Source organism: Nyctereutes procyonoides, unplaced genomic scaffold, assembly GCF_905146905.1.
Source record: "Nyctereutes procyonoides isolate TBG_1078 unplaced genomic scaffold, NYPRO_anot_genome, whole genome shotgun sequence".
Lineage (NCBI taxonomy): Eukaryota > Metazoa > Chordata > Mammalia > Carnivora > Canidae > Nyctereutes > Nyctereutes procyonoides.
Genome location: NW_026575035.1, coordinates 11,563,051 through 11,635,139, shown reverse-complemented (window position 1 = coordinate 11,635,139; position 72,089 = coordinate 11,563,051). Strand labels below are relative to the sequence as shown.

The 72,089-nt window shown below is 38.5% G+C and overlaps 2 pseudogenes; one reads left to right on the top strand and one right to left on the bottom strand.

The window, feature by feature from the left end:
- The first annotated feature begins 23,587 nt into the window (after positions 1 to 23,587).
- Positions 23,588 to 54,911, top strand: LOC129505235 (tRNA (guanine(6)-N2)-methyltransferase THUMP3-like; annotated as a pseudogene).
- A 13,202-nt stretch (positions 54,912 to 68,113) lies between these two features.
- LOC129505234 (proteasome subunit alpha type-1-like) lies at positions 68,114 to 68,939 on the bottom strand (annotated as a pseudogene).
- Positions 68,940 to 72,089: the final 3,150 nt, after the last annotated feature.

Sequence of the window (72,089 nt, the reverse complement as noted above, 5' to 3'; positions counted from 1 at the left end):
TTTAAAACACCATTCCAGACACTGGTATTCTGGAGATGCTATTAAGATATACATAAAGTATTTTGTGGTGAAAATATGCTTTAAAAACATGAAATTTAACAGGTGTTTTTATCATAGGATTTATCTAACCTTTTATTTAAAAAAAGATTTTATTTATTTATTCATGAGAGACAGAGAGACAGACACAAGCAGAGGGAGAAGCAGGCCCCACTCAGGGAACCTGACGTGGGACTTGATCCCGGGAATCCAGGACCAAACCTTGGGCCTAAGGCAGCACTAAACTGCTGAGCCACCCAGGCTGCCTTCTAACCTTTTAACATACTTGTAAAAAAATCCTTACTTTGGAGGAGAGGGGTGCAATACCGTGTTTTTCGAACTTTCTAGAGGGTAGGATATATTTATAAAAGACTTGTTGTGGTGCTGGGGGGCTCGGTCTGTTGAGATTCTGACTCTTGATTTAGCTCAGGTCATGATCTCAGGGTCGTGGAATTGAGCCTGCCTGGGGCTCGGCATGTAGTCTGCTTGCTCTCTCTTTCTCAAATAAATAGATAAAATCTTTTCAAAAGGTTTATTAGTATTTTCTTGGGATACAAATATTCAGCAAAGCACAATTTGGGGAAAAAATTCTCGAAATTTCATGATAACATGAAGGAGGAAAAAAGGCAAATACATTAATAGGAGATAATGCAACCTTTACCTGATGGGAGTACCACCAAGGCTTACAGGAAGAAATGACAAATATTGACATAAATAAACAGTAACAGTGGATTAGGATTAAAAGCAGGCTGTGATGTTTTATTCTCTCACCATTCATCTATGTTCAGGATATCAAGAGGCAAAGAAGAACTTATTTCATTCAGAAATGCAATCGTCTCCTCTCCTTTCTAACCATTTTAGCCCTGTAAAGTGATCAGATGCTGGAGGAGAGGACACTTTATGATGTCAGTCCTTGGCTCCAGTCAGCCATGTTTTCTGAACTAAATTTGTAATTTGCCAATGGCTACATCCAGGGTGTCTTGAGTTAGATGACTTAAAAATAAAAGATGAATTTTCTCTTCACAAAACGTATTTTAAAATTTGCTAAGTTTAGAGTTCCCCAGACTGGCATTGATTGGACATTTGAACATGACTGGAATGCAGTAATACAAAATATCTCACTGATTGTTGAAAGGAGGGTCTTGATAACACGAATGTCCAAGTCATCTCTAAGATTCCTTGGGATCAGGAATCTTCAGATATAAGTCTGGGCTCCTTCACTATTAATTAGAGAGGATGCATGGGAAGAAGTTTCAGCATAAGACTCTAGAAATTAGCAAGCCATAGAGTTCTTAGACTCTCTGCCCTTGACTCACTATGTTGCTTTTATTTAGGAGTGACCTGTGAACTCCTTGCCAGAAGAGTGATGAAATATATTATTCCAGGGCTGTGCACTCAGAGAAAAAAGGCAGTGATCACCACATGATGTAATAGAGTGCTCTGTTCAGGGCACGTTAGTTCAGAAGGATGAAGACAACTGAGGACATAAAAGATGGACAAAGCGTGAGTAAGGACATGCAGAGATGATTGCCAGGAATATTAGGTCCATTAAAAACTGCTGCTGCTCTCTGTGCCCCCATGTTGACTGTTGAAAATGTTTACCTGAGAAGTTAGACTTTAGGACATTACCTAACTCTAGCAATGAGGGGTCTGGAAACTGTAACTAAACATAGAGAAAATAGGTCTGTTGATGATATGCAAATAGGCTTGTATATGCCCTTTGAAAAACCTATTTGAATTGTATAAAGTATTAGTTGGAAGGTTAGCTATGATAAGCTTTTTTTCCCCTACTTTTTAAAATTGAAATTCACATAACATCAAATCAACCATTGTAAAGGACACAATTGAGTGGCATTTTGCACATTCACAAAGTTGTGTAGTGGCCACCTCTACCCAATTCCAAAACAGTTTCATTACCTCCAGACAAGTTCTTTATTTTATTAAATATTTATTTCAAGATAATCATAGATTCACATTTTTGACAAAGTTGCAAAACCGGTTCAATGGAGGAAGGATAGGCTTTTCAACCAGTGGTGCTAGGACAATTGGACATCATAGACATAAATATGATTCTTGAACCCAACATTACACCTCATACAAAAATTAACTCCAAATAGATCTTGGGCTCAAATGTAAAGTATAAAGTTATAAAGATTTTAGAAAAAAATATAAAAGAAAATTTTCAGGAGCTAGCTATAGAGTTCTTAGTCTTGACGCAAAAAGCATGATCCATAAAAGGAAAAGTTGATAAATGAGAACTTATCAAAATTTAAAACTTTTTTCTATTTTAAGGACTATGTGAAGACAGTGATAAGACAAGTTACAGACTGGGAGAGAATAGTTGCAAACTACATATCTGACAAATTAGTGTCTTAGAGCATGTAAAGAACTCTGCAAATAGCCAGTTGCAAAAGGTTTCCTACTGTATGATTCCATTTACATAGCGTTCTTGAAATGGCATAATTATAGAAATGGAGAACAGATTAGAGGGAAGGAAGGAAGGAAGGAAGTGGGTGTGTCTATTCATAGGCAACAAGAGTGATCTTTGTGATGATGGAGTCTTCTCCCACTTGACAGTATTAATGTTGATTTCCCGGTGGTAGAACTGTCTATTTTTTTTTTAAGATGTTACTTTTCAAGGAAACAGGGTAAATGTTAAATTTCTCTGAATTATTTATCAGAACTGATGTGAATCTACAATGATCTTAACAAAATTTCCTATTAAAAATATAGAATAAGGGCAGCCCGGGTGGCTCAGCAGTTTAGTGCCGCCTTCAGCCCAGGGCATGATCCTGGAGACCCAGGACTGAATCCCACGTCAGGCTCCCTGCATGGAGTCTGCTTCTCCTTTTGCCTGTGTCTCTGCCTCTCTCTCTCTCTCTGTGTATCTCATGAATAAATGAATAAAATCTTTAAAAATATATATAGAATAAGAGGACACCTGGGTAGCTCAGCGGTTGAGCGTCTACCTGCAGCTCAGGGCATGATCCCGGGTCTGGGGATCAAGTCTCACATTAGGCTTCGTGGAAGGAGCCTGCTTCTCCTTCTGCCTATGTCTCTGCCTCTCTCTTTGTGTTTCTCATGAATAAGTAAATAAAATATTTTAAAATATAAATATAGAATGAGTTTTAGATGACTTTCAAATGATAGCTTAAAGGTAGTTTTATTGGGGCATTTGGGTGGCTCATTTGGTTGAGCATCCGACTCTTGATTTCAGCTCAGGTCATGATATCAGCGTCATGATATCAGGCCCCACATTATGCTCCATGCTGAGCATGGATTCTGCTTAAGATTCTCTTTTTCCCTCTTCCTCTGCCTCTGCTCCCCACCCCCACCCCCGCTGGAGCTTTCTCTCTCAAAAAAAAAAAAAAAGAGATTTTTATTAGTAAGGAAAATAAAATCACATTCTGAGATAGAGGCTAATAAACATGATTTTCTTCTTTATTATTCTTTCCTGCCAGCATTCATTCATTCAAAGAGTCAACTGTTCAAATTGAGCACCCACTCTGTGGAGGCATGATGTTGGGATTGAGTATACCCTGTTCACCCTTCAAGGGCCCTTGAGGAGCTCATATTTTATATGTGTGGCAAACTCATGGCCAGATATACAATCTACTACTCTGATTTAGAGGCTCAGTCCAGCCCTTAATAGCTCTGTAACCATGGACAAGTTACTTCTTTGACCCTCAGACTCCCAGAGCTGTAAAACTGTAATAACAATACCACTTACTTCAAAGGGCAGTAGCATGAATTAAATGAAATAGTGGAGGTTAAGAATTTAACACTGAGCTTGGCACCTGGAAACACTCTAATGTTCACTAGATAACAGACTATTAAGTGTTTTTATGAGGTTGAACTAAAATAAAAGTAGGAGGAAAGACTCTGCAGAAATGTTTTCTTCAGACCCATGGCTTATTTGGGGAAGAGAGAGATGAGACTGGAGGGTTTAGCTGCAGTTGGAAAGCATGGTATGCCATGCTAAGGAGTTTGTAGTTTATCTTATGGACAGTGATGAACCTTTTGAGTTTTCAAGCAGGTAGACAAATGAGATTATCAAAAGAGTTAACGTATACAGCAGTGCAGTTAGAAGGCTGTTAATGATGAAAATAGTGTTTCTCAGAGTGGGATTCTCAGGCCACGTGCTCTGAGACTCTCTAGAGTCTCTGGAAGGATTATGTTCAGGGATTTCATTTTAATAAACTTTACAGATGATTCTTTTTGCACTTTTGGGTTTGAGAATCCTGATCTAAAGAGAAGTGATGGAATTCTCAAACAAAATCATATCAGCGATAATAAAGAACAGGAGGAGTTTTGAGAAATATTTAAGGAGTGGATTAGCAAGATTTGTTCATCCATAGGATGTGGGGAAGTAAATTAAAGGAAGGAAGGAAGGATGTTGCCAAAGTTTTTAGCTTGGACAATTGACCTATGGAGAGCTAAGGATAAAATCCTGTAACACTAAAATTTAAGCAAAAGAAAAGATGCTGTGAATTAAATCTGAAAGAAATATTTGAAGTAGTTGCAAGGAGATTCAAGAAAATGGGTGGTCATGGAAGTGAAGAAAATAGAGTTCAAAGAGGGAACTGTCAAATGATTCAGGGATCACAAGTATGATGAGAAATAAAAAGGGCATTTGGACCTTGAGTTACTTTTTTTTTTTTTTTTGCCTTTTCTTTGTCTTTAGTTGCAAACATCTTAAAAGCTTGTTTGGGGGCAGTCCGGGTGGTTCAGTGGTTTAGCACTGACTTCAGCCCATGGCGTGATCCTGGGGACCAGGGATCAAGTCCCACGGAGCCTGCTTCTCCCTCTGCCTGTGTCTCTGCCTCTCTCTCTCTCTCTCTCTCTCTCATGAATAAATAAATAAAATCTTAAAAAAAAACTTGTTTGTAAGATCAAAGAGTATATATATATATATATATATATATATATATATATATATATATTAACAATGATCCCGAGAGTGCCTAGTGCCAGCACTGGATGATACCTATATAAGTCCAGTTCCTTCGGTATAAATAATAGAAACCAAAGTGTGACTAATTTTAACACCAAAACAAAACATAAAAAGTGTGAAGCAAAGTTGATAAATGCTGTAGGTAGATATGTGGGGCAAGACCAGTCAGTCCCCAGTGTTCAAATAATGTCATCAGAAATTTCTGATTATCTCACTTTGATTTAGCCCCTTTCTCAACCAGCTCTGCTGTAATAACAGCAGATTGGCCACCAACATCATGAAGCTTTTATTTCACAGTTTACCAATATCAATGAAAGGGAACTTACCAAAAGTTGCAGCAAAACTCCTGCTTGCTTCTGCTCGGTCTAACCAGTCATGTGACTTCCCTTTAACCTAATCAGTAGAGCCAAACAGATGCTGTACTCTCATTGGCAAGGATTGCATTGTCTGTCTCTTGATTAAGAGTAGGAGTTGTCAGAGGATTCCCAAAAGAAAATCAGAGTGATATTATCAGAAGCAGGAATGGAGGGATGCCTGCGTGGCTCAGTGGTTGAGCATCTGCCTTCAGCTCAGGTCATGATCCCAGGATCCCACATCAGGCAACCCACAGGGAGTCTGCTTTCCCCTCTACATATGTCTCTGCCCATGTCTCTGCCTCTCTCTGTGTATCTCTCATGAATAAATAAATAAAATCTTTAAAAAAAAAAAAAAGGAATAGATCCTGGGCAGACATAAACAACAGATGGCCACAGGAGTAGTACTAGAGTATTTATGTGCCAATCTTAATTACATGCTTTATCTTGCTCTGATATGTTCATCAGTGTATTTCCATTTATGAGAATTTCCTGATTTTCTAAACCTAGAACAGGAAACTGGTAGTAGTTATCTTTAAAAGACATGTTTGGTCTAAAGCCAAATTATAGTAGGTTATATACAGACCAGATGAGAACAATGCAACTATAATTTTTTTATATTTTTTTATTTTTTGGTAAAATTGGTAGAAAAGAGGGTGCCTGGGTGTTAGAGTCAGTTGAGCATGGGATTCTTGATTTTGGCTCAGATCATGATCTCCTGGTGCTGAACCAGGAGTCGGCTTGAATCTCTCTCTCTCTTGCTCCCTCCAAAATAAATAAAAATCTTTTTTAAAAATAAAAGTGAATTGGGCAGCCTGGGTGGCTCAGCTGTTTAGCACCACCTTCAGCTCAGGTCGTGACCCCGGGGTCCCGGGATCGAGTCCCACATCGGGCTCCCTGCATGGAGCCTGCTTCTCCCTCTGCCTGTGTCTCTGCTGTGCCCTCCCTCTCTCTCTCTCTCTGTGTCTCTCATGAATATATTTATCTTTAAAAATATAAAATCTTTAAAAAAGTAAAATAAAATAAAAATAAATTAGTAGAAAAGGAAAAGGAGAGAGCTGGAGCTACAGTTTGAATAAGGGGCTGTGTAGGGACACATGGGTGACTCAGTCAGCTGAACCTCTCACCCTTGATTTCAGTTCAGGTCATGATCTCAGGGTTGTAGGATGAAGCCCCAGGTCCGGCTCAGGGCTCAGCATGGAGACTGCTTGTCTATCTCTCTCTGCTCCTCCCCCTGCTTATGCTCATATACTCTCTAAATAAATACATAAAATCTTTTTAAAAGAGAGAGATTGTGCAAAGTGAGTGTTTGTTTGTTTTTTAGCTTATAGGCAAGGGATCAACAGAGAATTACTTCTCTGTTAAGAATGAAAATGCTTAGTTTTTTTTTTTCCTATGTAGCTTTTAGATAAAATGCTTTTCACAATAAGGGTATGTAAATACACATCTCTTGGACTTTTATTTGGCTTTGGCCCTTAGAGACACATTACTCAAGTGAAAGTTTCAGATGTGAGACCTTGGTAGAGACCATGCTTTGTGGGAAAATGGGTTTGGGAGTCCCAGTACATATTTGGCAGATTGATGGTCTGAACACAAGCTCCATACTTGTATCAAAATCCTCTGAATGTTGAAAATGCCAATATAGCTAGCTAAACGATGCAGATTTTTAAATTTAAATTACATGCATTATTGTCCTCAGAATGGAAGTATTCTTAAAAAGTAAACAGGGTAAAGAAAGTCTGGGGCACGCTATTCAGATCTAAACAGTAGCTACAGTGTATAATTCTGAACTTATCCTTGACCATTGATTCTGGGATAGAATAAAAAATCAGAAGCAGAAGTACTAGATGATTATTACCAGGGTGGTAATCACTGCGAAAGATAACAAGTATCAGTGACTTTGAATTTTAACTTTGTAAGTCTGAAATCCAGAAAGAAATGTATCTCGTGCACTCTGAGTAAAAAAAAGATGAAAAGCTATTACACAGTGTTTTCACATCTGACATTATAAATCACAAAGACATGTAAGAGGCATTGCCCACAGCTTTTCTCAAGCCTCCAGGATACATTTCAAGCATCTTTTGGAGTGACTTTAACCCACTGTCACTTTATTCTTCAACCAAAGGAGAAAAGGGAAAAGACTGTTATTAAGTTTCATTTTTCCCAGGACCATTTCATCAAAGTCTATGAGATCACTGAACAGAGTTATCAGCAGCCTGAGCCCAGGGCGACAGACAGCAAATGATGCCAAATTCACCTGTAGGGAAGAGGCAGAGTGAAAGGTTATCAGAAGTATCTTATATTAGCATTTAAATGGACATTGGTTAAGGGAATGGTCAGAACAAGCCAGTTGTTTGAGAAAACTGAAAACATGCAGACTCGATTGCAGCTCCTGCCAATGCTCAAGGGAGTAACGCCATTTGAAATGTTAAAGTTTTGTTTAAAGATTTTATTTATTTATTCATGAGAGACACAGAGAAGGAGGCAGAAGCAGGTTCCTCGCAGGGAACCCGATGCAGGACTCGATCCCAGGACTCCAGGATCACGCCTTGAGCTGAAGGCAGATGCTAAACCACTGAGCCACCCAGGGATCCCGAAATGCTAAAGTTGAATCACACCTCTGTTTCTAAAATCCTGAGTATTATTATGTTAAATGTAGAGACTATGGAAAATGTCAGAAAGGAGATGTATAAAGAGATTTTCTACATCTAAAGCGATAGTGACCTGGCTGATGGGAGGAATGTTGCTGATCCAGGCTGGCGGAGTGTCAGGGTGCCCAGCAGGTGGTAGTAACCCTAGTCTTTTATTTTCTGTATTCTGATGTTTTGACATCTGGGGCCTTAGTGACTCTGGAGGAACTGCCCTCCCTAGGGTTACCCATTTCCCTGAGATAGTAAACCCTCAGCAGCCGGTGTGCTTTTCAAATATAAACAAGCCAGTGGAGAGCCCAGATCTCCAGATCTCCAGCCACCTCCTCAAATCAGGCTCTCATACTCAGAGTCATTATCTCCTGGCCCTAATAACTCCAGGGCCAGGTACCAGACAACTAGGGACAGATTTATGCCACCCCAGAGCCTCCTGAAATTATTTAAGCCAATCCCAACCTGCTTACCCTCCCTCACCTGTTTCTTCCTGTAGAAACCACAATAATGTCTCCTGCTCCCACCTGCCCTCCTTCTCCTCTGCCTCCTGACCTTTCCTGGCACTTCCCCACATGGCCCTGTGTGGCCTGGTAGGCCTCCTGCCTCCCCCCTCCGCTGGGGAATTGTGTGTAAAAAGTATCTTTTTGGTGGTTACCATCTCCAGATCTGTTGGCCTCACCATACCTGAATAATACTAAAACCTACTTTTTTTTTTAAAGATTTATTTATTTATTTATTTATTTATGATAGACATAGAGAGAAGAGAGAGAGAGAGGCAGAGACACAGGAGGAGGGAGAAGCAGGTTCCATGCAGGGAGCCCAATGCGGGACTTGATCCCGGGACTCCAGGATCGCGCCCTGGGACAAAGGCAGGCGCTAAACCGCTGAGCCACCCAGGGATCCCCTAAAACCTACTTTTAAACAGGGATGGAAATATGAGAGGGGACAGGAATAAATTTCTTTTTAGAGTATCTGAAAAGATAAAGTTCTATTGAGTGGTCAGATTGCCCTGAAAACTATTCTGTGATGTTCCTGGGTAAAGACTCATTCACAGCTGCTGAAATGTTCCTCCTTAGGGGCCACCATAGCTCACCAGCATCATCCACTGTGCTTCAGAATTGGCTCTACTGGTTAGGTAGTTACTTATTTTATTTTATTTTATTTTATTTTATTTTATTTTATTTTATTTTATTAAGATTTTATTTATTTATTCAAGAGAGAGAGTGAGAGAGAGAAAGAGAACAAGCACAAGCCTGAGAAGAGGCAGAGGAAATGGGAGAAGCATATCCCCCGCTGAGCAGGGAGCCAGACATGGGGCTCCACCCCAGGACCCTGTGATCACGACCTGAGCTGAAGTCCAACCCTTAACCGACTGAGCCACCCAGGTGCCCCGGTTGTTACTTTTAGTTAGTTGATTGATTATTTTGTTGATAATATGCTCACAGCTATGGGCATAGAACTGGATGTATTTTTTTCCAAGAGGACAAGGACATATTCTCCCTTTAAATCATGTGATAGGTTTGTCTGTATCTGCAGAATAGGTGGCAAGTAGTGGTTCCTAAATCTGGCTCACCAGCAGAATCGCTGATAGAATCAGAAGACATAAATGCACCTTTTTCCAGGCCTCACTCCAGTTTTACTAAGTAATTCTGGTGACCTGCCAGGTTTGGAAACTCAAGTGATATAGCTTAAACCAGCACTTCTTAAATTTTGATGTGTGTATGAATCCCCTGGGAATCTTGTTAAACACAGATTCTGATTCAGTGGTTCTGAGTGGGGCCTGATACTGCATTTCTAGCAAGCTCCCTGGAGCAATAATCACATTTTGAGTAGCAGATTCCAGCACATAATTCACCTCAGGGACCTTATTTTAAAATACAGATTCTTGAGAATTTACTTGGAGGTTCTGATTCAGCAGGGTGGACTGGACCTAGGAGTCACTTCAGATCACTGTATCATATGGTTATTTTATCATTCAGGATATACCAGCCCAAGGAAAAATATCTGAGTGTCACATAAGAGTGGCAATAGGATAACAGAATTTATTTATTTCAAGTGATGCATATTAGCACCTGCTCTGCACCAGCATTGTTCCAGGACCTGGAGCTACCGCGATAAATTAACAGGGATTCTTGTTCCCATGAGGGAGATAGCAAATGAAAAAGTAAACTCCTCAACAGGTAAAACAATCCCAAGGAGTGGTAAGGGCTTTGAACACTATAAAGCCTGGTAAGGAGACAGCGTCCCAGAGAATTGCTGCTGGCAGGATAACAAGAGCCACAGCAGCTGTGATGCTAAGGGGAGTTAGCGGGTGAGGAAAAGAATTTACAAGTCTGGGAATGCTGAAGTATTTTACATGGTTAACCCTGTGTCCTTCTCACACACAACTGATGACAGATCTACTATTCTCTTCATTTTACAGGTGAAGCAACGGAGGTGTACAAAGGTTTAAAAACTGGTCTTTCAAAAATTTTATCAAAATTATATTTTAAAATACACATATAGGGCATCTGGGTCATACAGTCAGTTGAGTGGCCAACTTTTGGTTTTGGTGCAGATCGTGATCTCAGGGTCATGAGATGGAGCCCCAAGTTGGCCTCCGCGCTCTATGCAGAGTCTACTAGGATTCTCTCCCTCCCTCTGCCCCTCCCCACCCCTCACTCTCTCTTTCTCTCAAATATATATATATATATATATATATATATATATATATATATATCTTTAAAAAATATTTTAACAAAAGAAAATAAAAATACACATAAAATTTACCATCTTAACCATTTTTAAGTGTACAGTTCAAAAGTGTTGAGTACATTCACATTGTTCTGCAACCGATCCTCAGCACATCTGAAAAGCTGAAAGTCTGTACCTCTTTTTTTTTAAGATTTTATTTATTTATGAAAGACACACACAGAGAGAGAGAGAGAGAGAGAGAGAGAGGCAGAGACATAGGCAGAAGGAGAAGCAGGCTCCTTGCAGAGAGCCTGACATGGGACTGGATCCCTAGACTCTAGGATCACACCCTGGGCGGAACCGCTGAGCCACCCAGGCATCTCTGAAAGTTTGTACCTCTTAAACTCTAACTCCCTGTCCCTCCTCCCTGGCCCCTGGCAACCTTTGTTCTTCTGCTGCTATGACTTTGACTACTCCAGGTACCTCATCTAAGTGCAATCTTATAGTATCATCTTTTTTGTGCCTGGCTTATTTCACCCAGCACAATGTCCTCAAGGTGTAGCATGTGACAGGATTTCCTTCCCTTTTAGGGCTGAATAATATTCCATTGTATGTATGTGACACGTTGTACTTATTCATTTCTCTGTTCACAGACACTTGGGATGATTCCACCTATTGCCTATTACGAATATACTGTTATGACCATCAGTGTAGTAATTGGTCTTCTTGCCTCTTTTCATATACACCAGACTCATCAAGGTGTATATGCCCCAGGCCTCATTGTTCTTTTCTCCATAAGGAAAACCTTTTCTCAGATATTCTCCGGTTCTGGTGTGACACTTTGCTCAAATCTCTGCTTAAATATTACTCCCAGGAGATGTAATTAATATTACTCTGGTAACCCCATCTAAAATCTACCTTCTAGTCCACAGCATTCTGTGCCCTTGCCTTGCTATAGTGTTCTTCAGAGCACTTGTCAGTACTTGGTATTATATTATGGACTGAATATATTTGTTTGTGGCTTCTCTTCCCCATCTGTCAATATTACCTCCAAGAAGACGGACTTTTCCTTTTCCTGTAATGCTCTATCTTCATTGCCTAGGATACTACTTGGCGATAAGTAGGTGTAAATATTTATGAATGAATAAATGAATGATGTAAGGAAGGAAGGAAATGGTGAAATCTGTATTTGTATCCAGACCTTGTTTCCAAAGCTCTTGCAGCGTTGCTGCCTCACCCAACCTCGGGGTGCTTTAGGATCTGATTAGAGGGATAGGGCATAGGAATGGAGTTTCTGAGTGGAAGATCACTTGTGGTAAGGGTGGTGGCTGTCAGTGAGAAGTTCCACAAGTATAATCCAGATGCTGAAGGTGGAAGAAATAAGATCCAATCGTAACTGAAATAGTTCTTTATTGTGGTTTGAATAGTGGCCCCCAAAAGATTATACATGTACTTACCTCTGGAACCTGTAGATACAACTAAGAACTGTGTCTTAGTCTATATAGGCTGCTTTAACACAATACAAAAGCTTATTTGTTAAAAGCATATTTTAAGATGTAATTAAGTTAAGGATCTTAAGATGAGATCATCCTGAATTATGTGGGAAAACCCTTAGTCCAATGGCACAGGTCCTTATAAGATAAAGCCAGAGGGATAGGTGAGACGTGGAAGAAAGCCATCCGAAGACAAGACAGACATTGCAGTTCATGCCACCTCAGCCAGGGAACTCTTGCGGGCCATCAGAAGCTGGAAGTGACAAAGAAGGACTCTCCCTCAGAGCCTTTGAAGGAAGCACGTCCCTGCCCACGCCTTGATTTCAGACTTCTGTCCTCCAGATCTGCGAGAATAAATTTCTCTTGCTTTAAGCCACCAATTTGTACAGCAGCCCCAGGAAACGAATACAATCCTAAACTTAGCAAACCAGAAGAGATAAGAGAGGGGGCTAGCATTTGGTGCTCTTGCTAGATTCAGGACCCAGTTTAGACACACTGAAGACATACCTTGGGGCACCAGGTGTTCTTGCAATCCCCTGACTCCGCATATGTGTCTAGATGGGCTTCGGCCCTGGTCATGGCTCCACCGGGCAACATCTTCACTTCATGCTGCTCGGTGGGGTGGGGTATGGAGAGCCAGCAAGGGCTGGCTGCACAGTATAGTGGGCAAAGCGAACCAGATGGTAGAGAATTTAAAAACGCTAAAGATGCATAACAAGTAAGAAAGTACTGTGGGTATTGGTCATACCCCCCAAAAAAGTCATTTCTTGTCCAAATGATAAAAACTGTTTCATTTCTGAGTCTTTATCAACACTCTGCCAAAGGAAGATAGAGTCTTTTCTTTCTCTCTTTCTAGGGACTTTGAAAAGCCCAGAGAAAAAGCTTACTGGGATGAATTTAAATTAAATCTTTTCCCAAGGCTGGAAGGTGATTAATAACCCACTGCCTGGCCCTTAAAGACTTATACTTATAAAATTTGCTCAGTGCCCACTTGTCCTAAACCAATATTTTATGTAAAAACTATAGGCCTTTCAGAGTTATAATCACACCAAATAAAGTTGTGTATCTTGTGCATAGTCTTACTTGGTATTTCATGTATTAGCTTTTAACTCCCAAACTTTATATTTACTATTAGGATTTAAATTTTAATTTAAAAAATGCTTACTTGAGTTTAATAGTAGTGTTAGGTTTATAAATCAATAGCAAAAACTCATTACAATTTTTATTTTTATTTTCAACTTGTGAAATTCTCCCAACTTTCTCTTCTCTGGCCAGCTGACACACTGGTGTTATGGCAGTTTGATGTGTGACTGAACGGGTCTCTCCAAAATTCTTATGTCAAAATTTAATCCCCAGTACGATGGTATTTGGGGGTAGGGGCTTTGGGAGTTGATTACGTAGTAACGGTGGAGCCCTTATGAATGGGATTAGTGCCCTTAAAAGAGACCCCAGAAATCTCCTTCACCCCTTCTGCTGCTTGAGGACACAGTAAGAAGATGGCCCTCTATGAACCAGGAAGTGGGTCCTTATTCAGACATTGAATCTGTTGACTCCTTGACCTTGGACATCTCTGCCTACAGAACTGTGAGAAATAAATTTCTGCTGATTCTAAGTCAATCATTCTATGGCATTTTGTTAAAGCAGCCTAAAAAGACTAAGGCACAGTTCTATTTGTCAGGGCCAGACACACAGGAAAAGCCTTGCACGTTACCACAACAGTTCCCATATTGCCCATATTTGTTGGTTCTTTAGGAAAATTGTCTATTTTGCATCTTCGTGCAGGTACTGTGGAATGAACAAACATATATAAACCCATTTGATAAGAACTGTTGGCCAGCAGTCTGTACCACCAGCTAACCAGATACTTTGGCCAAGTTTCACTCTTTCACAGTATGATTGTATAAATGGAATAAAATAACATAAAATACTTAAATACTTAAAATACTTCCTGACTTCCCAAAATAATAATAATTCCTGGCACAGAGCAGCATTTAATATATGCTACTTTCCTTTAATACACCCCTATCCCTCTTTCCATGATAATTTCATTTCTCTGTCAACTTCTGGAAGAGTGACGTTCATCCTTACTTATTTGTATGTGAGGGGTATTTTCAGGAAATCCAAACGTTAAGTCTTCTTTGTCTAAACTTTCCTCCAATATCAGCTAGTTTCTAGCTGTCTGTTCATCAGAAATTTCCAGACTGTCAACCATGCCCATTCAGTTTTACAGCATTAGCAATATTTCTTCTTTTTTCTCCACATAGTTAAGTTTCAGCACAATAGGCAGCAGGAAAAGTGGATCTCACCAACCTCAAAATGTTTATGCTTATTCATGCTGTTCCTAGTGCAAGGTCCATCCATCTCCCGGGCTGTGGCAGCTGGAGCAATCCATGCTGACTGATTGGAGTAGGAATTCTTCTGAGTCAGTCATGAACATAGCTGGGCCTTAAAAGATGAGTATGACTTTGCTAGATGAGGTTAAGAAGGAAAAGCACACCGGGTTTCTGCTAAGATGTTCAGAAAATATAAAAATGTAAGGCTCCAGTAGAACAATGATGCATTGGCTATTGTCATTCTGTTCTCTTCCTTAAGGGGCCCTGAATCAATCTTTGCTAAAAATGACATATGAACACCAAGACATGTTAACAAGTTAAACCAAAAATAGGGCAGGCAGCAAGGTGGTTATGGGAACCAGGGAAGCACTGTGGGGGTCATGGCAAAGATACACTGCTACAGAGATGCCTCCTTGACCTTTGTTAAATGCTTCCACCATAAAAGCTGTAGTTTAGTTGAGAAAAAAGCTTCTCTTCGGAGATGAATATCACCATGATGTAATTAGCTTTAAAGCACTTTAAAAAAAAAAATTCTAGAATCAGGGTGAATATTTCCAAGTTGCATGACAGTGAGCAATGCTTGTCAAATAGTATAGTCATTGGGGCACCTGAGTGCCTCAGTGTTTGAGCCTCTGGCTTTGGCTCAGGTCATGATCCCTGGGTCCTGGGATCGAGTCCCATATCAGACTCCCCGTTAGGAGCCTGCTTCTCCTGCCTATGTTTCTGCCTCTCTCTGTGTGTCTCTCGTGAATAAATAAATGAAATCTTTTTAAAAATCTTTAAAAAAACACAAATAGTATAATCATTAATACAGATGCATTTTGCTGTAAACATCTCTGATACACAAATACCCTAATTTATAGAAAAAAGTATATATTTATATGTATGTGTGTGTATATATAGAGAGAGAGGAAAAAAAAAAACAGAGAGAGAGGAAGCCTAAGCAATTCTTTATAGAAAGTTTGGCAGCATTTTAAAAATTCTAAGTATCCCTACTGTGATCATTTGTATTAACTAATATATCCATACATCCATTGGGTGAGTTAGGATTCTCCGCTGGTAATGGTCAAGTTGGCCACTGACTTTAGGAAGGTGGCATCGTCCAGGGGAAAGAACACAGGAGATTTGGTTTGAGGCTCAGATCCTCCCCGGAGTAGAGTCACCCTGGGGAGTGCCCTACACGCTTCAGGGCCCTGTTTTCTCAAATGTTGAATCAGAGAGTTGGCTCAAATTAAATTTAAGGTAGCTTCTATATAGTTCTAAAACTATATAAAAGGCAATGTTCAAGGTTCAGGAATCCCAAGTGGGAAGGAAAAATGAAGAAATGCTTCTAGAGAAGATATCTTTGGGAATAGACAAAGAAGGATACATAATGGAAATCCATCATGCTTTGAGTTTGCATTCCCAAGGGAGCCATGCAATCCACAGTAAGTCTACAGAAATGAAAGTTGGGAAATGTGGAGACTTTAGAAGAATAGTAAGCAGTCTAATTTGGCTATAACAGGGAAGAGCAGGCAGAGAACAGGTTCGAACATGCAGATTGAGACCATACAGTTTATCTATTCAGCAAGTATTTACTAAGGACTTACGATACGCCAAACACTATCCTAAGCCTAAGCTACAATGGTGAGTATGGTAGGCAGGGTTTCTTTAGGGAAACTTCTAGTCTTTGGGGGAAGAGAGACTAACAGCTTTGTTAAGAGAGCATTTGACAAGAACATCCAATCCAGTCTGGGGCGGGACAGTTTTTGAAGATGCCATGTGTAATCTGAAACCAAAGGTTGAATTGATGTTAGCCAGGTACTACTTGGATGTCTGTTCTAGGCTACGAGGTATCTGCCTTCCCCAACCCTTGATGTGTAGCTCCTGTTATCAGATTATGAGCCATGTGTCCAGGAGCCAATATAAATGAGTCACTGGCACTCTGAGTGCAATTGAGATTATCATGCAAAAAAAAAAGTGTATTTACCATCCCTGGACTAGGAGATACTACACCAGATATAGCATGGCATCTCTTCAATTTTAAATACAAATGTATACTTCTAGTTCAAAACCCTCATAAATGGGGAAAAAAGCAAGTAACTGTGAGACCGTGATTTTGATTGAATGCTCCCATGGATATTTAAGTCATCCAGGATGATAATGGGAATAAGAGAAGAGTCAAAATTTAAACTTTAATGACAACATTTTCAAAGAACTTGGGTAATTTTTATCCAGTTGGAAGCAAAAGGGAAGTAAGTCCTAATAATAGCGGCGATCAACCTAAAAGCCCTGGGGAAGAGAAACAAGAAACTGTTTAGAAGTGATCATGGAGGGGATCCCTGGGTGGTGCAGCGGTTTAGCGCCTGCCTTTGGCCCAGGGCGCGATCCTGGAGACCCAGGATCAAATCCCACGTTGGGCTCCAGGTGCATGGAGCCTGCTTCTCCCTCTGCCTGTGTCTCTGTCTCTCCCTCTCTGTCTCTGTGACTATCATAAATAAAAAAAAAAAAAAAAGATTTTTATAAAAAAAAAAAAAAAGAAGTGATCATGGAGAGCATGAGGAACACAGCCACCTGCTCCAGGATGACAATGCATAGGGGAGGAGAGGCAAGGTGTGGCAGCCAGATTGAAGATGAGTTGGACTACATTTATATTGAGATCTTGGGATGAGTTTAGCTTGAGGGTGAAAGGTGGGCACAATGGAAAGACATGGTCAAGGGGTCAAAAGAACAAACATGGTTTTGGGGACCCAGGGTCTCGGATGAGAATTTAGAACTGTGAAGAAGACTGAAAGGTTTAGATCTGTGATAGTGGTAAACAGTGGCAGGGATAAAGGACTTGATGAAGAGATGTTTCCCTATTGATGCAGGCAGGAGCTTCTCATTTATGCCTGAAGCCAGACAACAATCTCTGCTCTGTGGCTGACTTCCTGACTTAAAATGTCAGCTGCTTTATGCCTTAGGTAGAAAGGTAGCATAGCCTGGGCCGCAGCCACCATAATCTCACTCAGGGTTCTTCAATGACAACACCACAGGTTTATGGAAAAAGCAGTGGCATTTTATTTCAAGATTACCAGTCACAGTCAGGGTTGGCATTAGCTGAATCAGTTGGAGTCCCCAGGTTTATTCTAGTTAGAACTCAGGTCTGGTCTCCATACTAAGCACAGAGCTAGAATAGAAGCCAAATCGACCCATCAGTGATGGGTGATGAAAGGGGAGCCTCAGAGTGTGGAAAGAGAAGCTAAACTGTCCTTCAGCTCATTGCACACACAGGCCACTAGGACTTCCTCAAGCCCTGGAAAGCCATACATGCAAGAATCAGAGCCCTGTCATTTCTGGCAAGGATTCCTTAAACAATTCCAAATGCAGCTCCTTTTGATTTCATGACTGGGTGTGATGAGGCAGGATAAGAACGGCATGGAACAATCCAATCATGCCTGTGAACACATGGAGAACTGAAGCCTTGAGTGATTTGTTAGAGTATATGATATCAGTGACAGGTTATGGCACCTACCAAAAAGGAGCAAGTCCATCCCTCCTCTGGAAAGTGAAGCCTGAGGTAGACACATCTGTGCCTGTCCTCCTATCTGCTTTGAAGAGCAATCTGAGGGGTGCCTGTGTGGCTCAGTAGGTTAAGTGTCTGCCTTTGGCTCAGATCATGATCCCAGAGTCCTAGGAGCAAGCCCTACGTGGGGCTCCTTGCTCAGCAGGGAGTCTGCTTCTCCCTCTCCCCCTCCTCCTGCTTGTCCTTGCTCTCTGTCAAATAACTAAATACATACATACATACATACATACATACATAAAATCTTTTTTAAAAATAAAAAGAAAGAATCATCGAAGAGGCTGGGGGTGAACAGCAAATCTGAGCCATGCCCTGAATTGGATGAAGACACACGCACATTGTCTTCAACATATACCTCAGCAGGGTCACCAAGACGTGTCTCCTTGAAGCATCCTTAGGATGGGGTTCCCACTCAGCATGGAATCCTTCAGAACACAGCAAACCGAACAAACATTCTAATTGAATCCAAGAAGAGAAAAGAGGGGTGGACCTGGAAAAACCTAAATCAAAATGGACTTTTGAAATCCAATAAAAGATCAATGTGCTATATAAAAGCTAAATAATAAAGATGCAAATAGCAACCAAATGTTACCCTCTAGAGGACAATGGCATCTGATATTAATAATACACACATCGGACTGGGAACATGGGTCAGTTTTTCTTTATGAGAAGTGATTTTTTTTTTTGGCTTTTATAATGCAATGAATTTATAATTCTTTTCTCCATAGTAGCTTTTCTTTTTGACTTAGCCACTTAGGATCATCTACACAGGTTTCAGTATTATTCCACCAATACTTTAAGTAGTAAAGGATTGGTGGAAGGGAAAATATGATTGTAAAACTCCAATACTTGACATCAGAATCAAGTTCACTTTCCGTTTTCTGGGACTATCCATAACTTTTAATTTCAATTCATATTATAACTGTGTGAAACTTATTTTTTCAAGCAAGAATAAATGTATGCAGAAAGCTTTATATTCTCTCTCTTTTTTTTTAAGTGGAAGATGAAAGAGGAAAGGCTCAAGGAAAATACTAAAAGGAGAAGTCACCACTTCTCAGTACTCCTCCATCTTGTAAATTAGCTGACAGATGTCTCTTCACCTCCACCCTTCACCGCCTTTAAGATGGGCTTTCACAAGATCAAGCTAGAACATCTTAGTGAAATAAAATGAGGATCTGGGTCAAGGAAGGTCCTCGACCACCAAATAGGATGGATATCTGCCTTCCAAAGTTTCAATTTTATCCAAAAAAGTCCCGGTAGCCAAAATTCTCACCCATTTTAAAACATTTCCATGTAAATGCATTAAATATACTATATATATAAATAGTATATATATATATATTAGAATTATAAATTCATTGCATTATAAAAGCCAAGAAAAAAATCACTTCTCATAAAGAAAACCTGACCCATGTTCCCAGTCTGATGTGTGTATATATGTGTATATATGTGTGTGTATATATATTGTGTGTATATATACACACACCATATATACATATATTTACATACATATATATGTATATATGTGTATATATACATACATATATATGTATATATATGTGTGTGTGTATATATATATATATATCTCACACGCTTTATCTCCTACAGAAATTTTTCCTACATTTAATTTATATACTTCCTTCCCCCTATTCTTAATCATTTTAACCTAATTCTTCCAGATGCAATTAAAGCCTATTTCCTCTACTTTGGTAATTAGAGAAATTTCCTCTATGTAGGTAATTTGACAAAAGAAAACACTGCCAATGTTTCCTTCCTAGACTGCACATCTTTAGTAACCAGGGTTTTTTTATAGTATGAATGAAAACTCAAATGGAAAATTCAGCAAACACAGAATATTCTTGTGTTAACCTCAGTTTACCTCTGCTGCATTACTCAATCTCTGTTTTTATAATGCCAGTTAACTAAGGAACTTAACAAAAATCAATTCTGATTTCTGTCAACTCTCAGCAAAGTTGATGTGTTAAGGTCCATTGGAACTAGCATTTTGACAATACAAATTCAAATGTAGTTGAATCAAACCATTTGATACTTGACTTAAAACTTGATGTAATATATTTCCTTTTCCTATTCCCTCCTACAGTACTATTTATTTTGAAGTCTTTGGGGATCTCAGGCATGTATTTTCCAGACCCTAAAGCTACTATATGCACTAGGATTCATGTGCTTTTTGGAGACAATTCTTTTCTAAAGTCTGGTTTTATCCAAGAATTATTTGCTCCATGAAGCTGTAATCGTGAAATACTTTTTCCAATAAAAATCCTACAGTAATATATCAGGAGCTTTACAACAGTTTATTACTACAGAAAAAGGTCATTTAAATCCAATAAAGCACCATCATCATTTAACCTCTTTAACGAAGAGACTAGCTTAGCTATTATAAAATATCTTTCCAAGTTTGGCCTTAAAAATAATTATGCAAACAAATCAAGATTCAACATTGGATAAGAGCATGAGATTTGCATTTAGAAGATTTGAATCTCTGTTCTTTTATTTACTAATCTGCCTAAACTTGGGAAAATTAACTGTTAACCTCTCTCACCTGAGAAACAGAGGCATATGGAGCACCCAGTGGTGCTTATAAGGAATAAATGCCAAATGTATATAAACACCCAGTCCAGCAACACTGCAAGCATCCACAGATGGTAACTCTTTGTATTAATTGAGTTCTATTAATTTTCAGTTGCAACCTTTCCTTTTTTTATTTATAAAAATAGCCCTATGTAATAAGAACATTAGTAATGAAAATAGGAAAGGTTGCTCTTTGAATTTATAAGAAATTTGAAAGATATAATATTTATTAGATTAATTATTACATGGTCTACATTATTTTTATAATTACATATTTTATGCATACATATTTATATGTGTAATATATTAATAAATTATAAATTTTATTTCTTTATACATGTAAAATTATATGCTTTATTTAGCTTACAGCAATGTATTAATATTTAATTAAATTCCAAGTGATTTCTTATAAGCCAAATGACATCATAGTACTTCCAATTCATAATACAGATTTTACATTTAAGATTTTCTGGACATAGAGTGTCAAAATACAGTAATAATCATATGTGCCCAAGTTACTCAAACTGCAAATAGATAAATGTCCAATACATTACTGAGGTTTAAAACAATTGGAATTGGGCAGCCCAGTGGCTCAGTGGTTTGGCGCCACCTTCGGCCCGGGGCCTGATCTTAGAGACCCTGGATCAAGCCCCACGTCGGGCGGGCTCCCTGCATGGAACCTGCTTCTCCCTCTGCCTGTGTCTCTGCCCCGCCCCCCGTGTCTCCTATGAATAAATAAATAAAATCTTAAAAAATAAAACAATTGGAATTATTTGCATTTACCTCAAGATTCAACCCCACACCAGTCTTTCTTTCTTTCTTTCTTTCTTTCTTTCTTTCTTTCTTTCTTTCTTTCTTTCTTTCTTCTTCTTTCTTTCTTTCTTTTCTTTCTTTTTCATACCAGTCTTTCTTGCTGAGGTATCTTGGAGCTCTAGTAGAGAATGCTGGAGATCAAACCCAGAAAAGCAGAATCAAATCCGAAGGGTGAGGTGCGAGCCAAAAGGAGAGACAAATTCTAATGAGGGTTAGAAAGTGAGCACCAGGAATGTGGCAATAAACAAGGTCAGTTTGAGTCTCAAGTCCAATCTAGCAAGTTCATTTACCACAAGTGGACTGAAAAGCATCTTGCTTTTTTACTTTTTTTTTCTATATAAAAATATTTAAGTCTAAAGAAATTTTTTGGAGTATGATTGATAGACAATGTTACATTCGTTTCTCCATATGTTATGCTGTGCTCACTGCAAGTGTACCTTCTAGCTGTTACTGTTCAGCACATAGTCCCTATGCCGTACAGTTCATCCCCATGTCTTAGTTATTTTATAACTGGAAGCCTGTATCTCTCCCTCCCCTTTACCTATTTTACCCAACCCACGCCCCTCCCCTCTGGCAACCACCAGTTTGTTCTCTGTATTTATGGGTCTGTTTCTGTTTTTATTGGTATATTACATGTTGTGTAGTGACACTGGTCTGCTTTTAAGGTAGACATTTTCAGAAATATTCAACAGCAAGGCCAAGGTTGCTTAGTTAAAAGCAATGATTCTAGTGAGAAATAGTCAAAGGCTGACTTAGGGAAATAAGTTGAGAAATGGAAAAGAAGGGAAAATAAAGGAATTTATCTTGGTAGTGGAATTGGCATATATTGACATCAGGTTATTTATGAAAGACTTCTGACTAACCTATTTTTTCATAATTCTTAAAAAATACATTCGATCATTGTGAAGTATACGATAGGAAATGTTTTGCCTTTTATGTGTTTGGTCAAATACTACCCTTCCTGTTCTGAACCAAGAGCCAAGATTCTAAGTTTTATGATATTGCACTATGGCCAGGTGCTTAAGCTCGCCCCCCTACACAAGTATCAAATCCGTCCGTGTAGAAAGCTAGAAAGAGTAATCAACATGTTACACAATTTAATATTAACTCAGCAGAATATATATAGTATTTGCTCTATTTCCCCTTTGCCTTGCCATCGCATTGATGCTTTTGTGATGTGTTTTGACATCATTTGGGGTGTCTGAAGGTGAGGGCAAGCTTTCCATTCTATTTTTTCAGCATTTCTGTTTACTGTCCATGTTGTGATGGGCTCTGATCCCCACAACTCAGACCCAGTTATGCAGTCTCTAACTGATTTCAGCAGTGTCCTTTGAATACTTTAAGACACCACATGAAATCCTTGCCAATTTCTTATGTTGTGCAAAATGGCATCCTAGTTTTATTTTCTCATCATTGCCATCATTACCACACCTCTCTGCATAGCTTTTGTCCTTGAGGGATAGAGTATCTTCCATTCCCTTTTCAAAAATTTTGCCCCCATTTAAACCCTCAAAGAGGGATCCCTGGGTGGCGCCTGCCTTTGGCCCAGGGCGCGATCCTGGAGACCCGGGATCGAATCCCACGTCGGGCTCCCGGTGCGTGGAGCCTGCTTCTCCCTCTGCCTGTGTCTCTGCCTCTCTCTCTCTCTGTGTGTGACTATCATAAATAAAAAAAATAAAAATTAAAAAATTAAAAAAAAAATAAAAATAAACCCTCAAAGATTTCTGTGCCCACAGCTCCATTCCCACTTCTTTTTTTTTTTTTAAGAGTTATTTTTTTGTTTGAAGGAAGGTGGGCGGAGCAAAAAGAGAGGGAGAGAAAATCCTAGCAGACTCCCTGTTGAGTGCAAGCCCAACACAGGACTCAATCTCACAACCCTGAGATCAGACCTGAGCCAACAAGAGTCGACCACTTAACTGCCTGAGCCGCCAGGCACACCCTCCATTTCCACTTCTTTCTAACCTATACAATTTTTTTTTTTTTACTAAATTAAACGTAACAGTCCCCCCTCCCCATTTATAATAGTTTATCAAACATCATTTGGTTCTGGAATTGAAATCAATGGAAAACATTTCCTGCTTCATAGGGAAATGAAAATTAAGTTCCAGGTTGCTTAAGGGATGTAGTCCAGGGAGCTGGCTGTCCCCCAAGAAGACAAAGATGCGGGAGCGAGAGGCAGCTGCCTGCAATCGGATTGGCACTTCTGGGGACGGTTATGTTGTTCGCAGATGGTGCCTTGATAGATGCGTGTTCACTGTGGGGCTGAAAATGTTGTGGGCACTGAAGCACAGGCAAGTTTTCATTCCCCTTATTTCTGAAGCAATGAGAAAATATTTCCCGTGTTTCAGAATGATGCTGCAGATCCTCTTAGACTGATTCAGGAGTGCAACTCTGGCCATTTAGATTTCCCATCTGAGGAAGTGTACGGGGTTCAAGAGACCATTCTCTCTCCACCCACCCAACCACCCCTAATTGGTTGGGAAACCACCCTCTAGTTCTGTTTTTATTAGAACTTTTGCCCTGTGGGATATTTTATGTTTCCTAGGCAAATGCAACATGAGAACAAATGCATATATAGTTATATACATAAAGACACCACTAGTAGTAATCAATTTGGATTGTACTGTAATTTCTTCGGCCAGGAGCAAATAACCACCTGTCTCAACCAAGTGACACCAAATCCTGCTGTAGCAGAAACCAGCCAGGGAAGCCTAAACAGGTGGAGCTTTAGAATAGAGTTTCTTTTCTTTGTTCCTTCCTAGGGAGAGTGGTTTGAAGAAGGAGAGGTTGGGCATAAGAGCCCAGGTCTTTTTCATTTGAAATACTTTGTGGATGTTATTTTACACAAAAGACCTGTTTCTCTGGATTCTTTTTAAAAAATTGGCAGCAGCATAGTGAGGTATTGTTTATTTTTGCCTTTGGAAGCCTTGGAGTGAAGTGAAGAAAGAATCAGCAGCTCCAGATTCTGCCCCTTTGTAGCTTTATAGTTTATTTTAGAGAATATGGACCAAGCTAATCCATAGATTTCCCAGAATTTTCTTCCCTCTCATCTGCAGAATGATGGTCTCTGCATGCATATTATCTTATTGCCTTATACACACAAGATCTATCACATCATGTCCTAGCTATCTATTTATACTGAAGAGCCCAACTAATGGCTTCAAGTAGCCTGGAATTTATAAATAAAAGAATTCTCCATTTTTAATTACAGTATGCAAAATAATGACAGCAAAAAACATTTTTTAATTCAGGATTCGAGGCTAATAATTGGCGTCCATCCATTCAAATTTGACTATAAAAATGTTACATAATTCACTATTAGCGTATATCTATGACTTTAAAGGCATTTCTGTCCATTTTGCAAAGTGAAGCACACAATTTGGAATTGCCTCATAATATACATTTGAGGCTCATTAAAGAATCTCTATCACAATTGTAATTTTACCTGAAAAATACTAAAGTTAGAGGAAAAACTTGATCCCAAATCTCCATTCTTCTATGTTGTAGTTTTGTAAATGTGGGTGAGTTCTTTTTTTTTTTTTTAAGATTTTATTTATTCATGAGAGACACAGAGAGAGAGAGGCAGAGACACAGGCAGAGGGAGAAGCAGGCTCCATGCAGGGAGCCCCATGTGGGGCTTGATCCTAGGACTCCAGGATCATGCCCTGGGCTAAAGGTGGTGCTAAACCGCTGCGCCACCCGGGCTGCCCCACATGGGTGAGTTTTTGAGGCTTTGTTTTCTCAGCTTTAGAAGGAACCAGTCACGGAATTAATATAGGGGTTACATGGGAAGTTTACAGAAAGTGCTTAAAAACTCAAGTATTATGTAAATATTTGTTGTTAGAGTAGTTGAATCCACATGGATCTGTGGCATCACGCTTTGCAAAAAGTATCTAGTTCCTATATCTTCTATGATATGCACAATAAAGTTCATCTTTCAGGAGATCACATCTCCAAAAAATATTTATTTCTTTACTCAGGAAAATAGATACAGTATTTGGAAATAGTTAAGGGGACTGTCAACTTTGTGTTTTTTTAAGATTTTATTATTTATTTGAGTGAGAGAGAACATGATCAGTAGGGAGGGGCAGAGGGGGCAGGGGAGAGAGAGAGAGAGAGGGAGAGAGAGAGAGAGAAGCTGACTCCTCGCTGAGGAAGCAGCCCACTGCAGGGCTTGATCCCAGGACCCAGAGATCATGACCTGAGTCAAAGTCAGATGCTTAACTGACTGAGCCACCCAGGTACCCTGAATGTCAGCTTTATTAAAATTATTAACTATGACACTAAACTCATATCTGTCAATAGTAACTCTGAACGTGAATGGGCTTAATGACCCCATCAAAAGGCGCAGGGTTTCAGACTGGATAAAAAAGCAGGACCCATCTATTTGCTGTCTACAAGAGACTCATTTTAGACAGAAGGACACCTACAACCTGAAAATAAAAGGTTGGAGAACCATTTACCATTCAAATGGTTCTCGATCCCTGGGTGGCGCAGCGGTTTGGCGCCTGCCTTTGGCTCAGGGCGTGATCCTGGAGACCCGGGATCGAATCCCACGTCGGGCTCCCAGTGCATGGAGCCTGCTTCTCCCTCTGCCTGTGTCTCTGCCTCTCTCTCATTCTCTCTCTCTCTCTCTCTCTCTCTGTATGACTATCGTAAATAAATAAAAAAAAAAAAAAAAAAAAAATTTAGGGATCCCTGGGTGGCACAGCGGTTTGGCGCCTGCCTTTGGCCCAGGGCGCGATCCTGGAGACCCGGGATCGAATCCCACATCGGGCTCCCGGTGCATGGAGCCTGCTTCTCCCTCTGCCTGTGTCTCTGCCTCTCTCTCTCTCTCTCTCTCTCTCTCTCTCTCTCTCTGTGACTATCATAAATTAAAAAAAAAAAAAAAAAAAAATTAAAAAAAAAAAAAAAAAAAAAAAAAAAAATGGTTCTCAAAATATACCCTAAAAACTATAGAACACTTCTGAAAGAAATTGAGGAAGACACAAAGAGATGGAAAAATATTCCATGCTCATGGATTGGCAGAATTAATATTGTGAAAATGTCAATGTTACCCAGGGCAATTTACACGTATAATGCAATCCCTATCAAAATACCATGGACTTTCTTCAGAGACTTAGAACAAATTATTTTAAGATTTGTGTGGAATCAGAAAAGACCCCAAACAGCCAGGGGAATTTTAAAAAAAGAAAACCATATCTGGGGGCATCACAATGCCAGATTTCAGGTTGTACTACAAAGCTGTGTTCATCAAGACAGTGTGGTACTGGCACAAAAACAGACATATAGATCAATGGAACAGAACAGAGAACCCAGAAGTGGACCCTGAACTTTATGGTCAACTAATATACGATAAAGGAGGAAAGACGATCCACTGGAAGAAAGACACTCTCTTCATTAAATGGTGCTGGGAAATTGGACATCCACATGCAGAATAATGAAACTGGACCACTCTCTAGCACCATACACAAAGATAAACTCAAAATAGATGAAAGATCTAAATGTGAGACAAGATTCCATCAAAATCCCAGAGGAGAACTCAGGCAACACCCTTTTTGAACTTGGCCATAGTAACCGGAGAAGGACAAACAGTGTATGTTCTCATTCATTTGGGGAATATGAATAATAGTGAAAGGGAATATAAGGGAAGGGAGAAGAAATGTGTGAGAAATATCAGAAAGGGAGACAGAACATAAAGACTTCTAACTCTGGGAAATGAACTAGGGGTGGTGGAGGGGGAGGAGGGCGGGGGGTGGGGGTGAATGGGTGACGGGCACTGAGGGGTACACTTGACGGGATGAGCACTGGGTGTTATTCTGTATGTTGGTAAATTGAACACCAATAAAAATTAATTTATAAAATAAAAAAAAATTATTAACTATGCTATAATTTGATGTTATATATTCTACCTATAATTCTCTACTCAATTTCACGTCCAGGTAGATATTTAGAAAAGTGCAAGATGTTTTTGTTTTGTTGGTTGGTTTGTTCTTGAATTTTTTAAAAAGCTATTTACTCTTTTTAAATATTACAAATCTGGTCAATTGTCTCACAAAATGGTTTTCTCCTAAAAAAAGAAACCGTAATTGGGGCGCCTGGGTAGCTCAGCCAGTTAAGTGTCTGCCTTCGGCTCAAGTCATGATCCCGGGGTCCTGGATCAAGCCCCACGTGGGGCTCCCTGCTAAGCACTTTCTCTCCCTCTGCCTGCCACTCTGCATACTTGTGCTCTCTCTTTCTGTCAATTAAATAAATAAAATCTTAAAAAAAAAGAAACCGTAGTAATTATGTTATGTATATAATTCGAATACTGAATTTATTTTTGAAATGTTTAAAAATACATTCGCCAAATTTAAAATCAAATGGTACCATAACTAGGAATTTTTCCATAGGCATTCTTGGCTGGAAAAATGGATTTTATTATTGTACATATGCACATGTTCATGTGAATATGAATATCACTGTTAAACTTGCATGATATCCTTTGCCCCTCAGTTACAACCCAAAGAAATACTATTCGATTTTCATTTGAAGATATAATTCAAGTGGAACTTAATTATTTTGAAATGATGTTCAGTTTGGTTTGGTTTTATACGTAGCAGCGGTGTGGAGGGTGTTCTTTCTGTTGGTTCAGCCTGATATTATTCTCCTTTGGCCTGGTCGATTTGTGGTGATGAGCTGACTTTCCGTCCTCTGCAAGAGAGTGAAGAGCGACCACAAATTGCTCTTATTCGGTTTATAAAATGCTCAGTGTTGCTCTGATCTGGGAATCAAATTACAAAGAACACCAAGACCTTCAGGAAAGGCGGCGACACAGAGCACAGTGCAGAGACACAAAAATGAGTCCCACCCAAGATGCTGGGAGAGGCGCTCCTGGGTGCCCTGTCATGCAATCTGGTGTCCCCTTTTGCAAGATGACCGCTACCAGCCTGGTTCCGTCCATCCACCACCTGACTCAGTTGTCATTGTTCCTGATCTCTCCGAACCCCTTTTTTAAAATTACTTCGTCAGCCATCTCGCCCCGAATACAACTTCAACTTTGCAATGAGAAAACTTCCCAATCAAGCTGTGAGGTCCAGGAAAACAACTCCAGGCAGATAATCTTCAACTATAGAGTCAGAAATTGATGTACTTAGCTCAGCACTGAGAAGTGCACAGAGTTCAGATAGCAATAGCCCTATAAACAGCCCCAAAGCAAAAGACTAGCCACTAAGTACAAATAGCCACAGATCAGAAGATGATTTCTATGTACAAAGAGTGCTTTTAGCTATTCTTTTGACTTTGCTGTCAATAGCTGTTTTCAAACACATAAAAAAAGAAGCAATATTCTTAAATGCTTCAGAATGAAGGAGTGTTTTACGTCTTTTTATTCTACGTCAAAAGCCTAGGATAAGGTCAACTTTTGGTATTAAGCCCACACTTAACTCATAGTGGGTCAGGGTGTCCAGCCGGGAACACACAGAGATTATATGACATGCAGATATTTTGTAATATGTTCTTTTTTTGTAATATGCTCTATGTGAGACATATCTGAGCTCACCCAAGAGAAATGATCTAGTTCTCTAATTTGTCACTTGAATTGAAAAAAGGAAACCTTTTTAGAAAACAGATTAGTCCCTCCAACTAACATAAAAATCCCTATAATGTGATAATTTAATTAATATATGCTATGTGGATAAATTCTAGCAACTTATATATACTAGCTATAAAATTTTTAGTGCCTTTAACTGAAAGGTTTTAAAATGCTGTTGGGACTGATATATTTTCTGAAATATCATTCAATTAACTTTGATTGTTTATGTAAAGAATGATGGGAAACTAATTGTCAACCCAGATAATGCTTTTATTGCTAAGAAAGCATAAATTCTTTATTATTAAGCAACTGCAAAATTCTTTTATGTGTTTAATGATGTGGCTGTTATAAAACTAGATTGGACAAACTGCTCATTTTATGTTTTCTTGTGAGGCAGTTTCATTAAGAAGTTACAGTTGGGGGGATCCCTCGGTGGCTCAGCAGTTTAGCACCTGCCTTTGGTCCAGGGCATGGCCCTGGGATCTGGGATCGAGTCCCGCATCAGGCTCCTGGCATGGAGCCTGCTTCTCCCTCTGCCTGTGTCTCTCTCTCTCTCTCTCTCTCTCTCTCTCTCTCTCTCTCTCTGTCTATCATGAATAAATAAATAAAATCTTTAAAAAAAAAAAAAGAAGTTACAGTTGGATGTGTGACGATGTGATCAGAAACGGTTCTCATTTAAATTAATTGTGAAATGTCTGAGTCACATAGTACCAGGGAGCATATTACCTATATTAGTTAGAAGCCTAAGTTTCCACTCTTGGATTTTTAGCAAGAATATTTTCATTATGTCTTAATTTAGTTTTGCATCCTTAACTTTTTTCTTTGTCACAGTATTTTTGAATTGACTTTTTCTTGGAGATGTGAGTTCTGAAAATTTGTGAGCTGCAAGTTCAAATTGGCCCTCGAGGTTAAATGGAAAGCTCCTATTTTTTTCTACCAAACTCCCTTTCTCAATCCTCAGAGCTCACCATTTCCTCAAGTTCCCTTTCTTGCCCATTCTGTCTTGAAAGTTAAGGTGTATATCTGAGGTACAAGTTGAATCTTATTTTTATTTTTTTATCCAATACAACAACCTCTGTCTTTTGAGTCTTTAATCTGCTTAACACTTTAAGTGTTGATATAGTTGGTTTAATTTTATTTTCTTGTTGTTTGTTTTCTACTAGCCCCACCTGTTCTTTCTTTGATGTTTTTTACTTCTCTTTTCCTGCCCTCTTTCCAATTAATCAAATATATTTATTACTACCCTTTTTTCTCTACTAGTGATTTTTAGTTCTACATATTTGTATTTCAGTGGTATACATTTCCAAATGCATCCTTGACTTACTGTACTGCACCTTAAGTAAATAATACAAGAAACTTACAGGAGTTTATCTTTATTTGCTTTCTCCCCCCTCCTCTCCAAACTGGAACACTGTTGAGAAAGAAAAGGTTCACCAGAATTGGTATCAACTGGTTGGACTAGTCTAGCACATAGGAAGACTCTATTTTTGTAGCCCCTCTCTTCCTGGGACATACTTCTTTAGAAACTGCTGCTATTTTAAACAAAAGTGGCTCAAGGTAAAGATTAGGAAGAAGGCTTTGGGGGTCACAGATCATGGGCCCAATCCTTGATCTGCCACTATCTAATAATTTTTGGCAAATTAATTAAACTATGCTTAGTCTTAGTCTTTGCACCAGTGGTAAAAATTGATCAGATGAGATCAAACTCATATAGATGTTATGAGAATTTAAAAACAAAATGCCTGGAGGGCACAGGATGCTGCCTGGCATACAGAGTAGTTACTTAACAAAGAGTGGGGATTATGTTTCCTGTAATTTTTTTAAAGACACGTGTGCCTTTCTCAAGTTTATACTTTGCATTTTTGAGAACCTTTGCTGATGGTTGCAGTAGACTGAGAGCATCATCCCACCAAGCTCTGCAGGAATGGCCTCAGTCTGTTGTTATAGCTAATCTTTCCAAATGCACACGGAGCACGTCTTTCTTCAGCTTGCAAGTCTTTATGGTTGGCTATCACCTAAGAATAAAGTCCAAGCTTATTAGCATAGCAAAGAATTTCCCAAGCTCTTCCCTGCCACTCCCTCTGTACAGTCCACATTCTAACAAATTCAACTCCTTGCTACTCTCTGTTCAGTAAAATCATGCCTTAGGGCCTTTGTTCAGGGTGCCTGAAGAATGCTCACTGATTCTTCATGACTCATCTCATCTTCATTGTTCAAGTTTCTCTGGTCTTTCACAATGGAGTTAATTTTCCCCTTTTTTTGTGCTCTGATATAACTTGGGATGTATCAGTAGCTCTGAGAGCAGTGTAAATGAGTTAAACTAATGAGTTAAACTAATACATGAGGTCAGCAGGACAAAAAGACTCTAGAGATAACATTTCCCCACCTGGAATTATGAAGAAATATGCCAGTGGTGGCTCTCATTCCTAGAGAGCCATGGAAAAGTTTTGTGGGATGTTATTGTTATAACAATGATCGAATGTGCAGTCACTTCTGCTATGATGTTGGTTTCAAACCTGTGAATTCATTCCAAGGCAATTAATATACTAGGGAACAATCTGAGCATAGAAGCGAATTTCAAGTTTGCTTTTTGCAAAATTCATCCACAGGAAACACTAAGGTAAATGCAGAAAACTGCACCCAGATGAACCTAATTGTGTGGGAATACACAGCATACACACGCACTGGGTAGGAAGCAGAATACACCACCCCAGAAAATGCCACTTCACACACTGCACATGTGGATTATTTTGAGCTGAAGACTATCAGGGCCCATCAGAGTAAAGAAGAGCTTTTTACCTGCCCATTAACTGCTTATAAGAATTTAGATAGGTGGCCTGTTAGAGGAAGAGAGCTATTAGCAGAGATAACTTTTTATATCCAAAAAGACTTATCTGCATGGCAAGGCAAAAATTTATCAAACATTTGCGCTTTTCATTTTCCTGTGAATTATCTCCCTTCCCTTTGAAGCCTCAGACTTCGCCTCCAGACTATCTCCTTCTCTTTAACTCACGAGAGTATGTAAATCTCAATTACCTGACTGCTGGGAAGTCTAATATTTTATTGGGGCTCTTGTACATATAAAATTTGTTGGGGATCCCTGGGTGGCTCAGTGGTTTAGCACCTGCCTTCAGCCCAGGGTATGATCCTGGAGTCCCGGGATCGAGTCCCACATCAGATTCTCTGCATGAAGCCTGCTTTTCCCTCTGCCTTTGTCTCTGCCTCTCTCTCTCTCTCTCTCTCTCTCTCTCTCTGTGTGTGTGTGTGTGTGTCTCTCATGAATAAATAAAATCTTAAAAAAAAAAAAAGAAATTTGTTTTTCCCCTGTTACTCTGCTTATGTCAATTATTTAGCAGACCAGCCAAAGAACCTAGAATGGAAGAAGGGAAAAGTTTTCCACCCCATAACACACACACACACACACACACACATGCACACACACTCCAAATATCTACCAGCTACTTCAGGTCACCATGTGTTATCCTACAAGGTTATGTTTTATTATTCTTTTGTATTTGTGAAATTTTATATATAAAACAAAACAAAAACACTTATGCAACATCCTTTTTTTTTTTTTTAAATTTTTTTTTTTAATTTATTTATGATAGTTACACAGAGAGAGAGAGAGAGAGAGAGAGTCAGAGACACAGGCAGAGGGAGAAGCAGGCTCCATGCACCGGGAGCCCGACGTGGGATTCGATCCTGGGTCTCCAGGATCGTGCCCTGGGCCAAAGGCAGGCGCCAAACCGCTGCGCCACCCAGGGATCCCTTTTTTTTTTTTTTTTTTTTTTAATTTTTTTTTTTTTTAATTTATTTATGATAGTTAGAGAGAGAGAGAGAGAGAGAGAGAGAGCTTATGCAACATCCTAAATCTGCTTAAGAATTCTAGTTCAAGGTCAGCCTGGGTGGCTCAGGGGTTAAGCATGCCCTTTGGCCCAGGGCGTGACCCTGGAGACCCGGGATTGAGTCCCAAGTCGGGCTCCCTGCATGGAGCCTGCTTCTCCCTCTGCCTGTGTCTCTGCCTCTCTCTCTCTGTGTCTAATGAATAAATAAATAAAATCTTAAAAAAAAAAAAAGAATTCTAGTTCAAAACACCAAGTAGTGCTTACAAAGGAGAACCCACTAGAGGATCCTAATGGAAATCATCAATACTTCTAAGGATCCTGTTGGTGTTAGTACTGCCAGGCTTAGGAGTTTCCCACGTCACTACAATTTCCAGTCTTCAGCTGCCAGGTGAAGCTCTCAATGCAGATGGGAAATCCGGAGGGGAAAAAAAAAAATTCCAGCAATGAGGTGGACATTAATTGAAGACTAAGGTTATATATACATTGAATCAAAATTTCAATTTTGATGAGCTTGGTATCTACTATAAACACATGCTCCAAAAGACCTACAGGTCAAAGGCAAAAAGACATACCACAGGAATGAAGACTGAGAGAGATCACCAACAGGAGGACAATGAGTCATACCTGTCCACATTGGATATTACAATTCCCACCCACCCCTCAGGCTTTTAGATTACCTCTCTTTGATCACCTCACAATAACTTGCAAGTTGTAGCCATTCCAACCTCTACTTCCCAAGCAAACTCCAGGTCTTTTGCAAGGTAAGGTGCCATATTTACCCTAGAAGTAATACATTTATTAACACTGAACACACAATATTTTGCTACCATTTTTATTAGGTTTCAATGTTTTGCTTGGTTTTTAACATATTGCTGACAAAATTTTTGAATTTTGTGCCCCTAACTCCCATTTTCCTCTATCATAAGCCCTGTGGTTTTTTAATTGCACAATTTTGCATGACAGGTGTTTTAGGAGTATGTCACATTCTGACAGAACTGACTGTACCACTGTATCTAATGGGCTGGTGCTGAGCATGCTAGTCAGAGCCATGTGTAGGAAAAACCAAGAATTTTCTTATGTTGGACATTACTTCCCATGTCCCTATGGGCGTAAACATAAAAGATAAGCTATAGTTATCTAAGTCTAGAACCCAACTCAATTTAACATACAAACTTAAAATGGTTTTAAACAGTTCATTCTTAAATATAGACTGAAATTTCAAGAAATGTCATTATCATGCAAATTGAAGGAGGATTATATTTTTTTCTAAGGACTATTCACCACTTGAGGAAGGCAGTCCCCTGGTTACAATGCCAATTAGGATTTTTTTCATCTCAAAAAAGAAAAATAAACATACACAAAGAAGTATAAATGAAAACCTCCACCAGCATCATTCTGCTCACGTGTCATTTCTGTGGTGATTCTATGTTTTCATGCAAAGATCAAATCCCTTCATTACATCTCCTGGTGCAGTCTTGCCTGAGCATCTGTATATTGAAATACATATTTCAGATCAGGTTCCTATAATAGATTAAGGGTATAATGTTGTGTTAATCATGGCTTTTCAATTTTTGTATTTCAACGTTTTGACATCTGGAGTCTTGCCAACCCTGTTGGGTTTTGCCCCTGTCAGGATCAGCCAGTCTCTAGAAGTAGTAGATGGTTTGCCTGAAGGCGGCTTTTCCAGTACAAACCAGTCAATTCAGAGGCTACATCCCAACCATCTCCTTTAGAGGCTATCCACCTGCTCTAATCACCCCAGGGCCAGGTACCAGGCAACTAAGGGCAGCCCTTGTGCTCTGGAGTCTGCTGAAATTTTTCCAACCAGCCAGTCCTAAGTCTGCTTACCTAACCTCGCCTGTTCTTTCCTGTGGAAACTGAAATAAAGGCTCTTGGCCACAGTCTCCCACCTCCCTTTTTCCTCTGCCTCCTGACCAACCTTGGTGCTTCCCTGTGTGGCCCTTAGTGACATTGTATGTCCCCTCCTGTTGGGAACTGTAAATAAACTTTTTAATGACAATTGTCTCCTGATCTGTTGTCCTTATCATACCTCAAATTTGTTATTAATATACTACATATTAAGCCAAGTATTTATTTTAAAATATGGGTGAAGTTTGGCTTTATTTTCTATGCATTTCATGATCATAAAGGGGGATTACAACTAATTATTATAAAATGGTAGCATCGCATTTGATGGAGTAATTACTGAACAAGTAATTGACTACCTTAGGAAGAGTATTAGCTTAGTTTTAGGAAGACTATCCCTTTTTAAAAAGATTTTATTTATTTATTCATGAGAAATACAGAGAGAGGAAGAGACACAGACAGAGGGAGAAGCAGGCTCCCTGCAGAGACCCCATGCAGGGACCAGGATCATGCCCTGAGCCAAAGGCAGACACCCAACTGCTGAGCCACCAAGGCGCCCCAGGAAGACTATCTCAATGAGAGGTTGGTTAGCCAACTTTGGGGTGAAACAAATGACACTTTTTTGTCTGTGTGTCTCAGCATCACAAGTATTTTGACAAACTCATGCAAAGTCTGACTTTCTTCTATGGACTATAGGATACATGAGATGGAGTATACTGTCACCAAAGACTCAAATCAGAGCAATGACTCTGCCTAGGCTCCATGATTAAATTTACATCATTCCATCAATTTGACCTCAGATCTCGTGTTTCAGCAGAGAGGAAAAAAATGATAATCAGAAATGGAAATTCTTATTTTTTTGGCAATTAAAATTTTCTATATAAATTAAAAACTACAATTGTAATTTGGACTCTAGTCCTTGAGAATTGGGTTAGGATAAGTCAGCACCCCAAATCTGATAATCCTGAGACAATGTCAAGATCAAGCAACTAATCCTAGAAGGCTTTGACAATCTTTTAGGAGAGCCCTGGACCTTGATAAATTTACCAGAAAACCAGAAATAAATCACAACTGATACTGAAATTATAATTCAAAACCACAATGAGATACCACCTCACACCAGTGAGAATGGTGAAAATTAACAAGAGAGGAAACAACAAATGTTGGAGAGGATGTGGAGAAAGGGGACCCCTCTTGTACTGTTGGTGGGAATGTGAACTGGTGCAGCCACTCTGGAAAACTGTGTGGGGTTCCTCAAAGAGTTAAAAGTAGATCTGCCCTACGACCCAGCAATTGCACTGCTGGGGATTTACCCCAAAGATACAGATGCAGTGAAACACCGGGACACCTGTAATTCAGGTTGATATGTCTCCTTTTACCCTAAATCATCATTTCCTTTTGTTGAATGTTTCTAATTCTCATTATATTTGCATAGCTACAGCAGATTGAATTGTACCTTCTCTAGATTTGGAAAATATAATGTCTACGGAGTGACTGGCACATAGGGAGTGTTGAATGAATAATGTAGATAAAGCAATAAAGTTATCAATCATTACAGCTTCATCACTGAGATGACAGAATAATGTACTCCAAGGCTAGGTGGCTCTAAGGTCAACACCCAACTTTGCCACCTAAAGCTGTATGTCCTTGAGTATACTCTTTAAACTTAGTTTCAACATCACTATAAACTGAGAATTAACCTATGACTTATTTTATAAGGTTCCTAATTATTTAAACATGTGAAGAGTTTAATGAAAGGCAATGTCCCATGAGCTGTCTGTAAAATCTAATTTTCATTACCATTGTTATTTCTGTTTTGATTTTTTTTTAAGAGACAGAGAAGTTGGGGGGGGGGCAGAGTAAGATCTTAAGAAGGCCCCAGACCCAGTACTCAATGTGGAGCTTGATCTCACAACCCTGAGATCATGACCCGAGCCAAAATCAAGAGTTGGACACTGAACTGACTGAACCACCCAGACACCTCTGTTTTAATCTTTAAAAAAAAAAAAAACATCTTTTTCTTTTAAGATTTTATTTATTCATGACAGACATAGAGAGAGAGAGGCAGAGACACAGGCAGAGGGAGAAGCAGGCTCTATGCAGGGAGCCTGATGTGGGACTCGATCTCGGGTCTCTAGGATCATGCCCTGGGCCGAAGGCAGACACTCAACCGCTGAGCCACCCAGGCGTCCCTGTTTTGATCATTTTTGACCCTTTCATCCTCCGTCTCATCAGAACTAATAAGCTGAGTTGATTTTATCTGTCATGAAAGCTGAATTGCTTTCACCCTTAACTTTGAAATATGTGTAATGCAGAAAGTGAGACTCTGATCATTTGGATTTCAAATCTAGCATCTGAAATATTTAATAACTCCAAATTGCCTCACCTCTGCTCTATTTTCTCAAATCTGATCTTTGGGGAAAATAGCTTCTCGCCTGACATGAGACTGTTTTAACTAAAGACATTTTGTTCATATCATCTTGATAGTTTCAAGTATAAGGGTTAGCCATATGGGTAATGAAGGATAATATTACATTATGACTTGATATTAACCTAACTAAATGGTAAAATATCAAGTATGACTTTCAGAGGGAACTTAATGAATAGAAGACTCAAAGGTAAATCACTTAACTCATTTATGCATAATGTTTTCCACTAGACTCTAGCCACTTTTTTCTTCATTTATTTCTTCTTTTTTGGTTCTAAGCATAAAAACAATCCATGGGGGGAAAAAAACCTCCATAAATTCCCAATTCTAGGATTACTTAGGTAAAACAGAAGCATACAATTTGTCTTATTATAGAAAAATGTTAAAGACAGGGACAGGTATTTTTAAATAAACAGAAATTCACATACAAAATTTTGTAATCTTTTTTAAGTTGGTTCTTTTTTTTTAAGATTTTATTTATTTATTCATGAGACACACACACACACACACACACACACACACACACACACAGAGAGGCAGAGGGTGAAGCAGGCTGCATGCAGGGAGCCCAATGCGGGACTTGATCCCAGGACTCCAGGATCACGTCCTGGGCCAAAGGCAGGCACTAAACCACTGAGCCACACAGGGATCCCCTGGATTTTTTCTTAAGATTTTATTTATTTATTTGACAGATACAGAGTGAGAGAGAGCACAAGCAGGGGGTGCAACAGGCAGAGAGAGAAGCAGATTCGCCACTGAACAGGGACCCTGATGTGGGACTTGATACCAGGACCCTGGGATCATGACCTGAGCTGAAGGCAGACACTTAATCAACTGAGCCACCCAAGCACCCCTAAAATTTTGGAACATTTGTCTTCATATATTCACTGAAAGAGCACCTGTAAACTCATAAATTTTGATTCCTGCTATTATCTTAAATCACAAGGCCAATTTCCCTCTATTATATTCTTTAAAGTTTAATGTAGGCTCAACAAAAAATGTGGAGTTCTATGCCAGAATTTCCTAGTGATGCTACAAATCAATTCCAAAAAATAATTATGTTGGAAACACAATAGTCAACATAAGTACAATCCATAATTTGCTGGCTATGTTGGCAGGGTTCTACGTAGAAGTACCCTGAAAGAATGGGGAAAATCTTCACTGCCAAGCAGTCAGTGATCATGTCAGTCATTAGTTTTTTAATATTATGACATATTGTAGCGATGTCCCCAAGTAAAGCAGGTGTAAAAATAAGACCTTAAAATATGGAAACAGGGCAGCCCCGGTGGCTCAGCAGTTTAGCTCCGCCTTTGGCCTGGGGTGTGATCCTGGAGACAGGATAGAGTCCCGCATCGGGCTCCCTGCGTGGAGCCTGCTTCTCCCTCTGCCTGTGTCTCTGCTTCTCTCTTTCTCTCTGTGTCTCTCATGAATAAATAAATAAAAAATTTTTTAAAAATATGGAAACAAGTGGAATTCTCATCTCTATGACCTCCAATACAGTAATGTATTTCTGATATACAGTGAGAAGAATCATGGCCATGCGATTTATTTTTTTTTAATTTTTTTTTTATGGCCATGCAATTAAAAAAAAAAAGTCACCATACCGCTAAGCTTTTTGGATGAATTCCTACATCTGTAGCGTTTGAGATTTAAACCCTTTCTATGGCCACTTAAATTATCCAGGCTCTTGTTTTTTTTTTTTTTTTGTCTGGTGGTGTTGGTGGGACTCATCTTCAATTCAGGGGAGAAATGAACTTATTGAGCTCTTCCTTCTGTTGCTAGACTGGATATCAGAAAACACCAGACCTGGGTGAGTTCCTGCTGCTCGTTGGGTGGAGACAGCTTTGTTACTCCTCCAGTTGTTGGGGTTCCAAACCAGTTCTTCTTCCTCTTACAGGCTTTCAGAATTCTCCTTCAGTTGCCTGTGTATTCTTTCTGGGGTTTACAACTATTAGTAAGTCAGAAAAAGCAGAGAGAAATAAAGTCTAAGCCATCTTACCCGGGCTAGAAGTACTAAACTGGCTAAAAGCATGAATTTTAAAATCTGTGAGTGTTATATTTCAAAGTCAGATGGCTTTGTATGTATCTGTTTTTGCACTCTATTTTATTTCATGACTATGTTTTTTTGTTTTGTTTTTAAGATTGTATTTATTTATTCATGAGAGACACAGGCAGAGGGAGAAGCAGGCTCCATGCAGGGAGCCCGATGTGGGACTCGATCCCGGGACTCAGGATTACGCGCTGAGCCAAAGGCAAATGCTCAACCACTGAACCACCCAGGTGTCCCTCATGACTATGTTTCAATTAATCAGGTTTGCCTCTGTTCTTCATCAGTACAAGTTATACTTCTGCTCCCTGCCTTGTAAAAAAACAAAGTATAGTTTATGTAGATTTTTACTGCTATTGCTGTTGCTTGTCTATATTCAGCTGATATGTTCTTGAACAAATCAAATTGTCAAATTGTCTTCTGGCTCATTTTCCCATTTGTAAAAATAGAGAGATTCATTGAGAATATGCCTCTGAAAATCTGTTACTGAATAAACTACTGAGGAAAAATGTAAACCAGCAAATGAGGGAGATGGTTTGGCAAAGACTCTCATGACAGTTTGAACCAGAGATTTCTTCAAGTTTATCAAATCAACCAGTTTGCTTGGAATGTTTCACCATGTGACTATAGGCTTGACAATTTATCTCCCTGTTAATTTTCTATTCTTTGACTCTGTTTTTGTAAGCTCTATTCTGGACATTATGTCAGACACTATGATTGAGACAATCCTAGAAGTGTTTGAAATATAGTTAAGTCACAAGATCTATACATGTATAAATATAATTACCAAGATATATTAGAATTAGAATGTGGTCAAATATGTGAATGAAAGCTTGCTATAGTATAAGCTCCATGAGGGGAAACACTGAGTTGATTTTTTTATGCACTATTTATCCCCAGAGTATAGAACAGAGGCTCAATGAATACTCATTGAATTAATGATGGACAGAAGTAAAATTTTAAAAATTAAAAATCGATATGGCATAATTTCCAGTGAATAAAAATATAGAGCTGGGATGCCTGGGTGGCTTAACGGTTGAGGGTCTGCTTTTGGCTCAGGTGGTGATCCTGGAGACCTGGGATCAAGTCCCACATCAGGCTTCCTGCATGAAGCCTGCTTCTCCCTCTGCCTACGTCTCTGCCTCTCTTTCTCTGTCTCTCTTGAATAAATGAACAAAATCTTAAAAAAAAAAGAGCTAACCAATCAGAATGGATGCCACCTGGTATACACTACTGAGTAGCAGCCATGGGTGCAGATCCATAAGAGAGAGAGAGAGGTGCCAGTGGTGCAAAGCTTCAAAGATTTGTAGATTTCAAGGTGGAGTGGCGGGTGGTATTTAACTGGGGGAATGATTTGAGTAAAAGTGCCAACCAAGATGAGAGTTCTAGAGAATAATGAGCAGAACCATCTGGTTTAATTGGAGAAAGAGAATAAGGAGTTTTGAAAAGGAGCTTGGGGTCCAGATATCAGACAGTCTAATACTTCATTTTTAAAAATCTTTGTATAAAAATATACAGGGGGCTCTTTTGTTGCTTCAAAAAATAATAGCAATACAAATATCTGAGTCTGTCATCTTCTTTTTCATTATTATCAGATTAATTAGTTTCACTTAATTGTTAGTTGAGTTTCTAAAACCAAACAAACCATTAACTTTTAATACATAACCTTAAAAATGTAATAATGACACAAAGTACAGAAATAGCTTCATGCATCATAGCCATGTTTAAATGTTCTCATAAAATCAAATGAAACCTATTACTGATATTAAAAAACTAAAAGAAAAAAAGGTATATCTTGACCAAATTATTCTTGGAATCTGTGTGTTTGGTTAAGTCTTTTCTATAAGGAGAAATAGAAACAACTAGCAAATTTTTCATGTGGCATGAGTAATCAGGAGAGTGGGAGGGAGGGTCACCTTACATGTGCATAAATAAATCATATTCAGATTCCTTCATATGTCTTACAGTCTTCCTCGACCCTGTCCTGATCTGAGAAGCATTGAAGAGAACAGTGACTCAGAGCCATTATTTAGTTATACAGAAGAAAAGGCTAATAAATACTAAACCCACTACTGGACTCTCTTCTGTCCTTGTATTTTTCCCAGCACTATTAACTGGGACACAGATTGTCTTCTATCAGAATCTGGAAAAGTGAGAGAGATTCAATCACTGATTAAAAAGACAGGTATCTGAAGGAAATTTTTTTTATTATTACAGAGAAACAGACAAGAACACCCATTTTAAAATTTGATTTGAATTTTGAATCTCATTGTATACACTATATACTGGCAAAGAATGTCTGTAATAATAAATGAAGTATCAGAATGCTATTCTGGGTCAAACATGGACAGGAAGGGATTCTAAGACCAGACCACACTACTGTGTTTACTTCACCCAAAAGCATAAAGGCTTCGTTCTAGAAAAATAAAAAGATAGAGGGATGCCTCCAAACAATGAAAATGCATATGATGTTAAGTCATAAAGGAACCTAAACTCCCTTCTCTTAAATTAGCAAAATTTGACCCACCAACCTCACATATAGCATTGACCTTGAAAACTGGTTTTACACCTTTAAGATGTTAATTCATCACCTCCTAACTAATTCAATTTCTCCCTCTGAAGGAACATTGCAATTTATTGAAGGGGCATACAGAAACATTTAGAAGCCTACCCTTCATTAACTTTAAAAAGATGCTAATCTCAATGATCTCCATAGGCCAATTTATTAAAAGAAAAATTAGTTTAATACTTGGTGAGTGGAACCTCAGAGCCTAAATTAATCAGTTCGTCACCACTGTCATTGTGGTGGGCTAATTGCAATCATCTTCCCTCCTAAATCCTTCTCTTATCTCTTGTATCTTCCCAAAGCCCTTTAGCACTCTCTGGTTTACTACTATTGTTTCATTCTTTCATACATCCTTATATCTACTATGTGATAACTTACATGGTTCTTTATGTCATGATTATTTTTTAATTTTAATAATGTTTTTATTGAACCAAATAAATCCAAAATCTTATCATTGTAAAATGCAATCCATATAAAAGTGAGTAATATATTGTATATTCTTCATTTGGACTGAGTGCTCAAAATCCAATTATAATTTTACATTTACAACACATCTTGATTTGAAAGTTAAATTTTATCAGATGTACTTCATCTGTATTTAGGTTTCATAAGATTCACAGTTGAAAAAGAATATTCATATACCCAAGTTGTTCCAAACATACCTTAAAATTTTTCAAGAACTAAATCAAATATCAGCTTTTAAAGTTAAATTTCCACTAATTAAAATCAAATCAAATTTTAAAATCCCATCTTTTTATTGCTGAGTAGTATCCCATTGTATGGATGGACCACAGTTTGTTTATTCGTTCATCCAGTGAAGGATATTCAAGCTGTTTCCAGATTTTGGCAATTGTAATAGAGCTGCTATAAATATTTACATATAGGTTTGTGTGTGAGCATAATGTTTTATTCTTCTAGGGTAAATATCCAAGAGAGGGAATACTGGCATACAGTGAAGTCTGTGTTTAACCTTACAGAAAACAGTTTTCCAGAGTGCTTGTATTATTTTGCATTCCCACCAGCACTGTAGGAGTGCTCCGGTTTGTATTCTCACCAGCCTTTGGTTTGGTGAATAACTTTGTTTATTTGTATACTTTAATTTATTTTTTTAAGATTTTTTTGAAAAGCAGCCTTTACTTATTTATTTATTTTTATATTTTATTTATTTATTCATAAGAGACATAGAGAGAGGCAGAGACATAGGCAGAGGGAGACGCAGGGTCCTCACAGGGAGCCTGATGTGGGACTCGATGCCTGAACTGGTATCACGCCCTGAGCTAAAGGCAGACACTCAACCGCTGAGCCACCCAGATGTCCCATTTTTAAAAGATTTTATTTATTTATTTGAGAAAGAGAGAGAGAGAGAGCATGAGTAAAGGAGGAGGGGCAGAGGAAAAGGGAGAAGCAGACTCCCCGCTGAACAGGGAGCCCCATGCAGGGCTCAATTCCAGGACCCTGGATTGTGACCTGAGCCAAAGACAGATGCTTAACCAACTGAGCCACCCAGACATCCCTATTATTTATTTTTAAAGACTTACTTATTTGAGAGAGACAGCACGAGCAGGAGGGGCAGAGGGAGAAGGAGAAAGAATCAGAAGCAGACTCTGTGCTAAGTGTGGAGCCCCATGTGAGGCTCAGTCTCACGACCTTGAGATCATCACTGGAGCTAAAATCAAGAGTCAGATGTTTAACCGACTGGGCCCCCCAGGCACCCCTGGAGAGTAACTTTAATTTGGGCCATTCTAATGTTTGTGCTGTGATGCATTTCCCTTATAGCTAGTGATACTGAACATCACTTTATGTGTTGAGTTGCTTACCATATATCGTCTTTGGTGAAGTGTCTGTTCAAGTATCTATTCAGGTTTCAGAACTAATAACCTGCATCCCTATGGGAAATAACTTTATTAATTAAAGTATAGTGCTTTTGTAGAAGTCTCTTTGCCTTTGGTCCTACAGCCTATTAATTTCCAAAGTTACTCAGGTCGGTGCCTTTCCCCCATCTCGCTTATTTTGTGTTTCATTCCCCCAGGGAGGTTATATACATTTGCAAAATTGTTAAACTGAGGCTTTTTGAGCATTTGAAGAGTTTATTTGAAGAAAATAAAATTGGAGTTGGGTAGTGCCAAACTGGAAGTGGTTGGAAGTGCTCCAGCAACAGGAGCCAGGAGAAAGAGATGATGAGGAAGCAAAGCAAGGAAATGATTTGATTGGCTGTAGCTTAAGCAGTTGCCTTATTTTGGAAAGCCCATTTGGCTCTTTGTGATTGGTTGTCCTTAGGTTTTGATTCCTCAACCTTGAGGAATTTCAGGCTTCAATTTTGGTTTGCTTATATAGGCTACTAAGGCATTAAAGCCACCTCAGTTGGGGCCCCTGTGTGGCTCAGTTGGTTAAATGTCTGCCTTGGCTCAGGTCATGATCCTAGAGACCTGGGGTCAAGCCTCATGTTGGGCTCCCTGCTCAGCAGGGAACCCGCTTCTCTCTCTCCCTCTGCCACTCTCCTTGCTTGTGCTTGCTTGCTCTCTCTGTCAAACAAATAAATAAAATCTTTTAAAAAGTAAAAAAAAAAACAAAACAAAATAAAATAAAGCCACCTTAGTCTAATGGCCTGCTTGTTTGATTAATTTAACAGTTTCAGTTAGATTATTTTTGTCACCATCTGATTTCATTCTGAGATCTCTGAATTGCCTAAGTGATCTTCTAAAATCTGCATATATTAGGGTTTGTTCTTTGGGCTGTAAAGTTCCAATAGGTTTTGACAGACACATGGCATCATATGCCCACCATTATATATCATAAAGAAGAGCTTCACTGTCTAAATAAATCTTCTGTGCTTCACTATCCCTAGGGGATTAGGGATGGCTCCCCATCCCCAATCCAAACCCAATCACTGATACATTTACATCTGTATAATTTTGGCTTTTCCAGAATATCATATAATTGGGATAATAAAGTATGTAACTTTTTTAGACTGGCTTTTTCACTCAGCAATATGTATTTAAGATTCATCCAAGTCTTTTCATTCCTGATAGCACATTGCTTTTTATCATTAAACAGTATTCCATTGAATGGATTGAAGAACATTTTAATTACCTCTAGGTTTTGCAGTTATGAATAAAGATATATAAACAATTGGACAAAGGTTTTTTTTGTGGACATAAATTTTCGTATCAGTTGAGTAAATACCTAGGGGTACAATTGCCAAATCATATGGTAAGACTGTGTTTAGCTGTAAATGGAATGGTCTGCCAAATGGTCTTCAAAGTGGCTGTATCATTTTGCATTCCCAGGAAAAATTAGTAAGAGCTCCAACTCTCTACATCTTTACCGGCAATTGGTATTGTCATTTTTTTGGATTTTAGGTTGGAGCCTTACTCTAATGTGATCTCCATCTTTATAAAAGGAAGAGACATTAGGGATATGTGTGCACAGAGAGATGACCACAGGAAGTCACAGTGTGAAGACAGCCATCTGCTACCCAAAGAGAGAGGCTTCAGGAGAATCCAAACCTACCGATACCTGTTCTTGGATTTCCACCTTCTAGAACTGTGAGAAAATACATTTCTGTCATTTAGTTCACCCAGTCTTTGGTATTTTGCTTTGGCTGCCCTAGCAAACTAATCCACTAGGTTCTGTACGTTTTCCCCTATGTTTTCTTCTGGAAGTTTTATATTTTTAAATTTGATATTTAGGTCTGTAATCCATTTTGAGTAAATTTCCATGGCAGGTATAATGTCTGTGTCTAGGTTCTTTTGTTTTGTTTTGTTTTGTTTTGTTTTGTTTTGCGTATGGGTGTGGAATTGTACCAGTACCAATTTTTGAAAAGACCATTCTTTTTCCATTGCATTTTTCTTGCATCTTTGTCAGAGATCAATTGATTATTTTTGTGTGGGGTTATTATTATTTTAATACTTAAATAAGTGAATTTGAATTAAAAATTAAAAACAAATATCTAAAAATACAGTAATGATCTACTTAGCTCGATATTAACTCCAAGGCTATTAACTGATCTGTATAACTTATTGAATCACCTATCTCACTTTGAATTCTTTTTTTATGTTCATAGATGAGGTCAGATTGAGCTAGTCCTTAGAACAGAACATTGCATTTGAATACCAATTATGTAGACTGGTATTTAGGGGAATCCAGCTTCAGGCCAAAATTTTATAAGAGATCTTTCAGGTCCCACCATAGGCGATTGCAAAGTCCTTAACTGAGAGACTAGATGGAGGAAAGCTGCCTCCCCACACCAGATTCAGTGGAGCGCAGCCAGTGCATTTCAGTCTTGAAGGGGTTGCAGTCAAGGACTCAACCATGGTTAACTTGCCACCCCCCATCCTGCCTTCTGGTAGTCACACATATATCATATTTGCATATGTTCATCAGTACAAAGCTTTAGCATGTTTGTTTTGATCATGTTTTATAATTTTTTTCCTGTTTCTTTGATTCTCCAGATTCCATCTGGTTAGGTAAACATTCTCATGGTTTTAAATATTATTTTTTTTTCACATTTGGAGTGAGGAAATTTGTAAGAATTCTCAGGAAAGAGTGGCACACTTATTTTCAGAGAACTATTTCGTTTGATGGTTATGAAACTAGGTACATTTAAAGTGAAGATAGACATGCCTGTAATTTCCCTTTTGTTTATTTCCAGGATGGCTAAAGTTGCTGCTTAAAGCAGTTTTATTGCATCTGTAAAAGCATTTGTTTCTTTATCATGTCACATTTCTTATAGCTATATCTATTCACAATCCTCAAAAAATTCTACAGAATTTTAAGCTAAACTTACTTGGAGAATATTTTTTCCTAATACTTCAGCAGATTCACACAACAGCTGCTGGGCTCTCCTGCAAACAGTTTAGTAACATAAAGATCCGGGAAAAGTGCTGTTCAGGGCTCACTCTATAGGCTGGGCCTGGAGTTTGTCACTTTTAATTGAAACATAAGCTTCTACCGATTATTTTATAAGTAGTGATTCCATCTCTATTATTGTGTAAAATCTGTAATACTTAAAATGCTGTTATATATATTTATCCAGCTGACACCTGCACACATGCATACACAATATTTCAAAATGGAAACATATTGCAAATTCACTACAGAAACAACCAACCCTCTCCTATTAAATTTCACAGCAGAAAGCATAGTAGATAAAAGGGTAACAGATTCCGGGCTACCTATAATGCATACATTTGAGTTTACAGATAGAGACTCTAAGTTATCATCACTTAGAATTTTAAATACTTGAATATAAAATAGCTTCAGTTAATACTCTCCTAAAATACTGATAATGATACACATGGACACACACACGTGTTTATTTATGTATTTTTTTAACTAAATGCTATTCCATAGTACAAGTCTAAGTTCTCTTCTGGTGTAATCTGATTCTTGCCACAAGAGAACATTGAATGTAATTGATGTGGACCTCTCTGGTCATCAGTGGAGACACTCTTGGTTGGTAAGATGGGTTCATAAAATTGTGTGGGTCTCTGACTATAGAGCATTCATGAACTAGTAAAGGAGACATACAAAGTTATTAAAACAAAATCAATAAGTATATCAATAGAGGTAGATGCCCTACTTCAGTTAAGTATGAAAGGGATGAAGAAGTTAAACTGTATGTCTGGAATAGTCAGAGGTGTTCACAGAAGAGATCACTATACTGGATATTAGAGAAAGTAGAAATTATGTAGCCAAACAGAGAAAGGAAAGGGACGTTTTAAGAAGAAAGTATATTCCGTGTAAAGTCATGAAAGTGTGAAAGAATAAGATCTGTTTGACAGAATAGAAATAGTTTTGGACAGCTGTAACATAGAATACATGTGACAAAGAAGCCTCTCTTACTGGGGATGAAATAAATTGAAATAAATTTCCAATGAAAATAAGAGATGATTGAAATATGATGCCATCATCCAGCACTTAAACCAACTTTTTTAAAATTTGAGGAAGTTCTACTTGTTTTTTTTTATATTTAAACTTAAATATTTAATTAAGTCAATAGGTTCAGTGAGAAAAACACAGGAGAGTAGCAATAAAGTATATGCATTATATTTGAAGGTGGAATTGTATTAAAGATCTATAGTTATATGATTGACAACCACCCAATTAATAGATTTTCAGTATGGAAATTATTTCTAAGCTATTTGACCATATAATTGACCAGCCCCAGAAAAAAAAGACATGTAGATATGCACATTTGAAGGTCCACCATCAAAATGACGAAAAAATCTTGGCAAAGTTACCTTTAGGGAAAGTCTACCACTCACTGGTACAGCCACCCGCGTGGATCTTCTAATCTGCCTTTTAGAGTGTCACTGTTAAGAAAGAAAATGCAACCAAGGATTACTTAAGAACAGTTTTAATGTGAAAGAAAGGGACTCAAATGAATAATAGCAGGAAATCTTTAGGAGAAAAGAGAGAATGCAGAGGATAGGACAACACTTCAACAATAAATTCCTGAAGGCAAAAAACAAACAAACAAACAACAACAACAAAAATTCCTGAAGGCACCACTTCTTTTCCACTGATACGAGAAACAATCACCTCACTAATGAGTGAATAAACGCAGGCCAATTTTAGAGAGAAGGCAGCATTTGGAAGGAGGGACCCTCCCTTTTAAAATGGCTTTTAGCCTAAGAGCAGCTTGAAGTTGGCACCACTTTGAATGGCTAAGATTATGAGAGAAAACATGTACTTTTTCTGTCCTGAAGAAATGAGAACAGAATTCAGAGCTACCAGAGATATTGGAGAGTCTTGGAGGAAATCCTGAAAAAGTGAGAGAAAGGGAGTGGGATCCTCTAATTCTGTGTTTAAGCTTTGCCAAGCTTTGTTCAATCTCTTGTCAAGCCTTATCCATGCATGTGTATAACAGACTCCAAACAGCATAGAGTTCAGTAGAAGACCAACCAAGTTAATCAAAATAAAATTCAACCATTTTGAAGGAATAAAGCAGAACTCAGTTTCTAAATTACAGAATTCATGATGTGAGGCTACAACAATAAAGAAATACATCGCAAAGCAGAACAGGAAAATATTACCCATTCTCAAAAGAAGAGAGAACAAAGAGACTGAACCCCCAAATGACCCGGATGTTGGAAACAGCAGGCAGGTTTTAAAAATGGATTTTACAACTATGCTGAATAAAGCAAAGGAAAATGTAACTCATAACAAATGAAAAAATAGAAATTCACAGCAGAGAAATTTAAATGAAAATTCTAGAATATGAAATACAATATTTAAAGTTAAAATTCAGTGAATGGATTTAGCAAAATGGAAGTGGCAGAAGAAAGATAAACCAGTAGAATTTGTCAATCTGAAGAAGTAGGAGATAAAGATGGGGGAAAAAGGATGAGAACCTCAGAAACCTGTGAAACAATATGAAAATGCCTAACATACATGTGTAATTGAGTCCCAGAAGGAAAACAGAGAGAACATAGGAGAGAAAAATATGTGAAAAATAATGGCTATGCAGGGTGCCTGGGTGGCTCAGTAGGTTAAACATGTGACTCTTGATTTTGGCTCTGGTCATGATCTCAGGGTGATGAGATGGCCATTTGGGGTCTGCACTCAGTGGGGAGTATGCTTTGCTCCCTCACCCTTTGCCCCTCCTCTCATTTGTGTGTGTGTGTGTGTGTGTGTGTGTGTGTGTCTGTTTTTCTCTCTATCTAAAATAAATAAATAGGGCAGCCTGGGTGGCTCAGCGGTATAGCACCACCTTTAGCCCAGGGCATGATCCTGGAGACCCAGGATCAAGTCCCATGTCCAGCTCCCTGAATGGTGCCTGTTTCTCCCTCTGCCTGTGTCTCTGCCAATCTCTCTCTGTGTCTCTCATGAATAAATAAATACAATCTTTAAAATAAAATAAAATAAAATAAAATAAAATAAAATAAAAATAAATCTTTAAAAAATGCATCTTTAAAAAAAATAAAATAATGGCTGTGACTTCCACTTCTGGCCAACAGGGAGTAACATGGACCAGATTTACCCTTCTATGTGAAGCAACCAAAAAAATTAGACAAGATATATGAAACAACAGTTTTCAAGACACTGGATACCAGACAATAAAGAATAGTGATGCCTAAAGATGGGAAATGAGATTACTACTATGGTTGCTCCAGTTTACTGCTTTTAGAGTGTTTCCAAGCTACACTGAACCGAAAACAAATCCAGTTGGGCTCAGTCTCCCTAAATTGATGATACAGAGCTGAGAGTCTAAGAAGAGCAAAAGAGAGTTTGTAAGACAGAATATTAAAGAGGGAAGAGTTACAAAGAGAGATTCCAGAGGGTCCTCTTTAGCATGAGTGGAGAATTGATAGGTGCATGTACATGGTAAGGAAACTATGTGAGGCCATAGAAAGAATGATCAGAAAGGATTTAGAGGAAATAGTGCTTGGTACTCACACAGAGCTGGAAATAGTACCTGACCTTGCCATATTGAGTTATAGCCTGAAAAGGAAAAAGATGTTGGTGTGAAAATGAAGGAAGACCTAAACACATGGAAATATATCCTGTGTTCATGGTCAGAAGACTGTATACTGTTTCAATGTCAGTTCTTCCTGAATTCACTTACAGATTCATTGCAATCCCAATCAAAGCCCCAGCAAATCTGCATAAATTGTCAAACTGACTCTAAAATTCATATGAAATGTAAGTACCTAAAATAGCAAAACTAATTTGAAAAAGAACAAGGTTGGAGGACTAATGTTTCCTGATTTAATATTTATTATAAAGCTATAGTAATCAAGACAGTATGATACTGGCATAGATATTGAAAGAATAGATTGAAGAGTTCAGAAATATATCCATACAAAAATGGATAACTTATTTCCAGAGAAATGTGAAGGCAGTTCAAAGGACAAAAGAAAATCTTTTAACATGGTAATGGAACGGGTGGATATCCACACATAAAAATGAACTTTTGGGCAGCCCGGGTGGCTCAGTGGTTTAGCGCCACCTTCAGCCCAGGGTGTGATCCTGGAGACCTGGGATCGAGTCCCATGTTGGGCTCCCTGCACGGAGCCTGCTTCTCCCTCTGCCTGTGTCTCTGCCTCTCTCTCTCTCTCTCTCTCTCTCTGTGTTTCTCATGAATAAATGGGTAAAATCTTTTTTAAAAAATGAACTTTAAAAAATAAATACATAAAATAAAATAAAAATAAAAAATGAACTTTTATCCAAATCTTTCCACCATATTGAAAAATTAACTCCAAATAGGGCGTAGACCAAAATGTAAAATTGAACACTACAAAGCTTCAAGGAAAAATCTATGAGAAAGTCTTTGTAATCTTGACTTAGGTAAATATTTTTAGATATGACCCCCAAAACATGATTCATAAAAAAAATCAGCAAGTAGCATTGTGGCTGCCAGGGCCTGTGGGGAGGAGGACATGGAAGTAATTAATAGATATAGAGTTGCAGTTTTGCAAGATGAAAAAGTTCTGGAGATTGATTATACGACAATGTGAACATAGTTAATAACACTAGATTGTACCATTAAATGTGGTTAAAATGGTACATTTCATGTTATATGTATTTCACCTTATCAGATTTTTTTATTTTTATTTTTTTAAATTTTATTTATTTATTCATGAGAGACACAAAGAGAGAGAGGCAGAGACACAAGCAGAGGGGGAAAGCAAGCTCCATTCAGGGAGCCCGACATGGGACACAATCCCGGGTCTCTAGGATCATGCCCCGGGCCGAAGGCAGGTCACCCAGGCTGCCCCAGATTTTTTTAAAAGTGAAAACCTAGAAAACACCTAAGCATCCAACAATAGATAGCATACATTAAATAAAGTATGGCATTGCATTTGATGAAAACCTTTAAAGTCACTAAAGTTGATACATTATAGAAGAATTTTTAATGACTTCAAAAACTCATGATTCAGTATTAAGAAAAAAAAGTGGGTTAGAAAGCTATTGAAACTAGAATCCATTTTTTAAAACAAGCATTTTAGGGGAACTTGGGTGGCTCAGTCAGCTAAGCATCCTGATTTTGGCTCAGATCATGATCTCAGGGTCATGAGATCAAGTCCCACATCAGGCTCTGTGCTGGTCGTGGAGTCTGCTTAAGATTCTCTGTCTCTTTCTCCCTCTGCACCTTCTCCCCCCCCCCCCCGCTCTCTCTCCCTCTCTAAAAAAATAAAACAAAATCAAATAAAATAAAACAAGTGTATGTAAGTATTGAAAAAAAGTTGAGACTGTTAACAAGTGTTAAGACTAACTGACACACTAACAGGTGTTTTTATTTTATTTTTTGCATAGTTTTATATTCTAGAAATTTTCTATAAAACACATTATTTTTGTAGTTAGATTTTTAAGTTATTTAAATCAATTTTAATACACAAAATTACAGTGGTGATAAAATTGTATAGACCTCTTAAATTCTATACTATTAGGTTCTTTTTTTTTAATTTCTAAAATGAGGAAAGACTAACCAAATCAAATGTTGGTAAGGATAGGGAGCAAATGGACCTCTCAATCCCTTCTTGCCAGAATGTGAGTTATAAAAACTGTTCAGAAAATACCAATAGCTTAATAGTTTCATAAAAAGTTAAACACACACCTGCCATGTGACCCAACCATTCTAGTCCTAGGTATTTACCCAAGAGAGATGAAAAGATTGTTCATGAATGTCCATGGCAACTTTATTTGTAATGGCTTCCAAATGGAAACAATCTAAATGTCCCTTAGGAGGTGAATGGATAAACATGATGTGCTATATCATTATGGTAGATTTCTACTCATCAATGAAAAGGACTGAACTATTGATACACACAATAGCACATGAATCTCAACATAGGTATGGTGACTGCAAGCGTTAGACAAAAGAGTGTACATGGGTACCTGGATGTCTCAGTCGGTTAAGTATCTGACTCTTGATTTCAGTTCAGGTCATGATCTCAGGGTCATGAGGTGGAGCACCATGTTGGGTCCTGCATTGAACATGGAGCCTACTTAGGATTCTCTCTCTTCTTCTGCCCCTTCTCCCATCCCCCTACTCATGATCTCTCTCTTTCTTTCTCCAAAAAAAGAAAAAAATAATCTAGGAAATACAAAGTGATGTATATTGTCAGGAAGGAAATCAGTGAGCCTGTGAATGGGATGAAAGGTGGAAGAAATTACAGAGATAGTAGGAAACTTTCTGGGGTAACAGATATGTTCATTATTTTGATTATATGATGATTTCCTGAGTATGTATGTATCTCAGAATGTATCCAAATGTACACTTGAATATTCACTGATTTATTTTATGTCAATCATACCTCAAAAGGCTGCTTTTGAAAAATAAGGGAAATTCAAATGGGAAAAATAAAATAAAATAATTAAAATAAAACCAAACTTCAGCTAATCATAATAAAATTACAAATATCAAATATAAAGAGAAAATCTTGAAAGCATCCAGAGAAAACAACACATTCTATACAGGTGAACAAGAAAGCAGAACACATATTTAGAATTCTGAAAGAGAAGTGAAAAAAGATCTGGCAACTCAAAATTCTATATCCAGCAAAAATGAAGAAGGCTAAATAAAGGCAACCAGAGCTAAGAAAAAGGTAAGTCATCACCAGCAGACATACCCTTTGAGAGATGCTAATAGGAATTCTTTAGGCTGAAGGGAAATGACACCACACTAAAATTTAATCTTCACACACTAAAATTCAATCTTCAAGAAGGAATTAAGCGCACTGGAAATAAAGAGACTTTTCATAATGCCAAGAGAGTCAGTTCATTAGGAAGACATAGTATTTATAAATATTTTTTTCTCTCATAACAGCTTCAAAATTCATGAGATAATGACAGGAGAGAAATAAGCAATTCTGTAATCGTAGTTGAAGAGTTTTTAAAACTATTTTTCAGCAATTGATAGAACTAAAGAATATCAGTAAAGATATAAATGGATCTGGGATAGCTGGGTGGCTCAGTTGGTTAAGGAGCTAACTGTTGATTTTGGCTCAGGACATGATCTCAGGGTCCTGGGATTGAGCCCCGAGTCTGGCTTCACTCTCAGCTCAGAGTCTGCTGAAGAGAAGTCCCTTTCTCTCAGTCTCTCTCTCTCTCTCTCTCTCCCTTTCACGTTCTCTCTCTCTCAAAAAAATAAATGAATAAATGCATAAATAAATAAATAAATCTTTTAAAAAATATATAGATGGATCTGAACAAACTATCAACCCTTGATCTGGATGATATTTATAGAATATTACACTCAATAGCTAGTTGCATAATACATATTATTTTCAAGTGTACTTGATATGTTCACTGAGATAGATCATATGCTGGACCTTCCAACAAATCTTAAATACATTTAAAAGATGAAACTGACAAAAGCTCAAAAGAAGAAACTGATCCTCAAGTGTTAAAGCTTAGAGTCCTATGCAAAAAGGCAGGAGAGAAACTCTGCTGTATCTAATTCAAATCAGGCTGCAAGAAATTCTAGGGATGCTGTTTAGGATTAAGTGGAAAGTTGACAACACCAACTCTGATGTGGAGAATCTTTTGAAAATCCATGATAATCAAATCATTGTGGGCATTGCATTCACAGAGGAGAAACATCTCACATTTTGGACTTCTGACTCAGAACTGCTCTCATGTGCAGAATGCTCAGTCCCCGTGTTCCTCAACCTGCTGATACAATAGTTGATGGGATGTGTAGGACACGGGCAACACCAAGAAAGGGGGCTACAGAAGCTGGTGATAATAATACATTGGCTCTGAATAGAGCAGCAAATAATATCTCTTCTTGACTGACCAAGAGCCAAATTAAAGAAGACAAACTGTCCCAGTGCTTGCCCATAGATGCTGTTCAATGGACTGTCTGCAATTCACCCCTGAGACCTGGCTCTGTAGACACTATTGTAACAGATATGCCATTTGAAGAAGAATGACCTCCAAGAAGAGAGGAGAAACTGTAACCTTTATGCAGCTTGCTTACCAAGATGAGCTGTATCTATGCACCTGAGACAGGCCAGGTTCTATTGCTTACCAGGCCAAGAAATGCTCTACCAGGGCATTATTTCTAATCAGACATGTATGGCGTAAGGCACATACTATCTGGGTGAGACTAGAGGGTCTTCCTGCAACAGCTTATGTTCTCAAACAGCCACCTCAAGCCCTTGATTATCCTCAGAAGAAGATGGTAGAAAGAGGAACTCTCTGGGAATGAAAGAATGCAAAGAATGCAGTATTTGTACTTCCCAAACTGGAAATGTCAGCAAAGAACTGAGAAAAATAGCATTAACAAAAGTGCATTTTGCACTATTTAAACTGGTCTAAGGCTCTTCACCCTGGTTAGCAAAAAAGGTGAAAGAAAATAATGTGATGGGATTGAAAAAGATCCTATCGGGAAGCAGAGCTTTTCTTTGGATCTGTTCTGAAGAGGTAGCTTTCCTTAGTACTTTCCTTAAAATGCTTCAAAAATGCCCAGAGCAGAGCTTACTGAAATGCTCTGGGATTTGGGTATAGAACAGTTCATTTTCAGATTGTATAGCAGTTCTTGTTTTGCACTGTGGCAGGTAGAAAGTTATCCCAGCTTAAAGGGAGGCAGAGGACGTGAGAGCATCTGAGGCCATGTCCCATTGCCTGTGGAGCTTCATTGTTTAGTTGCTCAACATTTCATTACTTCAGCCTTAAAAAACAAAGTCCAGGAGGAGGTGAAATTTCACGAGACCTGTAGGAAAGTTTGCCATCTGCCTGGAAAATGAAAATAAGCATCCATTATTCAGATTAATACACAGAACTAAAATAGACGACTGAATTCATCGAATGAAGTACAAAGATCCTTTACTATTAGTAGAGGACATGTCCATGTATACATCGACAGATGAAGCACAGGACAAAATAAGCCAGATTAAAAGCAAACTCACTTTTCTTTCAGTAAAGAAAAAAAATGAAAGCAGTATTAAAACATTTAAAAAATAAGATGCTTTAAATGAGGAGTATTCAGATAGCAACAATGTCTTATAGTAGATCCTATCTCCCAAATATGCACAAAATCAACGGGGAGATGGGAAGTATAGGTTGAGTTAATCTCCTCAAAAGACAAAAAGATAAAACTAGACGATAAAAAAATTAGAGAATTAGGCAACATTAACTAAGTGGTATTCCAGGTAGTAAGAATTAAAAACATGGGACAAAAGAAATTAGCAAAGAAGGAGGAAGAGGTGGAGAAGAAGATAATAGAAAAATATTCCCAACAACAGGTTGAAAAGAATGTACTGTCCTCAGCTGAATGACTAAGTGCCTAGCACAGTGACTAGGGAGAGAAATTACCACCACCAAGAAGTTTTGGAATACTAAGAATAAAGTTATGATTTGGAAAACTTCCAAGCACAGTGCAGGGGAGGGGTTGTGGGGTATGGGGTGGGATGAGCAGGGCAGCAGAAGAAGTTGTCAACAAAGCTAGGAACAACAATGGCATCTGACTCTTAATTGCAACACTATTGTCAGAAGATGATGGAATTGTGCCTTCCAAATTCTGAGAGAATTCTTTCCAATCTAGGATGGTATGTTCAAAGAGTCAAGTGGTGAGATTAGAAAAAAATATTTTAAAAGATGCAAAACATTGGTCTTCATGCATCCTTTCTCAGGAACCTCCTGGATGATGCTCAAGTAAAACGAATTTCTAGAAAAGATATGGAATTTGGGGAACAGAAGACCTAACTAGAGAGCCAGGTAAAGTTAATTCCTGACATCATGGTAAAGAGAAATCCTAGAATGGTGGCAGGGAATCAGGTCCAGGAAGCAAACTCATCCAGTTAGAGCAAGAATATCCAGGGATTCTGGAAAGCTTGTTCTAAGAAACAAAATAGCTATATTTACCTCTGGTTTATGGACATGTTCTGGTGAGTTTTAGTCACACTAATGGGAGGGAGTTTAGGCATGAATCAGTGGAAGGTACGTATGAAACGAATTAAACCAATAAGAAGCATTGATTGAGGCCAGGGAAATAAAGTTATACAAGGAAATGCTTCCTTCGTTAATGAGTACATGGTTCAGCTGTGATTATTATATGACAATATTAATGTCAAATTGAATATTAACCTAACATGGTATATAACTACATTAGGTGAATAGAGAAAAGGTATATTGGAAATGAGGAAGTGAAATCCTCATCTTTCATAGTACAAAGTCAATAGATATTAGTATTGAAAGAGTCAAACAATAATACATGGTATAATGTAGGAATAGGATGGTAAATAACAGAGGAAAATGAGTCAAACATCTTTTCTCTGGAAAACATTACTCAGGGGTGAGGAAGAGACTAGAAGACAATTTTTATTTTTCCATCGTAAGTTATAAGGTGATTTGACTCTTTAGGAAAAAAATAAGAAAATGAAATGTAATATGCAGTGATGTTACATTGTATCATTCAGTTAACTATTTGTTGAAAAAATTTATTCCTCCAAAAATATATATACAGGAATACTGTATTTCCAGGCCCTTCCCCCGCTGCTTTATTGAGATAGAGTTGGCAGATACAATTATAAGATATTTGAAATCTACATTATGATGATTTGATACATGTATACATTTGAAAGGATTCCTGCCATCTAGTTCATTAACTAGAACATTATTTTATTTAAAGGATTAAAAACAATTTAAATTCTTTTACCTTCAAAATCTGCCATTGGTTAGCCTTACATCTCTTTCTGAATCATGAATGCTATGGGATAGACAAGCTAAGGACACCCCCCCCCCCCCCCCCCCGGTGGCTCAGCAGTTTAGCGCCACCTTCAGCCCAGGGCGTGATCCTGGGGTCCCGGGGATGGAGTCCTGCATCAGGCTTCCTGCATGGAGCCTGCTTCTCCCTCTGACTGTGTCTCTTCCTCTCTCTCTGTGTCTCTTATGAGTAAATAAATAAGATCTTAAAAAAAAAAAAAAAGGAAAGCTAGAGAATTAGTAAGTGATGTGTCCACCACGTAGATTATCCCGTATTGGACAGAGAATTTTTTCTCTTTATGCTTGAAATAAAGTGATCCTCCCCTACTCCCCTGTGAAACTGTAAGCCAGGTCTAAAAGTTCACTCAAGTCAAATGTGGGATTGCAAACAATATTACAACAAACTTTTCCAGGCAGTCTTCCAGTTATGGTGTGAGAAAAGGAAACAATGACTTCCATTAGCTGTGTAAGAAATTAACTATGTATTACTAACAGAATATATACCTTTCTAGGCATGAGCAAGTCCACCATGGTCATGGGGTAATCACCTCCCCTCACTCCCCTTCAGAAGAGAACTGACTTTGGCCTGCCTTGTGGAGAGTGGACGTGGTGCAGAGGAAGGGAGCTAACTTGTTGCCATGTTATATCCCAAATCCATGTTATCACGAGGCATCATTGCCAGGTTTGTTGTAGGGCCATGTGGCGAGCCTCAATCCGTTTATCTCAATTTAAGTAAAGTGCATTTTGTATCTACTACGGACAAAATATTGTAGTGTGTGTATGGTGTGAAAGGATAGTCATGACAACACACGGCATGATGACAGAACAGGTAGTGCCACATGGGGTTTTTTTCTAAGGTTCCATCCTGGTGCAGAGTCAGGTCACCGAGGTGCAGTTTCACAGACCCAACACTCTCAGGCATGCAAATTGTCTAGAATAAGAGAAAGTTTTTTGCAGTATTTTGCTCAGCTCTCCTCTGTGAACCTAAGCAAGCTGAGGATCCTGTGTGGGGAGCAGGTAGAAATTTGTGTGGCTGAAGCAGGGAGGCTGTGGGGACCCAGCGAGGAGGAAAGAGGTTCCTTGAGGGAGCATCCAGCCAGCCTCCTTGTCCCAGGGTGGAAGGAAAAATGCATCTACATTTCTTTTCTCCTTCTTCTCATGTTAATTTCCTTCTCCATCTTACCATCTCTTAACATCCTTGTTTCCAGCCCATGTAACCCCTTGGTTGGGTAGGCAAATTTTTTCCTGTGCATGGGGCACAATGGACCACAAGGATTTTGCTCTGGGGTACAGAGATTCTTTTAGGTAAAAGCCATTTAACACTAGAATCATTAAACTTGAAAAGAAGAGCTATGATGTTGCCAATGTTAGCTCGTCCTGCTGGGGATGGAGGGAAAAATCATTACTCAAATATTCATAGGTAATACAAAAATGAATTTCTAATATTTATTATTCCATTTTTTATTTATCACCTGATGACATGATACATGTGGTGTGTCAATATAGTTCTAAGTATTTTTTATAAATACTAACTCATTGGATCCTTATATGAACTCTACAAAGGCAGGTTCTATGATTCACATCCTCACCTTGCAGATGAAGAAACTGAGGCCCAGAAAGATGAAATAAATTGCCCAAGGTCACACAGCTAATGTGCAAGAGAGTTGGGAATCAAACCCAGATTATCTGTAGGGTCCCTACCATTTAATGCCATTCTGCGCTGCAATGTGGTGACTGATGAATACATGTAAAGACAGTTTAATTGCTCATTGTAGTTGCTAACTTGATTTCACTTATTTTCTTTATGATGCCCAACATCTGGGCAGCTGAGAGTTTAAAGATTGCTCACGTGCTGAAAATGTCATCAGGCATATAAGGGTCTGGCGGTACAGATAACTTGAAAACCCTCTAGCTACAAACATGAATTGCTCAATAAATTATAACTAACATCCTTATCAATGCATGGCTGAACTGCTAAGAAAGGCAGGAAAATCGCCTTAGGTCAGAAATGAAGAAGGAACTGAGGATAAGAACAGTGAACCGCAGAGCTGACACGGTGTCTGTTGGGTGGGGGTGTGGTATTTATCATATTTAATAATCCAGGGGCTTGAATTTATTTGTTTATTTTAAAGATTTTGTTTATTTACGAGAGAGCGAGAGAGAGAGGCAGAGACACAGGCAGAGGGAGAAGCAGGCTCCATGCAGGGAGCCCAACGTGGGACTTGATCCCAGGTCTCCAGGATCACACCCTGGGCGGAAGGCAGTGCTAAACCGCTGAGCCCCCCATGCTGCCCCAGGTGGCTTGAATCTAATACCAGTACAGGGAGAGAGAGAGTTGGGATAGAGACCCACATCTTGATAGTGCTACCCCTTCAGTATGAGTGAGGATTCAGGCTAAGGGAACTCTCAAAAGTTGTGAGAGGGATTATAAATTGACACAACCACTTTGGAGAGCAATGTGACAATGTCCCGTGAATTTGAATAGGTGCATCCTTATGACAAAGCAATTCCTTTGCTAGTTTTATATGCTGGAGAAAACTCTAGGCCATGGGGAAAATCAGACATGGATGAGAATTTTATTGCAATGTTGTTTGCATTAGTAAAAACTTGGAACAGGAGAGTGGATAAATGAATTGTGCTATATTGGTTTAATGGAATGCAGAGAGCAGTGAAAATCAATGTACTGTAGACATGTATCATCAGGGATAATTCTCAAAAGCTTCACTTTTGTGAAAAAGAAAGACAAGTTGCAGAGCATTTGCAGCATTAAACCTAAGAGCTGAAATGTAGAGAATCAGAAAGAATTAAAAAAAAAATTGTAATTCTTAACGTGAGTCAAGGCAGAGACTAAAAAGGACTTCTCTCAAAAATGAAAGCCACACCAACATTGCATATAATTGGCTTCTGTTAGGCTCAGTATTTCCCGTGCAGACCAGAGCTTCAAAACAGGCCCAGCAGCATGGCAAGAAAGATAGAACGGTGGCTTTACTAAATAGGAAATATTCTCATTTTTTTACCAAAATTCAAATCAACTCAATCTATCTGTTACTCTGCTTTCTCTCCATACTACATCTTTGCCTCTTTCTGGCCTCACCAAGCATCTCTCATTTCCCGAATCCACACACACGCACAAGGTCTCAGACTTATGCAAAGTCATTTAACTTCCTTTTGCTTTTAAACTTGCATTTTAAGCTCATCATCCTGCTCACCAAATAAAGGCCCCCCTTTTAGGATTTGTTTATAACTGTGTTTCTGTTTTATAGCAGTATTTTTCTCTGTTACAAACAATTAACGAAAACACAACGAGTTCAAGAGGACCTTGGAGCCAACAAAGTTTAACAATTATTGTTATTTCTTAAAATAACATCTTTATTGAGTTATAATTCACACACCAATTTACCTACTTAAAGTGTACAATTCAATGTACAACCATCAGCACAATAAATTTTAGAACGTTTTCATTACCCCTAATGAAATGCCATATCCACCCCCCTTATCTCCCCCTCCCTATTTCTGGCCCTTACCTTCTGCTCATCCACCATATTTCCCCCCTACTCTGCCTCCTGTTCTCTTTCAGCCCCAGGAAACCATGAATCTACTTTTTTGTATGTTTTGTTTATATGGATTTGCCTATTCTGAATATTTCATATCTAGAAGCATATAATATATTGTGTTTTAGGATGGATTTCTTTCACTTAGAACAATGTTTTCAAGATTCATCCATGCTGTAGCATGTATCAGCACATTTGTTTTTATCACCAAATCATATTATATCATACAGTCATACCGCATTTAATTTAGTTTTTTACCAGGTGATGGATATTCGAGTGTTTTGATTATTTTGGCTTTTTGGTTATTACGAATATTACAGCTATAAACGTTTGTGTATAAGTTTTTGTGTAGTCATGTGTTTTCATTTCTCTTGAATATACACGTAAAAAGCAGAATTTCTGGGCGATATAATTCAGTATTTAACCCTTTAAGGAACTGCCAGACTGTTTTGTAAATTAGCAGCATCCTTTTAAGTACATATCAGCAGGGTATGAGGATTCCAGTTTTTATACATTTTGGTCAACAGTTGTTATTATCTATCTTTTGATTTTAATATAGCCGTGCTCTTAGGTGTAAGTAGTATCTCACGTGGTTTTGATCTGTTTTTATCAAATGAATAGAGATGTTAGGTCCCTCTTCATTTGCTTATTTGCCATTTGTATATCTGCTTTGGAGAAATGTCTGTTAAGCTCCTTTGATAATTTTCTTTTTTTTTTTTTAAGATTTTATTTATTTATTCATGAGAGACATACAGAGAGAGAGGCAGAGACACAGGCAGAGGGAGGAGCAGGCTCCATGCAGGGAGCCCGATGCGGGACTTGATCCTAGGACTCCAGGATCACGCCCCAGCTGAAGGCAGGCGCAAAACTGCTGAGCCACCCAGGGAACCCCATGAAAAAAACATTTCTTAATCCAATGCCATCAAGATGAATACCTATGTTTTCTTATAAAATTTTTTAAATATTTTATTTATTTGAGAAAGAGAAAGTGAGCTGGAGAGACAACACAAATAGGGGGAGAGGCAGAGGAAGAAGCAGGCTCCCTGCTAAGCTGAGAGCCAGACATGTGGCTCAATCCCAGGACGCCAAGATCATGACCTGGGCCTAAGGCAGACACTTAACCAAGTAGCTACCCAGGCACATCTTCTTATAACGTTTTTTAATGATTTTTTTTTATTTTTATTTTTTATTTTTTTATTTATTTTTTTTTTTAAAGAGAGAAAGCTGAAGCTGAGGAGGAGGCAGAGGGGCAAAGGAGAGGGAGAGAGTATCTTAACCAGGCTCCACACCTAGTGTAGAACCCAACATGGGTCTCCACCTCACGACCCTGAGATCATGACCTGAGTCAAAATCGAGACTTGGACGCTTAATGGATTGAGCCACACAGGCACCCCTTTTAAATAAAATTTTATAGGTTAGATCTTGCATTTAAGCCTTTGATCCATTTGAATTAATTTCTGTGTATAATATGGTAGGTGTCCAACTTCATTCTTTTGCATGTGCTATCTTGTTGTACCAACACTATTTGATGAAAATATTGTTCTTTCTCTTTTGAATTATCTTGACACTCTTGTCTAAAATCAAAATCAATCACACCATAAATGGGAGGTTTTAGTTCTGTACTCTAAACTTAATCCCACTGATAGATATGTCTGTCCGTATGCTAGTACCACACCATTTTGATTACTGCAGAGCTCTGTAGTAAGTTTTGAATTCAGAAAGTGTGTACCTTCCCACATTGTTCTTTTTTTTTTTCAAAATTGTTTTTGTTATTCTATCTTACATTTCCATATGGATTTTAGGATCAGCATGCCAAATTGCTGAAGCTAGTTGGAATTCTGATGGGAACTGTACTGAATCTGTAGATCAATTGAGGAGTATTATCATTTTAACAATATTAAGTCTTCCAACTTATGAAGATAGCTTTCATTTTATTTAGGTCTTTTTAAATTTCTTCCAACAATGTTTTATAGTTTACAGAATATAAGTTTTATACTTCTTTTATTAAGTATCTTTATGTTTGATTCTTTTTTTAAAATTTTTTATTCATGATATACATAGGGAGAGAGAGAGAGAGAGAGGCAGAGACACAGGCAGAGGGAGAAGCAGGGTCCATGCTGGGAGCCCGACATGAGACTCGATCCCGGGACTCCAGGATCGCGCCCTGGGCCAAAGGCAGGCACTGAGCCACCCAGAGATCCCGTTTTATTCTTTTTGATGCTGTTATAATTGTTATGTTCATTCCCTTTTTGAGTTGTTTATTGAAAATGTATAGAAATACAATTAATTTCTGTATATTGAGCTTCAATCTGGCAGCCTAGCTAATATACTGGTTTCAACAGTTTTTCTTTCTTTTTTTTTTAAAGTGGATCCCTTAGGATTATCTCTATGTAAGATCTGTAACCTCAAATATAGTTTTATCTTTCTCTTCTGATTAGAGTAACTTTTATTTCATTTTTTGGCCTAATTTTGCTGGCTAGAACTTCCAATACAATGCAGAATAGAAGTGGTAAGATGTTATTTATTATTATTTTTTTAGCCTGTGCTTCTCTCAGATTTTTTACTTTCTTATGATGAGTGGTAGTCTTGAGCTTATGTCTTTTCTTCTTAGAAGTAGTAAGAAAGAAGTGAGTTGGAGGAAATTGAATACTGTCCTATAACTACTGAGAACAACTAAAAAGAGAGAGAAGTTGTGACCATTAGCATTAGGAATATGAAAGAAAGAGATCAGAGGGCTCTCAAGCCTCTCCCAGGAACCAAACAGAGTACAGAAGAGTGGTCTGGGCCTGAAACATGGTCTTGGGAATTAAAAGCATGAAAGCTTGTGGAGGTTCCTTGTCAAAATATAAGGAACTTGGGATGACTGGGTGGCTCAGCAGTTTAGCGCCTGCCTTCAGCCTGCCTTCATGCCCAGGGCATGATCCTGGAGTCCTGGGATCGAGTCCCACATCCGGATCCTTGCTTGGAGCCTCCTTCTCCCTCTGCCTATGTCTCTGCTTCTCTCTTTCTCTCTGTGTCATGAATAAATAAATAAAATCTTATATTAAAAAAAAGCTTATTCTTTTTAGAGTATGTATCAACTTATGTAGGATTTTCACACAGTCAAGAGTGCATTTATATAATTAGATCTCAAATTTTTGGCTGGAGGAAAAATTTCATTTAACAAACCCTAAAAAGGGGCACCTGGGTGGGCTCAGTTGGTTAGGCATCTGCCTTCAGCTCAGGTCATGATCTCAGGGTCCTGGGATCAAGCCCCACGTAGGATTCCTTTATCAGCAGGGAGTCTGCTTCTCCCTCCCCCTCTGCCTACTTGTGCTCTCTCTCTGTCAAATAAATAAATAAAATCTTTTAAAAAATAAATAAAATTTTAAAAACCTAAAAAAAAAAAACCTTACCCAACCTTCTGTTAGTTGTTTTTAAATAATTCATGCACAACAAAAATAAAATGTATCAATATAAGGTACTAATATATAAGGCACTATCAATATAAGGTATTCCTTATTTATGACACAAGGCAGTAGAATATATTGTTTTATTTTTATTTATTAATTGTTAAGATTTCATTTACTCATGAGAGGCAGAGAGAGGCAGAGAGGCAAAGACATAGGCAGAGGGAAAAGCAGGCTTCCTAGAGGGAGACCAATGTGGGATTCGGTCCCAGGACCCTGGGATCACACCCTGAGCCTAAGGTAGATGCTCAACTGCTGAGCCACCCAGGCATCCCGAATATATTGTTTTAAACTAGGCCTTAGCGATTTAGGTTAATTTTTCTTTTAGTTCAGTTATGAATATGTGTCATCTAATAAAAATTTAAATATATTAGACTGTCAACAATAACTTCCAAGTTATGGTTTGGTTTCTTTTCTCCGGATTCCTTCCCCTTTTGTTTTTAATATTGGCATTTGAGATTTGCTAAAATATTAAATTCTGACCAATAAGACTATATCATTTAAATCTCTAATTTTTCATAAGTAGCAGACTGATGACATGGGAGCTATTTTAAAGTAAGAGGTAAGATTAGTGAGAAAATCAATTTAGTTTTTTTGGCTAGTCATTGCTTACCTTTAAAATGGGGAAAAGGAAGAGGAGGAAATACGGATTATCTCTGACATATCTTCCAGTATAATCAACAACATTACAGTCAAAATTTTTTGAGTATGTCTTGGCAGGCACTGTGCTAAGTGCTTGACATTTTCTCATGGAAGCTCACATCAACCCTACAATATGGGTCTATTAGTATTGTTGATTGTATGTCTGAGGCAGATGAGACTTAAAATCTACAAAGTTGGTATGTGCTAGAACTAGGGTTCAAATCCATGGAAGGCGGTGTTCTTTTATGAGATAGAGGGTCAGATGTTGCCACAGAAGCAAATACAGGAGAGTCTCAGGAAAACAAAGTTGATTATACTCACAAGTCCTCAAGCCTGGAAGCAGGCACACCACACAGAGCCACATGGGGATGCCTCAGGGTGGTGAGGAGGTAGAAAGGAAGAGCAAAGGGAAAGCTGAGGCTAGAACATTTATTTAGGTTTCCAAGGTCAAGGCAGGGCAAGGTGAATGGTTTAGGATTGGCTAGTTTAAATAATTTTCTTGGGCTCTGAGTTATATGGATGGTACTTACTTGCCTGGTAGCTGCTCTTTGGATGATTAAGGCAGAGGAATATTGCCTCTGCCAGATGACATGACGTGTGTGCCAGATTGAGAAATCAGGCTCTGGATTGGTTAGTTTGCATATCAAAGGCAAGCTTCTGGCTGAGTGGCTGAGCTCTTCTTTATCTGGAAATGAATGAGCTAGCCCAGAGATGGGGAGTCTCTTCCCAGCCTGCAAGATTTTTAAGATGACAAAATACCATAATAGAAATAAAATTTAAAAAATATAAATAATGCAAAGTCTAACTCCAAGCCTGTGTTTTTTAAACATTCTCCAATATGACCTCTTTTATTCTAAAAACAGGTAGTAAGAAATTACCAAAAAATTATATTACAATGTTCAAACACATACTTCTATTGTTGGAAAATATGAGTTGATCAATTGCATTACAAGTACATTAATGGACCTTAATGAATATTCCTCTAGACAGAAATAGCTTTGAAAATAAAAATGTGGGATGCCTAGGTGGCTTAGTGGTTCAGCGTCTATGTTTGGCTCAGGTAATGATCCTGGGGTCCCAGGATGGAGTCTGGCATTGGGCTCTCTGCGGGATGCCTGCTTTTCCCTCTGCCTGTGTCTCTGTCTCTCTCTCTCTCTCTCTGTCTCTCATGAATAAATAAATACAATCTTAAAAAAAAAAGAAAAGAAAAATGTTACAGAAGCAAGAGATAATTGAGGTGTTATTGGATATTCAAAGGATTCAACTACAATTCAAACTGATCCCGAGAAATAAAGTGAAAGAGCATCATATGGAATAAGATAGATTAGTATTTTGACTTTTCCAACAACTAGTATATTATCAAACAGCTATTGCCTTTGGTTTCCACACATGTAAAATGCAGAGGGATAATGACAGATGATCATGGTCACACAGTTGTAAGTAGCTGACCCATATTTTAACCTTAGGCATTCTGAAGGAAACAAAAAATGTCAGACACTTAAACTTGTACGTGGTAAAACAAAACAAAACAAAACAAAAACCCAAACCACCTCCCCCCCTCCCCCAAAACTTGTAGATAGTAACTCAAATACTGAATACAGAGAGAGCCCATTTATTCCAAGGAGAGATAGGACACATATTAGAAAAATTTAGTCTTGCATATTTCATTGCATAAGGAACCAGTTTGTTACAACCTAATTGCAAGTCTTCACTGAAGGGAGACTATTTTGAAATTAAGTAGCAGTGGAATTTTGTAGAAGGTTTGACATACATCTTTGTTGCCTGTTGGAATTCTAAAATATTCTGAAATATTGTCATTGCTTCATTAAGACCACAAGTTTTTGCTATAATGCCATTCTATTAAAAATAATGAAATAAAAAGTAGAAAAATGTGTTGCTTTTGATAATTTTTTTTTGAGCAAAACAGATTACATGAGTCAGTATATGCTGATAGTAAGGAATAACCATCCCAAGGTTTATGAAATCTTGGGTTCTCTGGCAATGATTTGATAATAAAATATGTCTAGCAATATGACTGTTAATGGCAAGCATTACAGACAAAGGATCTTAAAATACATTTTAGAGACAGATGTAGTAGAAAACATTTGTTATCAATTCTAGCCAATTGGTTTTCATCGACCACTGACAATTTGCAGGCCTAGACTGGAAGATGAACAACAAGCTTTAAGGAAAAAAAAAAAAAGTAAAAGACAAAAGAAAGAAAAGTGGCAAATTGAAGAGGAGAGTCTAAAGAAATACATAAGGGCAAATCAATGCTGCCATCTTACTCAAACACTGTATTTAAGTACACATAAATATTTAGAAGAATATTCTATTGAACAAAATCAATGAGATGTAATTATGTATGTACAAAGGGAATTTAAACATAAGAGATTGAGAACCTGGTTATTAGATATGTTTCATGGTTACCTAATGAATTACCAGCATTTTATTCTTTTATTTATTTATTAAAGATTTATTTATTTGAGAGGAGTGGGGAGAGAGAGAGAGAGAGAGAGAGAGAGAGAGAGAGAGAGACCACAAGTAGATTCCCTGCTGAGCGAAGTGTGATTTGGGGCTCCATCCCAGGACCCTGAGATCATGACCTGAGCTGAAATCAAGAGTCTGATGCTTAAATGAGCTACCTGGGCCCACTTATTTTTTCTTTTAAAAATTCATTTATTCATTCATTCATTCATTCATTCAATTTTTGATTTCCTAATCCTCCCAGTCAAAATTAGTAGGTTTAGCTGATGTTCCTCATGACCTCATCATAAATCTTTTTTTTTCCCCCCACAGGCAAGTGAAACAATTTTATTTCACAGTTGTCTTTAAAACCACAAAGACACTATGTTCTTCATATAAAAACATTAGTACAGATAACTATACTTTCTAGAAAATGATTATATAGACCCTCTCAAAGAAAAATGCACACCATTATATGGTTCAGACAAGTTACTTGGGAAAAACACATCTGGACCGATTCCTAAAACATACCAGAAGACCACACTGCATCTTTTGGTTCAAAGTATAGAGTATTGTCATCAGTAAGGGCTCCTGCATTCTTACATATTTGATAATACACATATAAACTGGTTTGTGACTTGATGCTCCATTGGTTCATCAGCCTTTTCTGCAGGTTCATCAGCAGGTTGAGCAGGCTGTGCCTTTCTCTGTGGTCTTTCTTCACCACCTTCCAGGAACCAAGAGACATCATCATCATCATAAATCGTAAACTCCAAGTCTTTACCAACAATTCCAATGGAAACATTCTTTGTACTTAGGTCCTGTTCTGCAGGAAGTGTCTCTCGTAAGGCACTCAGACCATGTTTAACCAGTTCATTCAAATTGCACTCCATAAACCCAGACATATGTCTCTCCAAGTAAGTACGAGCTGATTGAGAATGGGCTCCAATGGACATGGCTCTACAGTCAAAATAGTTGGCAGATGGACAGGTTTGGAAAATGTGAGGGCCCATATCATCATAACCAGCAATAAGCAGTCCAACACCATATGGTCTCCGGCCATACCGTTGTGTTGGTATCTGGGTCTTGCTTCCAATTAGAGATATAAGAGGAGACACAGGAAGAGGTCTGTCAAATACAAATCTGGAATCCAAACACTCCTGGCACATAAAATTACATAACAGTCTAGCATCAGCAGTAAGTCCCGCAATTGAGATACCAATATGGTTATCAACATGAAGAATTTTCTTCTGCAAGCCCAGAGGACTGTGCTCTCTTCAATGCAACCAACACTGCATGGGTTTTTGATTTCAGACCAACCGTGGCTGAACCTTGTTTGACAGCTTCCATTGCATATTCAATTTGATGAATACTGCCCTGAGGGCTCCAAACTGTGACGTCATTGTCATACTAGTTGCGAAACATGGTTCCCTCGTGGATCCAGCTGCGGCCTCCCGCAGAGGTGGAGGCTTCAGGAGCGCGGACCCCATCATAAACCTTTTGTGTTAGATACCTAGTAAGTCAGCGTGATCGTGTTTGTGGAACCTTAGCATATCCTTACACATCACAAAAATCTCTCTCAGGATCAAAACCATCTGAGGATTGGAGAGAGGGTATCATCCATAGGAAACAGGCCAACATTTGCTTTGGAAGGAGAGTGGTTTTGCAGAAAGTTGTCTTTTTTTTTTTTTTTTTTTAATTTAAATTCACTCTAGGCTATGGTGGTTCTGTAACTGAACCAATGTGAGTTCACTCCTTGGTGAGTCACAGACCAGGTGGGAATTGTCACACTAAGTAAACTATTTGCAGCAAGTAAGGAGATCACGGGGAATGACTTTCAAAGCTGTGACTCTCTGAGCAAGTGAATAGGTTCCTTTTATTTAGGACTAGGATGAATATATAGGAAGGGGAGCCCTGTGATTGTTTGTAGAGGTGGGCACCAGGTCTTGAATGTGCCTCAAGGAATGTGCCTATGCACACATACTGTTATGTAAATGAGGCTTGTGCTCTTCCTGGGGCAGAGATTTTCCTATTATAATGAAGTAAAAGTAGTTGTCAGTCATTCCAGAGGTCACTCTATGGTCCTTCTGTGCCTGTATGAGTTTGAGGTTGGATTCTAACAGATCTGGGTGGTCTGGGACACTGGAGGTCTTCTCAGGGCAGTCGCTATCGCTTGAGGGGTGGTTTTGGTTTTCATTTGCCTGAGTTAAGAGATAAGCTGGAAATAAGAACTTAAAGAAAAATGAGGACAAAGGTCAGTAAGTACAAGCAAAGGGGCACTAAAGGTCCTGTCTTGGGGTCTAGCTGGTGTGAGTTCCACTAATTCTGCTGAAATATATCTTTAACTGTGGAGGCTGAGAAAAATTAAGGCCATCCCACCTAAAGTTTAGCATCAGCACAAGTGCAGCCATCCCAGGCCCCTGTGAATAAGAGCTGAACTTTACGGGAAAAACTGCAGAATGTCCTCAATGTCCTCGGCAGGTAATCCTATATCAGAAAGACAACAGAGCCCAAGCCTGTGGTAGAAAGTCCCATCTTAGAATGAGGACAGAGCTCAATGCCCTTGAAAGCCCCATATCAAAATGTAAACAGAACTTGAGAAATTCCTCCACCCCTTCTGAAAATCCCCTAGACCAGCCTATAAAAAACCCAGCTGTAACCCACTTCGGGGTCCAAGTCCCTGCTCCCCTGTGTCGGGTATACTTGGACCCAAGCTGGAGCTTGCTAATAAACCCTTGTGTGTTTGCATTGGTGTCGGCTCCTCGGTGGTTTCTCGGATTCGCAATCTTGGGCACAACATAACCTTTAGTGCTGCTCAGGTTGTTGAGATAAATTGCTTGACTGAGCAGTAGTTGGCATTTACAGAGATGCATGTTTGAGAAGTAGGTCCCATGTTACTTACTCCTTGATAGCTAGACTGGAGGAATAGCACCTCCTGTCCTAGACAGAGTATCTGGCTCCCCAGTGTGCAGAAGAATAGTTTCTCCTTACCAAGTCATCTTTTGTTTGCTTGTTGCTCTAATTTTGCTTGTTGCTTTTGTTGCTCTAATTTTCTCCTTCTTTTCAATAAATTCACAATCATGTTACAGCATTCTGTAACATTTTTCATCGCTTAAGTTTTTTTTTTTTTTTTTTTTTTTTTAATTCCTAACAAAGGCTATCACTAATTGGGATGAAAAATCAAGACAGCATTATTTTGGAAATTATAAGCAAAAAGCATGTCAGTTAATAGTTTATTGATGATTCATAAGAAAGGTGTCTACACAGTTTGATAGATTTACTTCAAGTGATTCATAATATAATTGAAATAAACAAGTGATAAAAAGATATTGACATGAAGTCAATATCTTTAATTCTTTAATATGTGGCAATTTATTGCCACATATTATGCCACGTATTAAAAATATTGCCACATATTAAAATTAAATATGCCACATATTAAAAATTAAATATTATAACCTAATATTTAAAGATGGAGATTAAAGACAGAAGTGTCACTTAAGAAAGCTGGATGCAGGGCTTTGTAAGTTGGCAGCATTATTTGAGTTGTGTAGGTCCAGTTAGTCAGTTATTAGTGCGGTTAGAATCAGTCCCAATGTGATTGATTATCATTATTCAAACATACAAGAGATATACAAGCAGTTTGTCAGTATATTCATTTCATATGTGGCCAGAAAATTACCACAGTATCTTGCCCTACTCCTTTTCCATATAAACACACTAGGGAAGTAAAATTAGTCATCAAAATACCTCTTGATCAAGGAGTGCCTGGGTGGCAACGACGTTGGTTAAGTATCTGACTCTTGATTTTAGCTCAGGTCAAGGTCTCAGGGTTGTGGGATTGAGCCCTATGTGGGGCTCCATGCTCAGCAGGGAGTCTGCCTGAGGACTTTTTCATTCCCTTTCTCTCTGTCCAGCCCCCTGCCTACCCCGCACTGTGCTCACACACTCCTGGGCATTCTCTCTATATATATATATTGAATACATAATTTTGTTTAAAGATTTTATTTATTGATTCATGAGAGACACAGAAGAGAGGCAGAGACATAGGCAGAGGGAGAAGCAGACTCCCCCCAGGGAGCCCCGTGGGGGACTCAGTCCCAGGACCTTGGGATCATGACCTGAGCCAAAGGCAGACACTCAACCACTGAGTCACCCAGGGGCCCTTGAATAAATAAATCCTAAAACAAAACAACAACAAAAAAAATCCTCTTGGCAAAATGAAAAGGGAAGTGGTATGCCTGGGATATTAGTAGCCAAGGCTTTGGGAGGCAGAACAGTGTTTAAGATGCTACCTTGGTTCAAATATGGACTCTGCTACTTACTAGCTTCAACCTTGTGCAAGTAAGTTACTTATTCTCTGTGTGCCTCAGTTTCCTCACCTGAAAAAAAAAATGGGAGTAATAGTAGTATCTACTTCATGACACTGTTTTGAGAAGTAAATGAGTCAGGGCAGTGGATAAAGTGCTTGAAACAGTACCTGGCACACAGTAGATGCTATATATGTGCTCATCATTTGCATTAGTTGTGAGAGATAGTATCCAGATTACTCATATGTGCTGGGTCTTGTGGCTT